Source organism: Canis lupus, chromosome 20 (genome assembly GCF_003254725.2).
Source record: "Canis lupus dingo isolate Sandy chromosome 20, ASM325472v2, whole genome shotgun sequence".
In the NCBI taxonomy this organism is placed as follows: Eukaryota; Metazoa; Chordata; class Mammalia; order Carnivora; family Canidae; genus Canis; species Canis lupus.
The window spans coordinates 46,664,817-46,736,532 of NC_064262.1; the positions used below are offsets into that span (position 1 = coordinate 46,664,817).

The 71,716-nt window shown below is 43.8% G+C and overlaps 4 protein-coding genes and 1 pseudogene across 6 annotated transcripts; 3 read left to right on the forward strand and 2 right to left on the reverse strand.

Moving 5' to 3' along the window:
• Positions 1-10,632: 10,632 nt before the first annotated feature.
• LOC112666950 (olfactory receptor 1361-like) lies at positions 10,633-11,574 on the reverse strand. Its single transcript, XM_025458419.3, has one exon. The coding sequence runs from the start codon at positions 11,572-11,574 to the stop codon at positions 10,633-10,635; it is 942 nt and encodes a 313-aa protein (XP_025314204.3).
• A 777-nt stretch (positions 11,575-12,351) lies between these two features.
• Positions 12,352-33,866, forward strand: LOC112666906 (cytoskeleton-associated protein 2-like; annotated as a pseudogene).
• A 2,238-nt stretch (positions 33,867-36,104) lies between these two features.
• Positions 36,105-37,049, reverse strand: LOC112666949 (olfactory receptor 2Z1-like). Its single transcript, XM_025458418.1, has one exon. It carries the CDS (start codon positions 37,047-37,049, stop codon positions 36,105-36,107), a length of 945 nt encoding a protein of 314 aa, XP_025314203.1.
• Positions 37,050-49,598: 12,549 nt separating this feature from the next.
• CLEC4O (C-type lectin domain family 4 member O) lies at positions 49,599-58,697 on the forward strand. 3 transcript variants are annotated; one of them, XM_025457878.3, is made up of 7 exons: positions 49,602-49,770; positions 50,112-50,219; positions 50,742-50,795; positions 50,892-50,981; positions 53,069-53,220; positions 54,296-54,399; positions 55,799-58,697. In XM_025457878.3, exons 1-7 carry the CDS (start codon positions 49,689-49,691, stop codon positions 55,935-55,937), a joined length of 729 nt encoding a protein of 242 aa, XP_025313663.3. In that variant the 5' UTR covers positions 49,602-49,688; the 3' UTR covers positions 55,938-58,697. The 3 variants fall into 3 exon arrangements, with proteins under 3 accessions (XP_025313665.3, XP_025313664.3, XP_025313663.3); XM_025457880.3 differs by lacking the exon at positions 50,112-50,219 and having other exon boundaries at positions 49,599-49,770; XM_025457879.3 differs by lacking the exon at positions 50,742-50,795 and having other exon boundaries at positions 49,601-49,770.
• A 9,061-nt stretch (positions 58,698-67,758) lies between these two features.
• On the forward strand, positions 67,759-68,824 carry LOC112666948 (olfactory receptor 10H2-like). Its single transcript, XM_025458417.3, has one exon. It carries the CDS (start codon positions 67,759-67,761, stop codon positions 68,716-68,718), a length of 960 nt encoding a protein of 319 aa, XP_025314202.1. The 3' UTR covers positions 68,719-68,824.
• The last annotated feature ends 2,892 nt before the right edge of the window (positions 68,825-71,716 follow it).

The following is a 71,716-nucleotide window of genomic DNA, read 5'->3' on the forward strand; positions in this document are numbered from 1 at the left end:
ATCTCTGAAGCTCAACACACCGTGGCTGCTGCAATCCGTCCTCCTGGAACTGTGTTCTCTGGACCTGAAGCAGAGCCTCTTCCCTGGGTCCCTCTGCCTGCTGCACTGTCTCTCTCCTCCCCTGACCTGGAAGTAAATGTGCCATGTTTTACTGCTTGTTGATTTGTTGACCATCTATGGGGCATCTTCAATATGGCATTCCCCAAGACATGGATGGGAATTCTGAGATGACAGCAAACACAACCCCCTCCTGACCCTGCACATCCACCACAGAAGAGTTCTCTAGAAGGTATGTGGTGAGATAAGTTCAAGGACGTTTGGAACGATTAGTGCTCATCCACACAATAGGGGTGCATACATCCAACGGCACACTCTTACTCAGTGAACATTTTTATAGTCACAGAAATGGAAGACATGTGGAAAGGCTCTCACCAACCTGGATGAATTTCAAAAGCACGAACAGAAGAACCAAACATAGAAGGGTGTGCATCGAATCATGTTGCTCAGGTAAAGTCTAGAGGCATGCACACAATTCTATGGATCCTTCGTGGATATGTCCCATGTAGTGAAGGTGCAAAAATGTGTATGGGAGTGAACACTAGTGATAGGATGTTTGTTCTCTCAGAGTTAGAGGAAGGAGGGAGACGGAGGAAGGGGTGTGACACAGGCAGTATGGGAGCATGGGAACAGAGGGGGGATGTAAACAGACATTTTACTTCTTAATCTGGATGATGAATATAAACCAGACTCTAGCTTGAAGTATGATCTATGTCTTTTGAGTGCCTGCAATAACACACACACACACACACACACACACACACACACACACACACACACGTCCCCACCACCCTCAGGAACTCATAGGAGAGAGAGTCCAGATGGGTGGATAAGTAAATGATGGATTCTACCTCATTCCCTGGCCAAAGTCACTGTGTCCCTTGAGGTCCCATCCCAAGTTTGCACACACACCTCTTGGTGCTCCTGCTTTGCTGAACTTACCCTGGCTCCCAGAGACCCTGTGTCAAGCCCCGCCCAGCATCTACCCCCAAATCTTTCTGCCTTCTGTGCCCAGGCTGAGCACTGGCCCTGGTGACCCCCAGGCACCTGGGCCAGAGATGTGGTCGGCGGCCTCCTCTGCTTCCTCCTACGCCCTGCATCCCTATGGTTCTACCTGAACTTCCTCTTCTTTGTCTCCTCCCAGTATCCTACCCCAGCCCCAGCTTCTCATCTCACCCTCTTCACTTCATCCCTGCCCCTCCTCTGGGTGCTTTGAGGCCAGGCCTCTTCTTCTGGTTGAGCCTCCATAATGGCCACCACCACTGTGAAATGACCTGCCTCTCCCTTGCTGAGAAGCCTGCACTGGCTCCCCATCACCTGCTGGTAATAGTTAACATTTCTTACACACCTCCTGCACACTACACACCATGGTAAAGAGTTTGATGTATTTGTCTTACTTAATCCTCCAGAGAGGCCCTTTTACCTCCACTTCTAGGATGAGGAAGCCTTGGGAAGAACACCAACTACACACCTCGCAGTGTTTCTTGTTCCAAAGCTCTTCAAGCTCTGTTGTGAGGACCCAGAAGCTGGAACCTTTGAGCAGGGCTTACAGTCCCAGGACGCTTCCTGTTTTGGTTTGTTTTCATTAGACAGACAGATGAACCGAGCCCAGAGAGGCAACATCACTTCCCTGAGGTCACAGAGCAGGCCTGGCTGGAGACTCCAGGGCCCCCTGCTTGCTATTTACTTACCTTGTCTATCTCCCTATCTTCCAACTCATCTATGAAAACCACCCACCATGGAGATATGTGGCCAAAGGTGAGCCAGCTTTGGCTGAGAGAGTGCTGTGGGCCACATGTGATGTAGAGGCAAGTCTTTGGGCTCGAAGGAAGAAGCTCGAGAACCTGACAGAGCCAGATTTACCCCTCTATCCCACTCCTCGGACCTAGTCCCTTGTGCCTTGTTAAGGCACCTGCTAATTGTCTGCCCCACACTCTGTCCCTGTTGGCCTACCTCTTTGGGGAGGAGGGCGACCTCAGCTAGCCCTGGGCTTTTCCCTCTATCCCTGGGCTGGGGGTGTCAGGAGCTCTGGGCCGCATTGAGGTGACCTTCGCTGTAGGGCCCGTGCACAGTTGATTCCCTGAGCTCTGCTGGAGCTGCCTCACCATGGGCTCCAATGGTGCCCATGTCCATGGCCTCCCATTGTGGGCTCAATAGCCTACTGATGATTATTTCTTAATTAACGTGATATTTATACGACACAAGATTAACCATTTAAAGGCAAGCATGTCAATGGCATGCAGCGTATTCATATTTTAGTGCAGCCACCAGCTTTCTCTAGTTCCAGAACATTTTTACCACCACAGAAGGAAGCCCTGTTCTTGTTAGCAGGCATTTCCCTCACCTCTCCCCAGTTTTAGGCCACCCCCAGTCTGTTTTCTGCCTATGGATTTATTCATCTGGCATTTCATAGACATGGAATCATACAGTGTGTGGTCTTTTGTGGTCTTTTGTGTCTGGCTTCTTCCACTTAGCATGATATTTTCAAGGTCCATCCATGGTGTAGTATATGTCAGAACTCTGTTCCTTTTTATGGCTTAGTAGTATTCCCTTGTACAAAAGAACCACGTTTTGTTTGTCCACTCACCATGGACTTTTGGGCTGTTGCCACATTTTGGCTGTGGTAAATCAGGCTGCTAGGAACATCTGTGTACTGGTATCTCTTCGGGAGCCTGTTTAAAGTCTTTTCAGAACATCCCTATGTGCAGAGTGGCTGAGTCATGCAGCAATTCTATGTTTAAACTTTTGAGGAACTGCCGATGTATTTTCCACCACGGCTCCAACATTTTAGCTTGCACATCTACTGGTAAAATAGATTCAGGCACATACTCCTGCTATATGAATATTTGTTTAAAAGTATTTAAAAGTATTGCACCACTATTTAGTGTTATGTTTATAGTTTAGAGTATTCTAAAACACTCCCCCCAGATAGAACTTAAAAAGAGAAACTCTTAGGATGAAATTGGCTCTTGGTTACTTCAAATCACACTTCCCTTTACTTTTGTTTTTTAAATATTTTATTTATTTATTACTGAGAGACACATAGCGAGAGGCAGAGACATAGGCAGAGGGAGAAGTAGGCTTCCCGCAGGGAGCCTGATGGGGACTTGATCCCAGGACTCCAGAATTAAGACTAGATCCAAAGGCAGACGCTCCACCACTGAGCCACCCAGGTGTCCCTCTTCCCTTTTTCTTCTTAAATGTTCTTTATTTTGAACTCATTTCAGACACATAAAAATCACAAACATAAGGGAAATGATCCTTCACTTCAGCCTTTAGTCAGATGCTCCCAATAAAAGCATTTTATAATTATATATAAAACATATTAAAATTATAATTATATATTACATTAGATATATAATTATAGATTTATATGTATTAAAAGTACATAATCATGGTACATTTATAAAAATGAGGACATTGAAGTAGCACGATACTGTTAGCCACATATCTTTATTTGGGTGGGGGGAATTCACCACTGTTTATATGCACTCAATTTTTGAAATGCTTTATGAAATTTTGTCAATTGTATGGATTCATGTAATTATCACCATAGTCAGGACACTTAAACATTCCACCATCTCAAAGAAACTCCCCGTGCCTCCCTTTGTAGTCAACACTCCCCTCCCTAACCTTTGGCAACTATAATCTGGTCAGTAAAGTAATTCTGATGTTTCAAGAAAGTCATGTGTATACAGTATGTGGCCATTTAGATTGGCTTCTTTTACTCAGCATATACCCTTGAGAACCACCCATGTTGTCACTTGTATAAATAATCCATTCCTGGGATGCCTGGATGGCTCTGTTGGTTAATGTCTGTCTTCTGCTCAGGTCGTGATCCTAGGGTCCTGGAATCAAGCCCAGGTACAGGTCCTCACTCAGCTGGGACCCTGCTCCTCCCTCTCCTTCTGACCATCCACCAATCTGCTCTTACTCAGCCTCTGAAATGAACAGTGGAGAAATCTTTTTTAAAAATCAGCCCACTCCTTTTCATTGCTGAGTAGTGTTCCATCCTATGGCTGGACCACTGTTTGGTTAGACATTCACCAGTAGAAGAACGTTTAGGACTTTCAGCTTCTGGTTAGAGCAAGTAAAATTGATATGGATATTCATGTACATAAGTCTTTGTTTCTCGAGGGTAAAACTCAGGAGTGAGACTGCTGGGTTATATGATAAGTGTAAGTTTAACCTGATAAGACACTGTCAAACTATTTTTGAGAGTGGCCGCACCGTTTTGCATCCCCACCAGTAATGTATGTAAGTCCCGGTTCGCAGCACTTGGTATTGTGGCTACTTTTTTTAAAAAATAAATTTATTTTTTCATTGGTGTTCAATTTGCCAACATATAGAACGACACCCAGTCAACATATAGATACTTTTTATTTTTAAAGATTTTATTTCACATATTCATGAGAGACACAGAGAGAGAGAGAGGCAGAGACATAGGCAGAGGGAGAAGCAGGCTCCCTGCAGGAGCCGGATGTGGGACTTGATCCCGTAGCCCTGGGATCATGACCTGAGTCTCCCAGGTGGCCCAGTATTGTGGGTATTTTTATTTTAGCCATTCTGATAGGTGTGTCATGGTATCTCCTTCATAGCTTTAATTTGCATTTCCCTAACGGCTAACGATGTTGAACATCTGTTCACCTGCGTCTTTATCATCTGTATATCCACTTTGGTGAAGTGTTCATGTATGCGAGTCTTCTGTCCATTCTCTAATTACTGTTACCTTAAAAGTATTTGGAAGGTAAAAATTAATCTACATAAAGTCCTGAGATCTCCCTACATGCAGGGCCACTACAGAGATAACTCCCCAGGGTGGAGCATGTGGTGGAGCACCATTGTCACTGCTGCCTGTGTGAATGGCGCCCCCTGAGGCTGGTGTGGTGTGCACCACCTGCTCCACTGTTCCTAGTAGCCTGATTCTCACTGGAGCCACTTGCCTGCCCCACACTGACAATAGCTGATGCTCATCTATTGTTTTGGGGTGGGATATAGTCCCTCACTTCCCTCATTTCCTTGGTAACAGCATCCCTTACAACCTTACTCCAGTGGACCTTGCCAGTCTCCTCTATAGCCAGTTCTTATCTCTAATCTATCCTAAAATCATGCTTTCTCAAGCCTTAGGGCCATTGCATACGTGGTCTCTCAGCTGGAAAGCCACCATGGACTAACGAATCTTTATACTCTGCTCTCCATGCCATGTTCAAGCCTCTTTTCTAGGATATTTTCCTTTTGCTGCTCATCAGCCCCCAAAACCCTCTCTTTGACCCATCTCTAAACACTCAGGCTGGAAGGTGTCTGTGTCCAGCTATGTGTTCCCAACCCAGACCTGAACTTCTCAAGAGCAGAGTCTGGGACTGAGCATTCTCTGCTACCTCAACACTATTCAGCCTAAGACTGGAGAGAGCCAGCAGGGAAAGAGGGGATTCTTGTGGAAATAATAAGCATGCATTTAAAGAGAATTTTGACAGCTAATATTCAGAGTTTTGCAATGGAATAATAGGAATTATGATTTGGATTAGAGGACCAGACAATAACGGGTTTATCATTGTCATGTACCTGTTTGGTCATTTTCTTTCTTTCTTTCTTTCTTTCTTTCTTTCTTTCTTTCTTTCTTTCTTTCTTTCTTTCTTTTTCTTCTTCTTCTTCTTCTTCTTCTTCTTCTTTCTTTCTTTTCTTTCTTTCTTTCTTTTTCTTCTTTCCTTTCTTCCTTCCTTCCTTCCTTCCTTCCTTCCTTCCTTCCTTCCTTCCTCCCTTCCTTCCTTCCTTCCATTAATACTGAGCACCTACTATGCGTCAAAGCCCTGGACCAGAGGAGGAAAGACAGCATCTTTGCTCCTCATCAGTTCACCCTTGAATGGAGAAGACAGACAGAAATCCAATAGTTGCACAAATGATAAGTTTATGGTTATGATACGACATGGTCTACAAAGCATGTGATGCTAGTGTGAGGGCAATGGGAGCCTGAGTTGGGGTTAAAGAAAGCTTCCCTGAGGACGTGGCCTCAGCTGAGATAGGAAGGAAGAAAGGGAGTGGAGTTGGCCAATGTAGGGAGGGAAAAGTGACTGAGTCCACAGGAACAGCTGGTGTGAAGGCAGGAGGCTGGACAGGACTTGCCTGGGCACCTGCACTCTCAGAGGTCCTATCCTGCCTCATAGCAAACATTGTAACAAGCCACTCACAGTTAAGTGTATTTCTTCCTAAGTTTAAAAAAAGAAAGTATAGAAAATCACTCTGCTTTTGAAATTATTTAGGTGTCTTGAAAATTATTGCACGTTTTGCGGATTTGGGGGTCTATGGGGATTCTTGCAAATGGAGAACAACTAACCCAGAGATAACTTCTAAATATAATGACATTTGGGGGGGGGATACTAAGGTTAACAATGAATGAGAAGACATTTCCTCTGTTTATTGATTTTGATTTTTGCAGCCTTGCATTTACATTTTCAAACATCTGAGTGTGTGAGTTTTAACATTTTCTTTCAGGTCTTGAACATTTTCAGACTTATAGATAACCTGGCACATCGACGAACTGGTGCCCCTGAGCGTCCATACTTGGAAATGCACCTGCGAGGATGCAGGGTTAGGCCCATCTTGGGGCTGCAGAAAAGTCAACCCTCAAGCCACTGATGGCCTCACAGCTCAGCAAACCCCTCTGTCATTGTTCTTGCTTCGTGAAATCCAAACTCCAGCAAGAAGGAAGTGTGTTTCTCCCCTACGCAAGATTCTTGTCATACCTCTCTGCCTTTGCAAATGAAGTTCGCTCTCCATTCTTTTACTTATTTATTTTATTTCTAAACTAGTTTGATTGAGGGATCATTGCTATAGACAAGTGGCACATATTTAGAGTGCACGATTTGATAAGTTCTGATGTACATGTATGTGTATACTTTAAAAATAATAATTTATAAGAATTTTAAATATATAAAATACAAATAATATAAAATTAAAATAATAATTTCAAACTCACAGAAGAGTTGCAAGAATATTACAAAGAATTCTTTCATGTCCTCCTCCTACTTTGATTGTTCACCTTTTTTTCTTACATATGTTTTATAGCTCCATCTCTGTCTATAAACATACTTTTTTTCCTGAACCACTTGAGGGTAACTTGCAGATATCATGTCCTTCTACCCCTAAATACTTTATGTGCATTTCCTAAGAACAAGGGCATTCTTTTATGTAACCACAGCAAATTTATGCAATTCAAGAAATTCATCACTGACACTTTTTATTATCTAATAGCTAGTCCGGATTCTGATGTCTCCAATTGTCCCTGCATAACTATGATTTATAGTAGTTTTCTCCTCTGAACCAGCCTCCAGAAGGTAGAAATGGGATCAGATGCATCTATTACTAGTCCAGGATCTAGCATCCATGTCTAGTTATCATGTTTCCTTTGTCTCCTTTCATAAAGGCTACCCTCTCAGCTTTTCTTGCTCTTTCATGACATTTAAACACATATTTAATTTTTTACTATAACATTTCCTAATGGATATAAACATTGAGAAAGCTTTATGACAAACTCTGATATGCCAGTCACCTAGGTTCTATGGTTCCCAAAGTTGCAACATCGGCATGTTTGAAGAATCCAGGTGGATTTTTATGTAGATGCTCTCTCCATGTGGGTTATCAGATGTTTCCTCATGATTAGACTCAAGTTATATGGTTTGGCAGGAAAGAGTCCCCTTAGCGCATCATTTTAGGAAGTGCACGATGCTGTTTCTTTCTCCCTCTCTAGGGACCCAGAAGTCTCATGTTCGAATGTTTCTGGGGAGGCTAAGGGATGAGGTGTCCTGAGGAAGAGGTAGCAAAGGCTGCTTGGGCAGGTGGTTTTGTGGGCAGAGGGTGTATGGGCTGCAACGTGCCGGGGCCAGAGAGGGTGTGGTGCTTCCCAGGGCGTGAGGAGGGACGTAGTCCCGTTCTCTTCTCACATTCCCCTGTTTCTCTGGGTTGCTGCCTCCTCACTTTCTAGCTGGCTTCCAATGAGTTTCTTCTACCCTGAGTGCCTCAGAAGGCTCAGAAGGTTAGAAGGAGGTAGATTCAGAGACAAGTGGCTGTCATAATGCTGGCAGTTCTCTTGGTTGCATCAGCAGGCCTCCTTTGGTTGGTATTTTCCAGACTTGGATGAAACCCTCTTGGCCTCATGGGCTCCTCTGCCTGCCACTTGACTCTCTTCCTTTCCCAGTGAGTCTGCATGCACAGCCTCCACTTTCTCATTCAATCATCAAACACTTATTGAGCATCTCATCTTGGGGGTACTCCTAAACTGTGACCAGACGCTCTGATGATCAGCGTAAGCCCCCCTCCTCTGCCCTACCTGCAGCAGAGATGTGAGGAAACAATATGGTAGATAGGGGAACCCAGATGGCACATGAGAAAATACAAGGATCCTCAGTCTACCAATAATGTGGAGCTAGAAGCCATTACGACATCCCCTCTCACCCTCATCACCCCAGGCGAACGTAAATCTAGCAACAAAAAGACTTTTTCAGGATGTAAAATAAAGAAACCCTTATGCACAGCTGGCAGAGAGGGAATTGGCAAGATCACTTAGGAGAATAAGTTGATGATGTCTGGAAAGGTTGGTAAAACACATGTTCTAAAATTTAGTAATTCTTAGCTTTATAGCTACGGAGATATAGGGTATATAGATGAGCCCTATGGGGAGTGTAGGGTATATGCTTCTGTGTGAGCACATGAGAAAGTGTGATCAGGAATGTATGTGGTGGGTAAGCAAAATATGGTGCATCCATATAGTGGAATATTACACGGCCCTACAAAGGAAGGGCATTCTGACCCAGGCCACAACATGAATGAAACTTGAGGATGTTATGCTAAACGCAGTAATCCAGGCACAAAAGGACAGATACTGTATTGTTTGACTTGTGTGAGGTCCCTAGAGTTGTTAGATTCATAGAGATAGAAAGCAGATAGAGCGAGGGGATGAGTCAGTGTTTCATGGGGGCAGCGTTTCACTTTTATAAGATGAAGAGAGTTCTGGATATGGACAGTGGTGAAGGTCATACAATAGTGTAAATGTACTTAATGCCACTTAACAGGACACTTAAAAATGGTTAAGATGGTAAATTTTATGTCATGTTATTTTACCACAATACGAAATTTGGAAAACAAATTAAGAACAACACTTCTCATAGTAATGGAAAATTGGAAATTGCTTAGATGTCCATCACCAGCAACATGGGCAAAGCAGGAGGACATATTTCCACCATAAAATATTGTATCTCTCTGAAAGTAAATAAACTAGATTCACGTGTATTGACTGATATGAATATTTTTCCTAAAGATTTTATTTATTTATTTGAGAGAGAAAGAGAAAGAGAGAGAGAGAGAGAAGAGAGAGAAACAGAGAAAGGACAGAGGGAGAAGCAGACTCCTCATGGGCAGGGAGCTGGATGCAGGACTAGATCCCAGAATGCTAGGATGATGACCTGAGCCTAGGCAGACACTTGACTGAGTGAGCCACTCAGGTGCCCCAACAGATATGCATCTTAAAATTGTGATTCTAAGAAACTCACAGAAGAAGTGATCCACAGTGTGTGAGGCACAGTAGGGGAAGTGCAGGGTGATGGAGGTCTGGGTGGAGGCCACAAGCACACCTGACAACCAGGAGGTGCCCACCATGAGCAGACAGACTTGACACCTCATGAGCACAGGATAATGCAGGGGGTGACACACAGCAACATAGCAGTCATAGGACATGAGGGATAGTAGGACACCCTCAGAGACACCCAGTAGCATCAGGAAGAACATCTGAGCTGCACAACCTTCAAAGGAGATGGAGCCCTCTCCCTGCAGGAAGTCAGCTGCCATCTTGGAGTTGACCATCTTTCTTGTGCCATCACAAGAATGAGATGATCCTAGACAAGAACTGGTCACTTTTCAAAGTCAGAAACAACACAAGTTGGAAGAGCCAACAGCTTCCTGTCCTTCAAAACAGTATAAATAAGGATCTTACCTCCTGCCCAAAGCTATTGTTTCAGATGACCATCAACTGAGTAACAAGAAAGTAGGTAGTTCAAGGAAGCAAACATTGCAAAATCAATAAACACAAGAACTCTGGCTAGGAAACCCCATCAGATAGGTTGCCTAGCAATAAACTAAGTAGAGATAAGTAGACCAGATGTCTACTCTAAGTTTTTTGAAGGAACTATGCTGTTACAGAAACAAAAGAGTTCGGTTTGCAAAATCACATGACTTTTTGAGCCTCTGCATTTGCATCTTTTTATAATAGCAGATTAGCCTGAACCTTAATCAAAGTGGGGCTTGTATCTGGTCTCTTTAGTTCCCTGATTACTTCCTTTTAATTGTGATATGTTCTTCAGGTTGCATTGTGAGTACTACAAGGTCAGGGATTTTGTTTGTTCCCTGCTGGACCCTCAGCCCTTAGAGAGTGTCTACACCGTAGTAGATGTTCAAGGAATAATTGTTGGAAGAATTAGGCAATAAACAGGAGTGAATAAGAAGGAAACATCTAAGATTGGGACTGTGGAGGGAAATTTCATACAGACGGGCCCTGGATTAGGGCACTCAAACATCCCAGTGCTGTGGTCACTGACTAAAAACTGGCTTCCTATTGATGAGGGCCCCCAAAGCCCCCTTCATGTCACTGTTGCGTAGGCTGTAGATGAAGGGGTTCAGCATGGGAGTGACCACGGTGTACATCACCGCAGCGGCTGTGCCCTTCTGGGCCGTGTGGGAGGACATTGGGCTGAAATAAACCCCAATGAGTGTCCCGTAGAATAGGGACACCACAGACAGATGAGAGCCACAGGTGGAGAAAGCTTTCTGCTTGCCTCTGGTGGAAGGGATCCTCAGCACCGTAGCAAAGATGCATGTGTAAGAGACCAAGATGCCCACAAAGGGTATGATGGTCGGTAGGGCGCCCAAGGTATATACCATTGCATTATTGAGAAAGATGTCAGAGCAGGCCAACTTCAGCAGAGGGCTGAGGTCACAAAAGAAATGGGGAACCCGGTTGTGGGTGCAGAATGAGAGGCGAGTCAGTAATACAGTGTGGGTTAGGGCATTCCCGAAGGCTGCAGTCCAGGATGCAGCCACCAGGAATCCACAGAGCTGTGGCGTTACAGATGTGGTGTAGTGCAGAGGGTGACAGATGGCCACATAGCGGTCATAGGCCATGGCAGCCAGCAGGAAGCTATCGATGCCAGCAAACCAGATGAAGAAAAACATCTGGGTCAGGCAGCCCGCATAAGGGATCCCTTTGTGTCCTGATACGTGGTTGGCTAGCATCTTGGGAATGGTGGTGGAGGTGAAGCAAATGTCCACAAAGGCCAAGTTAGCCAGGAAGAAGTACATGGGCGTGTGGAGTCGGGGGTCAGTGGCAATAGCCAGGATGATGAGCAGGTTTCCCAGCCCCGTGACCAGGTACATAGTCAGGAAGATTATGAACAGCAGCTGCTGTTGCTTGGGGTTCTCTGAAAGGCCCAGGAGCAGGAACTCAGTGACTGACGTGAGATTTGCGTCTTCCATGGCCATCCTGGATCAATCAGAAAGGAAACCCAAGGGTTGTCCAGGGTCCTGATATGGACAGCCCTTGCACTGCACCCAAATTTCATCCTCTCTTGTTAGTTCAGACATTCATTAATTCTTACCACTCTTTCCTGCAACAGGACCCCACCCACCCACCCTCCCACCTGTTTGCTGCAACATTTCCATCAGTGAACACAGCATTCATTCTCCACAACCCACCTGCAGGCTGGGTGGACAGCTGCCACACACTCAGACCATTTCTCACCTTCAATCCCTACACCTCTATGCTGCAGGGTGTCATCTGGGTACAGTAGCAAGCTCCTCCTGTACATGGGGTAATATGAAATGTGGGCATTAACACCCCCCAGGAGTGACTTACAGTCAGCAAACAACATGTCCTTGTTGGGTGGCTCCCTTGGCTTCATCACTCCTCAGTAGGGCCATTCTGGAGTGGCTTTTTTTGTGGGGGATCCATAGAAGGATCACCCCTCAGCTTCTCATCTGAGTCTGCTCATATGTCTCTCACTTTCCCAAAGCTCATTGGATCTCCTGGGATCACCTCCTAAACATACTATCTGTACTCAAGTCCTTGATTCAGACAGGACCTGCTTTGGGGAGAATCCAAAGTAAGGCTCAAGGATTCCAGAATTTCTTCCATCTTTGAGAGAATCCCTTCTTTATCTCAAATAGCTCTCCAGCTTCTGCCCCCTTTCTTTGCTTCCCTGAAACTCAATAATGCTCAAAAATATTGCCTGTCCTTGCATGTCAAGAGCAACCATGACTTGCTATCGCCACTTCATGGCTAGTATGCAGCCAGTATGTGCCAGTACAGCTGTCCATTGCTAAAATCTGGAAATATTTGGCACAGGCTACACAATACCTTGATAGTACTTCCAAAGAATAGTAAAATTAACTGACAACACAAATTATAACATGAGCTCAATATTTCAAGTTCATTGTGGTTGAAGGTTGCAATGAGCTTTGATACACCAGCCACATCTGGAAGTTTTTGTAAAACTTTTGCCAGTTTGGCTATCGTCACTGTGAGCAGCTTGGCCTTGTGCTTACAAAGTGTTCTGCCCTATAGAAGGGGGACCAATTTGTCAGTATTCTCAAAGCTGAGGTTGGCTCTGGTTTTAGCTAGTTAAGGTTTTCTTCAGTGTTTACATTTGTGCATTATAATTTTTGCATAAGTGCGCAATGTTTGGATAATGATCAAATCAAGTTTACAATAAAACATTAAAGGAAAGGATCCAGAATGAAAAGGCACAGAGCTTGGATAAGCTTTTTAATGTTCCTATTAAATATCATGAGCAGGGGGCCCTGGGTGGCTCAGTTGGTTAAGTGTCTGTGTTAGGCTTAGATCCTTATCCTGGGGTTCTGGGATAGAGCCCTGTATTGGGCTCCCTACTCAGGGTGGAGTGAGCTTCTCTCTCTCCCTCTGCCCTCCCCCGCTTGCTCTCCCTCTCAAATAAATAATAAATAAAATCTTATGAAAAAATAAGTATCATGAATAGTACTCTGCTGAAATTTGTGGGAGAATAGAGGAGGAATGATATTCATAGTGAATTGAAGCCCTGCAACATCCGATGCGGGAAGAAGTCCTAACAACCTAGAACAGTTTTGCTTCTGTGTAAAGCTCACTGTAAAATGTGACAAGTAATATATATTTTTGGCAAATGATTATTTAACAGTATAAATATGGTAGTTTATAGTAACAGGTGAAAGAAATACTGGATCCAAATACTGCTCACAAGCTGTTCACTGAGGTTGGAAATGTTGATACCTAATGATTTCATGTGAATAGCAATCATGCTCAGTTCACTGGGGGTTCAAGGAAAATTTGTAATAGTCAATGACGAAAGACCAAAAGAATATATGTCACACTAAAAAACATTAGAATAATAAAAAGTTCCAGGAAAAAATTGTGTTATGTCAAAGTATGTTGGTAAAGCAGACATAAAGCATATAGAAAACAATATGCCTTTTAACATACTCTGATATATGGTTGAAGTAACTGAGACTTTGCAGATATGAAATAATTGGTAAAACATCAAAAACCATAATATCAATATGGACATGACACCGCCATTCAGACTCATGGATTTGCTTGTGGAAAAACCGATTTCCTGAAAAGAGAAATCAGCTTGGTGAACAATTACTCAACTAGGGAAAACCTCAACCATGATCTAGTGTCACTGAGGTTGTTTCAGTAATTTATTTTAAAAAGTGAAGTTCACTGATATAATGTAAGTCCATAATTTGGGGCAAAATATGCAGAATTTTCTGGATGTTTCAATTTGGTATCATTCAAGTCTCTTTGTTCAGCTTTTTCTGGATGATACAGAAAAGATACAACTAAAACAGAGCACTTTAAATATGCCTCTTAAAACTTTACAAAATGCACTGTGTGTCCATTAAACATACAGAGAATAAATCATTGGCCTGAAGAGCTGGGGATCAAAGTAGTGAAAATTGGAAGTGTATTTGGACACAAATGGACAACCTGAGGAGCTGAGTCTCCAAGGAATAGCCTGGAAATTGTGTCGGGTCTTGTAAATGTACCGTTTCACTTGCTTGTTGATTTGTTGATCATCTATGGAGCATCTTCAATGTGGCATTCCCCAAGGTGTGGATGGGAATTCTGAGATGACAGCAAACTCAGGGACCCCCTCCTGACCCTGCACATCCACCACAGAAGAGTTCTCTAGAAGGTATGTAGTGAGATAGGTTCAAGGACGTTTGGAACGATTAGTGCTCATCCACACAATAGGGGTGCATACATCCAACGGCACACTCTTACTCAGTGGACATTTTTATAGTCACAGAAATGGAAGACATGTGGAACTGCTCTCACCAACCTGGATGAATTTCAAAAGCATGAACAGAAGAAAGGATGTGCATAGAAGGATAGAAGGGTGTGCATCAAATCATGTTGCTCAGGTAAAGTCTAGAGGCATGCACACAATTCTATGGATCCTTCGTGGATATGTCCCATGTAGTGAAGGTGCAAAAATGTGTATGGGAGTGAACAACACTAGTGATAGGATGTTTGTTCTCTCAGAGCTAGAGGAAGGAGGGAGACGGAGGAAGGGGTGTGACACAGGCAGTATGGGAGCATGGGAACAGAGGGGGGATGTAAACAGATGTTTTGCTTCTTAATCTGGATGATGAATACAAGCCAGACTCCAGCTTGAAGTATGATCTATGCTTTTTGAGTGCCTGCAATAACACACACACACACACACACACACACACACACACACAGGTCCTCACCACCCTCAGGAACTCATAGGAGAGAGTCCAGATGGGTGGATAAGTAAATGATGGATTCTACCTCATTCCCTGGCCAAGGTCACTATGTCCCTTGAGGTCCCATCCCAAGTTTGCACACACACCTCTTGGTGCTCCTGCTTTGCTGAACTTACCCTGGCTCCCAGAGACCCTGTGTCAAGCCCCGCCCAGCATTTACCCCCAAATCTTTCTGCCTTCTGTGCCCAGGCTGAGCACTGGCCCTGGTGACCCCCAGGCACCTGGGCCAGAGATGTGGTCGGCGGCCTCCTCTGCTTCCTCCTACGCCCTGCATCCCTATGGTTCTACCTGAACTTCCTCTTCTTTGTCTCCTCCCAGTAACCCCACCCCAGCCCCAGCTTCTCATCTCACCACTCTTCACTTCTCTGGGTGCTTTGAGGCCAGGATTCTTCTTCTGGTTGAGCCTCCATAATGGCCACCACCACTGTGAAATGACCTGCCTCTCCCTTGCTGAGAAGCCTGCACTGGCTCCCCATCACCTGCTGGTAATAGTTAACATTTCTTACACACCTCCTGCACACTACACACCATGGAAAACAGTTTGATGTAATTGTCTTACTTAATCCTCCAGAGAGGCCCTTTTACCTCCACTTCTAGAATGAGGAAGCCTTGGGAAGAACACCAACTACACACCTCGCAGTGTTTCTTGTTCCAAAGCTCTTCAAGCTCTGTTGTGAGGACCCAGAAGCTGGAACCTTTGAGCAGGGCTTACACTCCCAGGATGCTTCCTGTTTTGGTTTGTTTTCATTAGACAGACAGATGAACTGAGCCCAGAGAGGCAACATCACTTCCCTGAGGTCACAGAGCAGGCCTGGCTGGAGACTCCAGGGCCCCCTGCTTGCTGTTTATTTACCTTCTCTATCCCCCTCTCTTCCTACTCATCTATGAAATTGTCCTCTCTGGCCGTGGAGATATGTGGCCAAAGGTGAGCCAGCTTTGGCTGAGAGAGCGCTGTGGGCCACATGTGATGTAGAGGCAAGTCTTTGGGCTCGAAGGAAGAAGCTCGAGAACCTGACAGAGCCAGATTTACCCCTCTATCCCACTCCTCGGACCTAGTCCCTCGTGCCTTGTTAAGGCACCTGCTAATTGTCTGCCCCACACTCTGTCCCTGTTGGCCTACCTCTTTGGGGAGGAGGGCGACCTCAGCTAGCCCTGGGCTTTTCCCTCTATCCCTGGGCTGGGGGTGTCAGGAGCTCTGGGCCGCATTGAAGTGACCTTCGCTGTAGGGCCCGTGCGCAGTTGATTCCCTGAGCTCTGCTGGAGCTGCCTCACCATTGGGCTATGTCCATGGCCTCCCATTGTGGGCTCAATAGCCTACTGACGATTATTTCTTAATTAACATGACAGTCATACGACACAGATTTAACCCTTTAAAGGCAAGCATGTCAATGACATGCAGCATATTCATAATTTAGTGCAGCCACCAGCTCTCCCTAGTTCTAGAGAACATTTTTACCACCACAGAAGGAAGCCCTGTTCTTGTCAGCAAGCATTTCCCCCACCTCTCCTAGTTTTAGGCCACCCCCAGTCTGTTTTCTGCCTATGGATTTATCCATTCTGGCATTTCATAGACATGGAATCATATAGTGTGTGGTCTTTTGTGGTCTTTTGTGTCTGGCTTCTTTCACTTAGCATGATATTTTCAAGGTTCAACCATGGTGTAGTATGTGTTGGAACTCTGTTCCTTTTTACGGCTTAGTAGTATTCCCTTGCGTTTTTTTTTTTTTTTTTGAAGATTTTATTTATTTATCCATGAGAGACACAGGGACAGAGAGAGATAGGCAGAGACAGGCAGAGGGAGAAGCAGGCTCCATGCAGGGAGCCTGACGTGGGACTTGATCCCAGGTCTCCAGGATCATGCTCTGGGCTGAAGTTGGCGCTAAACCACTGAGCCACCCGGGCTGCCCTAGTAGTATTCCTTTGTACAGAAGTGTTTGTCCATTCACCATGGACATTTGGGCTGTTGCCACATTTTGGCTGCTGTGAATAGTGCTGCTATGAACATCTGTGTACTGGTATCTCTTCGGGAGCCTGTTTAAAGTCTTTTCAGAACATCCCTACGTGCAGAGTGGCTGAGTCATGCAGCAATTCTATGTTTAAACTTTTGAGGAACTGCCGATGTATTTTCCACCACGGTTCCACCATTTTATCTTCCCTCCAGCAGTGCACAAGGGTTCCAATTTCTCCCCATCTCACCAACGCTTGTTGTTCATCCTTTTTACGATGGCCACTGTGTGGTGTGAATTGTTGCCTCACTGTTGTTTTGACTTGCACTTCTTTTCAAGAATAATCAAGTTGAACATCTTTTCACGTTCTAAATACTTTAGAGCTTGCATATCTACTGGTAAAATAGATTCAGGCACATACTCCTGCTGTATGAATATTTATATAAAAGTATTTAAAATATTGCACCACTATATAGTGTTATGTTTATAGTTTAGAGTATTCTAAAACACTCCCCCCAGATAGAACTTAAAAAGAGAAGCTCTTAGGCTGAAATAGACTCTTAGTTACTTCAAATAACACTTCCCCTTTACTTTTATTTTTTAAATATTTTATTTATTTATTCCTGAGAGACACATAGAGAGAGGCAGAGACATAGGCAGAGGGAGAAATAGGCTTCCCGCAGGGAGCCTGATGGGGACTCGATTCCAGGACTCTGGGATTAAGACCATAGCCAAAGGCAGACGCTCAACCACTGAGCACACAGGTGCCCCTCTTCCCTTTATTCTTCTTAAATGCTCTTTATTTTGAAACAATTTTAGACACATAAAAGTCACAAACATTGGTGAAAGGATCCTTCACTTCAGTCTTTACTCAGATTCTCCCAATAAAAGCATTTTATAATTACATATCAAACATATTAAAATATAATTATATATTACATTAGATATATAATTATAGATTTATATGTATTAAAAGTACATAATCATGGTACATTTATAAAAATGAGGACATTGAAGTAGCACGATACTGTTAACCACATATCTTTATTTGGGTGGAGAGAATTCACCACTGTTTATATGCACTCAATTTTTGAAATGCTTTATGAAATTTTGTCAATTGTAGAGATTCATGTAATTATCACCATAGTCAGGACACTTAAACGTTCCACCATCTCAAAGAAACTCCCCGTGCCTCCCTTTGTAGTCAACACTCCCCTCCCTAACCTTTGGCAACTATAATCTGGTCAGTAAAGTAATTCTGATGTTTCAAGAAAGTCATGTGTATACAGTATGTGACCTTTTGAGACTGGCAAATCTTTTACTCAACATAATACCTTTGAGAACCACCCAGGTTTTCACTTGTATAAATAGTCCATTCCTGGGATGCTTGGATGGCTCTGTTGGTTAATGTCTGTCTTCTGCTCAGGTCGTGATCCTAGGGACCTGGAATGAAGCCCAGGTACAGGTCCTCACTCAGCTGGGAGCCTGCTCCTCCCTCTCCTTCTGACCATCCACCAATCTGCTCTTACTCATCCTCTCAAATGAACAGTGGAGAAATCTTTTTTAAAAATCAGCCCACTCTTTTTCATTGCTGAGTAGTGTTCCATCCTATGGCTGGACCACTGTTTGGTTACACATTCACCAGTAGAAGGACACTTAGGATGTTTCAGCTTCTGGTTAGAGCAAGTAAAATTGATATGGATATTCATGTACATAAGTCTTTGTTTCTCGAGGGTAAAACTCAGGAGTGAGACTGCTGGGTTATATGATAAGTGTAAGTTTAACCTGACAAGGCACTGTCAAACTATTTTTGAGAGTGGCCGCACTGTTTTGCATCCCCACCAGTAATGTATGTAAGTCCTGGTTCGCAGCACTTGGTAATGTTATTTTTAAAGATTTTATTTTATTTATTCATGAGAGACACAGAGAGAGGCAGAGACACAGGCAGAGGGAGGCGTAGGCTCTATGCAGGAGCTGGATGTGGGACTTGATCCCGTAGCCCCGGGATCATGACCTGAGTCTCCCAGGTGTCCCTGTATTGTCGGTATTTTTATTTTAGCCATTCTGATAGGTGTGTCATGGTATCTCCTTCATAGCTTTAATTTGCATTTCCCTAACGGCTAACGATGTTGAACATCTGTTCACCTGCGTCTTTATCATCTGTATATCCACTTTGGTGAAGTGTTCATGTATGCGAGTCTTCTGTCCATTCTCTAATTACTGTTACCTTAAAAGTATTTGGAAGGTAAAAATTAATCTACATAAAGTCCTGAGATCTCCCTACATGCAGGGCCACTACAGAGATAACTCCCCAGTGTGGAGCATGTGGTGGAGCACCATTGTCACTGCTGCCTGTGTGAATGGCACCCCCTGAGGCTGGTGTGGTGTGCACCACCTGCTCCACTGTTCCTAGTAGCCTGATTCTCACTGGAGCCACTTGCCTGCCCCACACTAACAATAGCTGATGCTCATCTATTATTTTGGGGTGGGATGTAGTCCCTCACTTCCCTCACTTCCTTGGTAACAGCATCCCTTACAACCTTACTCCTGTGGACCTTGCCAGTCTCTTCTATAGCCAGTTCTTATCTCTAATCTATCCTAAAATCATGCTTTCTCAAGCCTTAGGCCATTGCATACGTGGTCCCTCTGCTGGAAAGCTACCGTGGACTAATGACTCTTTATACTCTGCTCTCCATGCCATGTTCAAGCCTCTTTTCTAGGATACTTTTCCTTCGCTGCTCATCAGCCCCCAAACCCTCTCTTTGACCCATCTTTAAACACTCAGGCTGGAAGGTGTCTGTGTCCAGCTATGTGTTTCTAACCCAGACCTGAACTTCTCAAGAGCAGAGTCTGGGACTGAGCATTCTCTGCTACCTCAACACTATTCAGCCTAAGCCTGGACAGAGAGAGCCAGCAGGGAAAGATGGGACTCTTGTGGAAATAATAGGCATGCATTTAAAGAGAATTTTGACAGCTAATATTCAGAGTTTTGCAATGGAATAATAGGAATTATGATTTGGATTAGAAGACCAGACAAGAAGTCAAACTCTCCCTTTTGCATATGACATGATACTGTATGTAGAAAACCCAAAAGACTCCACCCCAAGATTGCTAGAACTCATACAGCAGTTCGGCATCATGGCAGGATACAAAATCAATGCTCAGGAATCAGTGGCATTTCTATACACTATCAATGAGACTGAAGAAAGAGAAATTAAGGAGTCAATCCCATTTACAATTGCACCCAAAAGCATGAGATACCCAGTAATAAACCTAACCAAAGAGGTAAGGGATGTATACTCTTAAAACTACAGAACACTTCTGAAAGAAATTGAGGAAGACACAAAGAAATGGAAAAATATTCCATGCTCATGGATTGGAAGAGTTTATATTGTGAAAATGCCAAGGCTACCCAGGGAAATTTACACATTTAATGCAATCCCTATCAAAATACCATGGACTTTCTTCAGAGTGTTGGAACAAATCATCTTAAGATTTGTGTGGAATCATGGGATCCCTGGGTGGCGCAGCGGTTTGGCGCCTGCCTTTGGCCCAGGGCGCGATCCTGGAGACCCGGGATCGAATCCCACATCGGGCTCCCAGTGCATGGAGCCTGCTTCTCCCTCTGCCTATGTCTCTGCCTCTCTCTCTCTCTCTGTGTGACTATCATAAAAAACTAAAAAAAAAAAAAAAAAAAAAAAAAAAAAAAAAAAAAAAAAGATTTGTGTGGAATCAGAAAAGGCCCCGAATAGCCAGGGGAATATTGAAAAGGAAAACCAGAGCTGGGGGGCATCACAATGCCAGATTTCAGGTTGTCCTACAAAGCTGTGGTCATCAAGACAGTGTGGTACTGGCACAGAAACAGACACATAGATCAGTGGAACATAATAGAGAATCCAGAAATGGACCCTCAACTCTATGGTTAACTAATATTCCATTGGATGCAGAGAAAGCATTTGACAAATACAGCATCCATTCCTGATCAAAACTCTTCAGAGTGTAGGGATAGAGGGAACATTCCTCGACATCTTAAAAGCCATCTATGAAAAGCCCACAGCAAATATCATTCTCAATGGGGAAGCACTAGGAGCCTTTCCCCTAAGATCAGGAACAAGACAGGGATGTCCACTCTCACCACTGCTGTTCAACATAGTACTGGAAGTCCTAGCCTCAGCAATCAGACAACAAAAAGACATTAAAGGCATTCAAATTGGCAAAGAAGAAGTCAAACTCTCCCTCTTCGCCGATGACATGATTCTCTACATAGAAAACCCAAAAGTCTCCACCCCAAGATTGCTAGAACTCATACAGCAATTCGGTAGCGTGGCAGGATACAAAATCAATGCCCAGAAGTCAGTGGCATTTCTATACACTAACAATGAGACTGAAGAAAGAGAAATTAAGGAGTCAATCCCATTTACAATTGCACCCAAAAGCATAAGATACCTAGGAATAAACCTCACCAAAGATGTAAAGGATCTATACCCTCAAAACTATAGAACACTTCTGAAAGAAATTGAGGAAGACACAAAGAGATGGAAAAATATTCCATGCTCATGGATTGGCAGAATTAATATTGTGAAAATGTCAATGTTACCCAGGGCAATATACACGTTTAATGCAATCACTAATATTCGACAAAGCAGGAAAGACTATCCACTGGAAAAAGGACAGTCTCTTCAATAAATGGTGCTGGGAAAATTGGACATCCACATGCAGAAGAATGAAACTAGACCATGCTTTTATACCATACACAAAGATAAACTCAAAATGGATGAAAGATCTAAATATGAGACAAGATTCCATCAAAATCCTAGAGGAGAACACAGGAAACACCCTTTTTGAACTTGGCCACAGCAACTTCTTGCAAGATACATTTATGAAGGCAAGGGAAACAAAAGCAAAAATGAATTATTGGAAGTTAATCAAGATAAAAAGCTTCTGCACAGCCCAAGAAACAGTCAACAAAAGTAAAAGACAACCTACAGAATGGGAGAAGATATTTGCAAATGACCTATCAGATAAAGGGCTAGTATCCAAGATCTATAAAGAACTTATGAAACTCAACAGCATAGAAACAAACAATCCAATCATGAAATGGGCAAAAGACATGAACAGAAATTTCACCAAAGAAGACATAGACATGGCCAACAAGCACATGAGAAAATGCTCCACATCACTGGCCATCTGGGAAATACAAATCAAAACCACAGTGAGATACCACCTCACACCAGTGAGAATGGGGCAAATTAACAAGGCAGGAAATCTCAAATGTTGGAGAGGATGTGGAGAAAGGGGAACTCTCTTGCACTGTTGGTGGGAATGTGAACTGGTGCAGCCACTCTGGAAAACTGTGTGGAGGTTCCTCAAAGAGTTAAAAATAGACCTGCCCTACAACCCAGCAATTGCACTGCTGGGGATTTACCCCAAAGATACAGGTGCAGTGAAATGCTGGGACACCTGCACCCCAATGTTTATAGCAGCAATGTCCACAATAGCCGAACTGTGGAAGGAGCCTCAGTGTCCACCGAAAGATGAATGGATAAAGAAGACGTGGTTTATGTATACAATGGAATATTACTCAGCCATTAGAAACGACAAATACCCACCATTTGCTTCAACATGGATGGAACTGGAGGGTATTATGCTGAGTGAAGTAAGTCAATCAGAGAAGGACAAACATTATATGTTCTCATTCATTTGGGGAATATAAAAAATAGTGAAAGGGAATAAGGGGTAAAGAAGAGAAAATGAATGAAAATATCAGTGAGGGTGACAGAACATGAGAGACTCCAAACTCTGGGAAACCAACAAAGGGTAGTGGAAAGGGAAGTGGGCGGGGGGGTTGGGGTGACGGGCACTGACAGGGGCACTTGACGGATGGGCACTGGGTGATATGCTACATGTTGGCAAATTGAACTCCAATAAAAAAAAAAAAAACTTTAAAAAAGAAGACCAGACAAGAACAGGTTTATCATTCTCATGCAGCTGTTTGGTCATTTTCTTTCTTTCTTTCTTTCTTTCTTTCTTTCTTTCTTTCTTTCTTTCTTTCTTTCTTTCTTTCTTTCTTTCTTTCTCTTTCTTTCTTTCTTTTCTTTCTTCCTTCCTTCCTTCCTTCCTTCCTTCCTTCCTTCCTTCCTTCCTTATTACTGAGCACCTACTATGTGTCAAAGCCCTGGGCCAGAGGAGGAAAGACAGCTTCTTTGCTCCTCATCATTTCACCCTTGAATGGAGAAGACAGACAGAAATCCAATAATCGCACAAATGATGTTTGTGGATATGATGTGACATGGTCTACAAAGCATGTGATGCTAGTGTGAGGGCAATGGGAGCCTGAGTTGGGGTTAAAGAAAGCTTCCCTGAGGACGTGGTCTCAGCTGAGATAGGAAGGAAGAAAGGGAGTGGAGTTGGCCAATGTAGGGAGGGAAAAGTGACTGAGTCCACAGGAAGAGCTGGTGTGAAGGCAGGAGGCTGAACAGGACTTCCCTGGGCACCTGCACTCTAGAGGTCCTATCCTGCCTCATAGCAAACATTGTAACAAGCCACACACAGTTAAGTGTATTTCTTCCTATGTTAAAAAAAAGGAAAAGTATAGAAAATCACTCTGCTTTTGAAATTATTTAGGTGTCTTGAAAATTATTGCACGTTTTGCTGATTTGGGGTCTATGGGGATTCTTGCAAACGGAGAACAACTAACCCAGAGATAACTTCTAAATGTAATGACATTTGGAGGGGGGATGCTAAGGTTAACGATTAATGAAGTCGATATTATGCTGGTTTAAGAAGACATTCATTTCCTCCAAGTGTTTATTACACTTGATCTTAGCCAAAAGGCCGAGAAGCGATCCTCCAAGTGTTTATTTTGATTTTTGCAGCCTTGCGTTTATGTTTTCAAACATCAGAGTGTGTGAGTTTTAATGTTTTCTTCCAGGTCTTGAACGTTTTCAGACTTGTAGAAAACCTTCTGGCGCGTTGATGAACTGGCTCCCCCATCGTCCATAAGGGGAAGTGCATCCTGCGAGGACGCGGGGTTAGGCCCAAGTCAGCCCTAGGGACGCTGGGTGGTTCAATGGTTGAGCCTCTGTCTTTGGCTCAGGGTGTGATCCTGGATGCCCAGGATCAAGTCCCATATCAGGTTCCCCTCAGGGAGCCTGCTTCTCCCTCTGCCTGTGTCTCTGCCTCTCTCTTTGTGTGTCTCTCATGAATAAGTAAATAAAATCTTAAAAAAAAAAAAAGTCAACCCTCAAGCCACTGATGGCCTCCCAGTTCCACAAACCCTTCTCTCTTGGTTGTCCCTGCTCCATGAAACAAAAACTCCAGCTAGAAAGAAGGGTCTTTCTTCCGTACACATTCTTGTCGTGCCTCTCTGCTTTTGCAAATTACGTTCTCTATCCATTTTTTTACTTATTTATTTCTAGTTTGAGGAATCATTGGCATATGACAAATGACAATATTTAGAGTGCACAATTTGATAAATTCTTTCATGTGTATATATGTATGCTCTTAAATAATTTATTTTTTTATTTATTTATTTTTTTTAAATTTTTTATTTATTTATGATAGTCACAGAGAGAGAGAGAGGCACAGAGACACAGGCAGAGGGAGAAGCAGGCTCCATGCACCGGGAGCCCGACGTGGGATTCGATCCCGGGTCTCCAGGATCGCGCCCTGGGCCAAAGGCAGGCGCCAAACCGCTGCGCCACCCAGGGATCCCTCTTAAATAATTTATAATAATAATTTTAAATATATAAAATACAAATAATATAAGATTAAAATAATAATTTCAAACTCACAGAAGAGTTGCAAGAATATTACAAAGAATTCTTTCATGTCCTTCTACTTTGACCAATTGTTCACCTTTATTTTTCACATTTGTTTTATAGCTCCATCTCTGAATAGAAATGTACTTTTTCCCTGAACCACTTGAGGGTAACTTGCAGATATCCTGCCCTTCTACCCTTAAATAGTTTATATGCATTTCCTAAGAACACAGCATTCTCTTATGTAACCACAGCAAATTTATGCAATTCAAGAAATTCATCACTGACACATTTCATTATCTAATAGCTAGTCTGGATTCCGATGTCTCTAATTGTCCCTGCATGACTATGATTTATAGTAGTTTTCTCCTCTGAACCAGCCTCCAGAAGGTAGAAGTGGGATCAGATGCATCTATTACTAGTCCAGGATCTAGCATGCATTTCTAGTTATCATGTTTCCTTTGTGTCCTTTCATAAAGGCTACCCTCTCAGCTTTTCTTGCTCTTTCATGACATTTAAACACATATTTAATTTTTTATTATAAATTTTCCTAATGGATATAAACATTGAGAAAGCTTTACGACAAACTCTGATATGCCAGTCACCTAGGTTCCATGGTTCCCAAACTTGCAACATTGGCATGTTTGAAGAATCCAGGTGGATTTTTATGTAGATGCTCTCTCCATGTGGGTTATCAGATGTTTCTTCATGATTAGACTCAAGTTATATGGTTTAGCAGGAAACAGTCCCCTTAGGGCATCATTTTAGGAAGTGCACAATGCTGTTTCTTTCTCCCTCTCTAGGGACCCAAAAGTCTCATGTTCAGGTGTTTCTGGGGAGGCCAACGGATGAGGTGTCCTGAGGAAGAGGTAGCAAAGGCTGCTTGGGCAGGTGGTTTTGTGGGCAGAGGGTGTATAGGCTGCAACGTGCCGGGGCCAGAGAGGGTGTGGTGCTTCCCAGGGCGTGAGGAGGGACGTAGTCCCGTTCTCTTCTCACATTCCCCTGTTTCTCTGGGTTGCTGCCTCCTCACTTTCTAGCTGGCTTCCAATGAGTTTCTTCTACCCTGAGTGCCTCAGAAGGCTCAGAAGGTTAGAAGGAGGTAGATTCAGAGACAAGTGGCTGTCATAATGCTGGCAGTTCTCTTGGTTGCATCAGCAGGCCTCCTTTGGTTGGTATTTTCCAGACTTGGATGAAACCCTCTTGGCCTCATGGGCTCCTCTGCCTGCCACTTGACTCTCTTCCTTTCCCAGTGAGTCTGCATGCACAGCCTCCACTTTCTCATTCAATCATCAAACACTTATTGAGCATCTCATTTTGGGGGTACTCCTAAACTGTGACCAGACGCTCTGATGATCAGCATAAGCCCCCCTCCTCTGTCTTACCTGCTGCAGAGATGTGAAGAAACAATATGGTAGACAGGGGAACCCAGATGGCACATGAGAAAATACAAGGATCCTCAATCTACCAAATATGTAGAGCTGGAAGCCATTACGACATCCCCTCTCACCCTCATCACCCCAGGTGAACGTAAATCTAGCAACAAAAAGACTTTTTCAGGATGTAGAATAAAGAAACCCTTATGCACAGCTGACAGAGAGCAAATTGGTAAGATCACTTAAGAGAATAAGTTGACAATGTCTGGAAAGGTTGATAACGCACATGTTCTAAAATTTAGTAATTCTTAGCTTTATAGTACAGAGATATAGGGCATATAGATGAGCCCTATGGGAAGCGTAGGGTATATACTTCCGTGTGAGCACATGAGAAAGTGTGATCAGGAATGTACGTGGTGGGTAAGCAAAATATGGTGCATCCATACAGTGGAATATTACATGGCCCTACAAAGGAAGGGCATTCTGACCCAGGCCACAACATGAATGAAACTTGAGGACGTTATGCTAAACGCAATAAGCCAGGCACAAAAGGACAAATACTGTATGATTTCACTCATGTAAAGTCCCTAGAGGAGTCAAAGTCAGAGACAGGAAATAGATGGTGATAGTGAGGGTATGAGGAGTCAGTGTTTAATGGGGACAGAGTTGCAGTTTTACAAGATGTAGAGAGTTCTGGATATGGATAGTGGTGAAGGTCATACAATAGTGTAAATGTATTTAATGCCACTGAACTGGACACTTAAAAGTGGTTCAGATGTCGTGTGTATTTTACCACAATACGAAATTTGGAAAACAAATTAAGAACAACACTTCTCATAGTAAGGGAAAATTGGAAAATACTTAGACGTCCATCACCAGCAACATGGACAAAGACAGGAGGGTATATTTCTACCATAAAATATCATATCACTCTGGAAGCAATAAAGCAAGAGGCGCATGTATTGACAGATATGAATCAATCATTTTTCCAAGATTTCATTTATTTATTTGAGAGAGAAAAGAGAGAGAGGACAGAGAGAAAATGAGTGGAGGGAGGTGCAGAGGGAGAAGCAGACTCCTCAAGGAGCAGAGAGCCCAACTCAGGACTTCATTCCAGGACCCTGAGGTCATGACTTGAGCCAAAGGCAGACACTTAACCAACTAAGCCACCCAGGTGCCCCAACAGATATGGATCTTAAAAATATGATTCTAAACAAAATCCAGCAAGATGCAGAAGGATGTGTAGAGTGACTTTATTTACATAAAAATTTGAAAACTCATAAGGACATGAAAAATGCTGTATTTAGAATAGTGGTCACAGTAGAGGAGAGAAATAGTGGGACAGGAGAAGGTTCACACGGAGTTTCAATTGTCAATATGATGCTTTATTTCTTAAGGTAGGTGATATTTGTTGTATTATAAACAATACTTTAAATTTTTTTCTTTTGACCTTTATTACTACTTTTTTGAGGTATACCTTGTGTAGTAAATGATGTATATGTGAATGTAGAGTTTAAGGAGTTTGGACAATATGTATGGCCTGTAAAGCTATTACCACAATCAAGATACTGAACATTTTTGGAATGCCTGAAATCCAAATACTTCTCTTTTTATTTCTCTCCCTCTCTGTGTCTGCCTCTGTCTTTCTTTGTTTCTGCCTCTCACTCTCTCTCTCTCTGTATCTCTGTCTCAGTTTCTGTATGTCTCTGCATCTGTGTCTCTCTGTCTCCATTTCTCTCCCTGTCTCTGTATCTGTACTGGTCTCTGTCTCTGCCTGTCTCTCTCATACACTCTTGATAAGGTTTCTGGTTCCTGTGCTCCATTCCTAAAGAATAATGTGGGAACGAGTAGAGTAGACCCACTGGCCTGTATCTTGGTTCTGTTCCCAGTGTTCAGGGTGATGTCACCCTTTGGGGCTTTCCCTGGTGGATATTCTCCAGGACTTCCAGGCTCCCTGATATTCCTCCCATCCTCAAGGCAGAGTCTGGGAGCTGTCCACCCCTCCCCTTAACCTCCTCACATCAATGGCCAATAGGTCACCACCTCCTGCTGCTCTTTCCTCCTAAAATGTCCCTCCTTCCTCTCCTCTCCTCTCCAGTCCCCTGCCTCTCTGCTCTCTCAACTAGTCTGTGCCCTCATCAGCCACTCTTATGTCTCCTCTTTCTCTCCTGTCTCCTGGACAATCTCTAAAGTAACCTTGTAACCAAGTCCAAGCTCCCTGCAGGACAGGCCAGTAAATGGAGAGGCAAGATGTTGGGGTAGGAAAGTGACTTTATTTATTAAACCAGGAACCTGAGGATGGTAGACTACTGTCCCAAAGAGCCATCTCCCTGGACACGAAATTTGAGCTTCTTTTATATTAGCAAAAGGAAGAAACGGGGATGTTGGAGTTGAAAGTAGACTGACATCCCAGGAAGGTTATGAGATTTCTTTCTTCTTGGTCAATAGATCCTTGCATACAGGAATCTGGTCATATTGTTCCCGAAAATAGCAAATCTAGCACAGTCATTTTTGTACATCCTTTCTTATCTCCTCAAGTGAGGTAGGTTTGGGATAAAAAAAAGCAGTTTTTGCACATCTCAGCTACAAGCAAAATTCCTTTGATGATTAACATGCCTACATGCAGGGCTCATCAGAAGTTTCTCAGTTACAGGTCATAGCAGCAAGGGAACCAGAAGCAAGGAGTTGGACATTCTCCATTTCTCCCTCACCCTCCTTCTTGCTGGCAACCTTGCAAATAGCTCTTCCTACTGACAGCTCACCTGTACAGAGGGCTCACTATGTGAGTGATTCTACGCACATGACTGTATCTGATTCTCAAGGCACCTACTGCTACTCCTCTTCTCTAGGAGGAAGACTTTGAGGTGCCAGGAGGTCAAATGGCTCAGATCTACTTGCTTCCAAGGCCCACTTCTAGAAACCAACACAACATAGACATTAGCATGGCTTACACACATAAAGACTTTCTGGTCCCATTCATACAATTTGAAGACTAACTAGTCAAAACTCAGAGAGTGAAAGTCACTTGCCCAAGGTCACATAATGGGTCTGACTATCTCCAGAACTCCTGCTCTTTCTTTCTGTTCTCAGTTGTTCTGCTTCTCTCTGCAGTTACCTGGCAGATGAGCTGTGACATCAGGCATTAAGCCCAGGGCAGGCCATATACCTCTGCCTTCTGGATTTGGAGGTATCTATTAAGTGGTGAGCTAGATTGCATGGAGAATGGGGTCTGGAGCTGTAAGTGATAGGGAGGTGAGTCTTCAATCCCTTGGGAAGGGGCTTTAGTGCTCATACTCCGATTCCATTACCCTGGGCTGAGATTGAGTGCTTTGTTAGGAACCCAGATGCCAAATAATTGTCTGCCTTAAACGGAACCCCTGCTAGAAGAGGCCTCTTGGGGAAAGCGAGCAATACTCATCATTTCTTTCTTTTTGTCCTGTGGATTCTTTTCAAGAAACTTTCTTTTTTTTCTTAAAGATTTTTTATTTATTTATTCATGAGAGAGAGAAAGAGAGAGAGAGAGAGAGAGGAAGAGAGAGAGGCAGAGACACAGGCAGAGGGAGAAGCAGGCTCCATGCTGGGAGCCCGATGTGGGACTTGATCCCGGGACTCCAGGATGGTGCCCTAGGCCAAAGGCAGGCGCCAAACCGCTGAGCCACCCAGGGATCCCCTCAAGAAACTTTCTTTAAGCCACTTGTCCATTATGTGAAGGGTGGTCTAGTGAAATCTCAATTCAAGTCATTCATACACTTTACCAAGCACGCAATCTCCTATAACACAAATTAAGACATATATATATTTGAAATAGATATTTATGTATAAACATATATGTATTTTTCTATAAAAAAGGAAATGATCTCTTGAGGAAAAAGTGGACATTTCTCTCTTGAAATTATTTTGTTGAGTATATTGCCTATTTAACCCTTAACTGGATACTTTGAGCATCAATAGACTTTCTCATTAAGCTAAAAAGAAAAAAAAAGTTAAAAAGCAAAGACATAAATGACTTCCACTGGATTTTTTAAATACGAGAATGAGTCTTTATTACTAAAGTGAATTTTTGGGTTTTTTTTGTTGTTCAACTTATTTCAAAATAGTTACAGATACACACGTTTCAAAATGATAGACACACACACACACAGAAAGAGAGAGAGAGAGAGAGGCAGAGACACAGGCAGAGGGAGAAGCAGGCTCCATGCCAGGAGCCTGACACGGGACTCGATCCCAGGACTCCAGGATCGTGCCCTGGACCAAAGGCAGGCGCCAAACCGCTGAGCCACCCAAGGATCCCCCTTTGCCAACACTTTAATCTCAGACTTCTGGCCTCCAAAGATGCAAGAAAATACGTTTCTGTTGTTTAAATGACCCAGTCTACGATACTTTATTCAGTTAGCCCTAGCAAACCAATAAAGTGTAGAATACCATTGTATGGGTGTATTGGTATTTGTTCAATCATTCATGTATTGAAGGACATTTGAACAGTTTCCAAGTTTTGGTTATTACATATAAAGCGACTCTGAATATTTATGTGCAGGGATTTTTGTGTGGGGGGGCTGCATTGTCGTTTTTATAAATGCTAAAGCCAATATTAGTGAAACTGATGTAACATTTCATTTGCTAGTTATTTCTTTAAACATGTATTGATTTCAATTTTGTGGTTTTACTTTGGTGCCTTGGAGCAAAACTCTTCTCTTTTTTCATTTTGTTTTCATTCCTAGATCTCAATTATTTCCAGAAGCTCCTGGGATGCTGCAGAGTGCTGGTGGGTAGTTCTGGCTTTGACGCTTGAAGAAAGAAATAAGGGCCTGGTTAGATTCCCCAGGGGTGAAATATGCCTCTGGAAAACTTTGGGAATGATCCACTTGACTGAGAAACACTAGCGTCCCCTAGCGCTTGGTTTGTAATACACAACAAGGAAGAGGGTGAATGAGGTTGAGCAACAAATTCCTCTACAACACTTGTTTGTATCTTCTTGATGAATTGATCCTTTTATCATTATGAAATGTCCTCCTTTATCTCTGATAATTCTCCTTGCTTTCAAGTCTGCTTTTTCTGATATTGATATAGACGCCCCAATTTTCTTATGATTAGTATTTTCATCATTTGCTTTCCATACTTTTATAAGAAATCCATAGCCAAAGAAATTTGAATGGCCAGTAAACAATGAAAAGATGCCCACCCTCACTAGAAATTGGGAAGGTTGGAAGTAAAGCAACAAAGATATGTAATTTTACTTCATGAAATTGTCAAATTTGAAGTTTTATCATTCAAATGTTGGTGACATGGCTGGGAAGATGACCACTCTCCTCCATGGGTGGCAATATTTTCAGGATACTTTGGCAATATCTATTCAAACAAAAATGTGTACACTTTGTGGAGCAACTCATCTTTTATTTAGTTTTTAATTTAATTTAATTACTTTATTTTTTTGAGAGAAAGAGTGTGGGTGAGCAGCTGGAGGAGGAGTAGAGATTGAGGGAGAAAGAGACTCTTAAGCAGGCTCCACACTCGGCGTGATGTGGGTTTAGATCTCATAACTTGAGGTCATGACCTGAGCCAAATCAAGAGTCAAAGGCTTAATGGACTTAAGGCACTTAGTGCCCTACAATTCATCTTTTGCAGATCTCAGCTGGGTGTGAGAAGGAGGAAGAGAGGGGAGAAAGAGAGAGAGAGACCCAGTCCTTCTGACAAGGTCAGTGGTATACGTGAAGGTGGAGAAAGAGCTAGACCCAGGTTTGGTATAATTTTCTCCACTAAACTTGCTTAAAGCACCTCATGCCTATATTCATAAAATGTCTAAGAAATAAAACTAATCAACCCCACAAAACCTTACTCTTTCCTATGTTCCCTTCACTGTACCCACCACAGTGAAATATTTCTTTAAAAATATCTCAAGTTTGGGGAGAAATATGCACACATCCAGTCTCTCTCTTTTTTTTTAACTTCAGGGAAGCTTTACTGGATCTGAGAGGAGCAGGGGTAAAAATGAAAGAGAAAGGCAATAGACAAGATGCAGGTCCTTCTGGCTTGTTCTTACTGGTTTAAAACTGGGAGCCTGTAAGAGCGTAGATGTGTCCCGCTCCGCTACTGGCAATGAGCGCCCTAGCCATGCCCCAGGAGCTGCAGCTGCCCCAGAGCCAGAGGACTCAGCCCACATTTAGAGAACAAAGAAGACAAAAACTCAAGGAACATATGTTAAAAAGAGAAACATTTTTTTGTACATAAACAGGTAAATCATGTATCAGGTAGTAGAGACCTGAAAGTGATGAACTCTGAAGGCCAGGTCCAGGAAGAGACCAAAGTTCTGAAATTCAAAACAAAAATGTAAAAAGAAACAAATATCCACAGAAAAACCGAAGCGAGATGCTAACATGTCCAAGAAGCTTGTGCTTCGGTCTTACCGTGGTCAAACTGTTCAGTCTAAGATTAATTCATTTAGAAAGCCCCTACCAGTCAGAGATGAGAGTTCTGCAGCAACAAAGAAACTTTCAGCAACTATCCTAAAGCCCCAGAGCCTCTGCCTGCAGACACTTGCAGTTTGACAGTGAGAAGTGACACAACCCGAAACATGATGACCACCACTAGACTTGTGAGCACTGCCTCTCAAGACAGACAGCTGGTGTGGCCTCCTATCAGAAGTCACGACAATAGTGCTTTGGGACCTTGTGAAACAAGGCATCAGGAGAACTGCTGCCAATGTTACAATCCAGAAAGGGCCTCAGGAGAAGGAATTACTGCAATCAAACACAGTTTCATCTAGAGCCAAAACCAGTTCTCAGGATGTAGAGAGAAAGAAGACACTGTCAAGAAACCTGACGTCTGAAATTGTAGCCAGGCCTGCTTCATCTTCTAACTCCAGACTGATTCAGAAGTCAAAAAGCATTGACTCTCACAGACACACTATAGCAAAAGCAACTATTGATAGATCAACTCAGCCCAAAGAAACAGCAAAAGAAAGAAAAGCTTGTCTGAGTGAGTGGAAAGCTAGCAAAAGAAAAGTGCTGAAAAGCCCTCCTAGCTCAGGAGTTACCTAGCCTGAAGGGCGAAATGAAAACTCAGTTGGGTCCTTTTGGACTACCATGGTAGAAGAATATGAACAAAGATTATTTACTGAAAATGTGAACAAGACATTTTCTGAATGCCTAAACCTGATTAATAAGGGGTGCCCAAAAGAAGAAATATTAGTCATACTGAATGACCTGATTAAAAATATTCCAGATGCCAAAAAACTTGTTAAGTATTGTGTATGCCTTGCACGTATTGAACCACTTCACAAGCTCTATTCAACATATCACAATCTATGAGAAAGCTATTTTGGCAGGGGCTCAGCCTATCGAAGAAATGCGACACGTAATTGCAGATATTATAACAATGAAGAGTCCAGAAAAAGTCAAATATGGAGAAAATGTTGAGGCTTGTGCAACCAAGGAATACATCCAGGATATCAGCAGTGAAGATATAGGTGTTAATCTAGAGTCAGGAAAACCAGAAATGGAAAAGAAACCTAGAAACGTGGTATTTCAAGATGACAAACAAGAGCAAGATGACAAAACAAAAGATCTAACCAATGATGTTAAAACTGTGCAGAAACTGGGGGGAGCTGCTTAATTAAATATAATGTGTCTACTACACGATACCTACAAAGTATGAAAAAGAAGATACAGTTTGACAATACAGATTCTACATTTAAAGAGTTAAAGTTTCTAACACCAGTTAGACGTTCTCAACCTATTCAAGAGAAGATTTCTTAATTGCCAGATATGTTAAAAGACCATTATCCACCCGTCTCTTCACTGGAGCAGTTAACAGAGTTGGGAGGTGAAACTGATGCTTTTGTATGGCATCCTAACACAGCCCTATGCCTGATGTACTCAGAGACTGGAACAGCACAAGAGAAATAAAGCAATGATAAGAAATGGGGCTTTTATTGTTCCTGAGGGTTTTGTTTGCTTGTTGTAGTTTTGTATGTCTCTTAGGAGTTGGCCAAATACTTAAGTATTCATGACAGTAAGCTCTTTTACTGATGTTCACATCATAGCAGGGATTGCCTTCTGTTCAGCAAAAAGCTAATCCTACCTTGTCAATCTCAGCAGAGGGAGTTACTTGAATATAAACAGGTTTGATCATAATGTTGGCTTGTTCACTTTTAATAGTATCAAATTGTTAGCTATTAAATATAAGTAAATGTGCATAATCAGAAAAGGTCTTCTAGATTAAATTTATATATTTATGTGGACATGTTCTTAAAATTTAGAATATACATGCCAGCCTTTAAGCAGAATACTGACTCTACTATTAAGTCATGTCCGTTAAAACATGATAGTTATGTACAATTAAGTTTCTTCTCCCCACACATAAATATCACTTGTAAAATTGTCTTATAAGTCTCCAAACTATCCTCTATCAATTCTACAGTTTCAAAGATTCAATAGTTTCAAAACTGTGTAATATAAATGTGCTTGAAAATCACATAGTCTTTTGTTCACTCATTCCATTTGTATACTAGCACCTATCTTTGTTCTATTGTCTTTTGCTCTAGAGAGGATTTTTATTCTTTTATAAACTGTGTACCTAATATCTATAAATAAATATATCTGTATAGTGAAAAAAAAAACATGCCCTCTGCAACCCCCTCAACTGCCTAGTCCTGAGAGCAGCAAGACCATGATAAGGGCTTCCACTCATGTCTCTGACCTTCATTTCACCTATGACCTCAGAGTGATCAGCCCAAGAATGACTGAGGCCAGGAGGAGACAGAGTATTCTCCTTAACTTGATTTTTAAAATTTCATTTCTAGTCTTCAGGAACCATTTGCCAGTTGGAAGCACTGTGATATATTGAACATGGACTCCGACAGCCTGTGGTAGAGTCCCAGCTCCCCTATTTCCTAGCTGGGGGACCTTGGATATGTTGCCCGAACTTCCCGTGCTTTTGTTTTTTTCACCTATAAATAAGACAATAGTAGTATGTACTCACAGGGTTGTTGAGGGTATATGCTGTGATAATAGAAACCCTATTGGTTTTACAGGTAAAAGTTTATTTATTGCCCACATAAATTCCAGTGTAGGTCATCTTTGATACCACACTATACTACCCTGATACTATACTGTAGTCAAGTTGTGATAGTATATTGCAGTATTGTGTACTACATGTAGTATAGTATTCTATAGGTATCATCCCTGATGATCAGTTGACTGGTCCCAGACAACTCCAAAAATGGAGCTTGGACTTAAATGTGGGCTTCATGACATAGTCCAGATACTTAAAAGCCCCCCAATCAATAACTCCTTTCTTTGACACACACATAAATTGGCACCTATCATTCAAAAATGCTTAGGATGACATGTCAACTCAGCCTTTGTATGCATAAGAACATCTCTGATTCTTAACCCAAGGATATATTAGGTAGATATCTCTGCAAAGATAAAGATCAGGGTTGTATCCTTCTTCTAGAAATCCTTAATTGAGTAATCTTAACTCTTGTACCCAATGGTGATGACAACAAAACATTTTAAATGGCAGTATCCAATCTTAGATGGCTTTAACATTCAGATAAGAGTGGGCTTTACCATCTTACATCTCTGCTTCATAGTAATTGAAACAGTAAAAGTAACACAAGCTTGGACTGTCCAACCAGGATAACCTTGAGTGACAGCCTTTTACTTCTGTGAAACCTAAAAGTGTGACTCAAAGATATTGCTGAGAACCAACATGAATGAGCAAGGACTTATAGAACATCACTACCAGAGCACTAGCCCCTATACCCCCTTTCTTACTTGGATTTCAGAGCTAGGATCCTAGACCCATCACTCACTGTGCAGAAATGTATAAGAATGGAGTGTAAGCCAGGACACTAACAACAGGTGCCCAAAATATCTACAAGCTGTTGGGTTGGCATTATTTTAGTAAAATTTTCCTTCTATGTAAGACTGAAAAAAAAAAAAACCCAAACAAACAGCCCCTACTCTTAAGTGATTGGATTCAGTATTTTTGTTTTCTATAAATCCCCAAGAGATAAAGCAGGTCTGGGAGAAGAAAGGGAGTTGGTGATAATACACCTTGTACCACATGAACTACAAATGAGACAAGGCTCAACTGTAAGGAAGGATCCCAGGAACTGCCCAGAATCCTCCATGAATTCATCTCTTTGACTTAAAGCCAGTTCTGCCAATGACTTTGACCAAAGCCATTCGAACTTCTCGGTTTCTGAGGCTATAGATGAGGGGGTTCAGTGTGGGGGTGACAAGGCTGTAGAAGAGGGAGACCACATTGTCCTGTTGTGGGCTGTGGTAGGTACCTGGAACCATGTACATGAATATGGCTGCCCCATAAAAGAGCCCCACCACAGTGATGTGCGAGGAGCAGGTGGTGAAGGCCTTGTGTCGGGCCTCGGCAGACTGCATGCGGAGAACAGCCCTCAACACATGGCTGTAAGAGGTGGTGATGAGTGACAGGGGCAGTAGCAGGATCAGCACCCCTGAGATGGATAGCGACAGCTCATAAGCAGAGGTGTCTGCACAAGAGAGCTTCAACAGAGCAGGCAACTCACAGAAGAAGTGATCCACAGTGTGTGAGGCACAGTAGGGGAAGTGCAGGGTGATGGAGGTCTGGATGGAGGCCACAAGCACACCTGACAACCAGGAGGTGCCCACCATGAGCAGACAGACCTGACGCCTCATGAACACAAGATAATGCAGGGGGTGACACACAGCAACATAGCGGTCGTAAGACATAAGGGATAGTAGGACACCCTCAGAGACACCCAGTAGCATCAGGAAGAACATCTGAGCTGCACAATCTCCAAAGGAGATGGAGCCCTCTCCCTGCAGGAAGTCAGCTGCCATCTTGGGGATGGTGACCAAGGGAAAGCCAACATCCAATAGGGAGAGTTGACTGAGCAGGAAGTACATGGGTGTGTGGAGCCTGGAGTCTGTATGGATCAGGAAGAGCAGGATGGCATTGCCCAGAAGGCCCATAGTGAATATGACAGTCACAAGGAAGAATAGAACCACATGTGGCCCTGAGTGGCTGAAGAGCACCATGAGGGTGAAGTCTGAGGTCACTGACTGATTTGATTCCCTCATCTTCCAGGAAGCATCGCTCATCTGTAGGAACAACAGGATATTTGGAAGGAGACTCAGTGAATAGTAGTCTTGTCTTACATGCCGAGTAGAATTGTTTGGGTAGTGGTCCCTTGGAGTCTCCAGAAGGATGATGAGTACATTCAGTCTCTGTAGGAAAACAACAACAACAACAACAACAAAAACAACCCATCACTGATTCAGTGTCAGAAGGTGGGGAACAGCAAGTTCTTGCCTTCGCCCTCCAGGCATGCACTATCCACCAACACTTGCAGTTGAACTCCCTTTCCTCAAACTATGGAGTACAAGTCAGTCCCAGTGAAATATTGGAATATACCCCATCCCAGACACTCTGGGGCCAAAGCAGAGGTGGTATTCATTCCAAAGAGATTAAATATCAAGTAGGCCGACCTTGCCAGAGAAGAAGGGATGATGAGGCTGGAGAAGGAATATGAGGTATGTGGATTGATTGGCATATGGTTAAGGGGATATACTCTGGATTATAGCCAACTTTGAATACCAACACAGCTGTTTCCCCACCTTGTGACTTTGAACAAGTTATTTGATCTTTCTGGGGGTCAGTTTATCCATATGTCTATAGGGATAAATAACAACTTGTAGGAGTAGCTGTGAGTATTAAATGAGATAATGAATTAAACAGCTCAACTCAGTGACAACCATATGGCAATTTCTTTTTTTTTATATGGCAATTTCTTGATTTAAGTTCACAACTATTATTCACGTTGTAGAGGAAATACATACATTAAAAAAATTCAGCTGGGTAGCATGGTTCACCTATAGTAGGATAATTTATGCCTGATGCTTAGCTCAGTGTCTGGTATATAGTAAGACTATGCAATATTAGCCCTTTTTGTTGATGTTATTCAACATTTTAACTCTTGTCAACTTGCATGGCAAAACCTAATCAATTCAAGTTTATTCTCAGTCATGCTCTCCTGAAATGACAATTTCTCTGTTCTTACCCTAAGTTGGTGGTTCTCGACCAGAGGTGATTATGCCCTATTTCCCTGGACATTGGCAATGTCTGGAGATATTTTTGGTTGTCATGACTGGGGATGCTAGTGGATCTAGTGAGTAGAGATCAGGATTGCTACCAAATATCTTATAATGCACAGGATGGTCCCACCAGAAATAATTGTCTGGTCCCAAATTTCAACAGTGCCAAGTCTGAGACTGACATCCAACAACTCTTCTCTGACCTGGAGCAGAGTCTCTGGGAGGTCTCCTGAGTCCATTGTCTTGCTCCTCTGATGGGGATGAGTTCATGTTATATGAATGCCTAGAGATTAGTCTGTGAAATTGAATTTCCAGAAATTCAAAGGGAATTTTAAAGGGAATATTAATAAGCCTAGTCTCAACTTAAATCACTGGATAATTGCATTATTTCCATGACTCTGTATGGAGAAGGGTTTGTTCTTTAATCATTATCTCTTGGGGCAAACTCATAGCTAATAGTCCCTCTGGACCCTGTCAAAGGATTTTCAAGTGGATATTGTACTTAATTCTTCTCTTTTCACCTATATCTGCCCTCAACCTCCTCACCAAAGGGCAGAAAAGGGAGCTAATTCTTACTGAGCATTTACTGTGTACTGGACACTGTGGTAAGGTCAGAGAAAGGCTGATGGATTTCAGTTAATGGTGTCTCAATGTTTGCACTATTGACATTTTGGGCTGGATAACTTTAAGTATGTTACAGGCATTTTTTCTTTATCTTAAGGTGTTATCATTTGCCTTATATAGGTGAAGGAGCATAGGTTCAAAGAAGTATAGTAAGTCAGCTATATTGGGTTGAATAGCTTTCCCCAAAATCAGGTCCTTCTAGAACCTCAGAATGTGTCCCTATTTGGAAAGAGAGTCTTTGCAGATATAATTATTAAGGATCTTGAGATGAAATCATCCTGGATTTTAGGTGTTCTCTAGATCCAGTGACTAGCGTTCTTGTAAGACAAGGAAAGAACTGGACCCTGCTCGTGGCCAATCCCTGGCGCTGCGAAACCAAAAAGTTTGGTGGTCCTGGTGCCCGTGCTCGCTACCAGAAATCCTACTGATAAGCCTGTCATGAGGATGAGGATTCATCTTTATAATAAACCATTGTCATGGGACTTAAGGTCTCAAAAAAAAAAAAAAAGACAAGGAGAGGACACAGAGAGACACAGAGAAGGTGGCTATGTGAAGACGGAGGCAGAGATTGGACTAATCCAGCTATAAGCCAAGGAGCATGAAGGATTGTCAGAGCTGGTAGAATCTAGGAGGGAGCTGTGGGCCAGAGTCTCCCTCAGAACCTCCAGGAGGCTTCAATGCTGACAACACCTTGATTTTGAACAGCTTGTCTCCAAAACTGTGAGAGAAGAGATGTCTGTTTTTTAGACCACCCAGTGTGTGGTACTATGTTACAGTAGACCCAGGACACTCATACACCGACCCAAGATTACTCAGCAAACAAGTGGTAGAATTAATTTTTAAGCAACAGCTGGCATGATTTTAGGGTTCCCGTGTTTTTTCCTCACATCTTACTTTCCAACAAGAAATAATGGGCCATTCATATCCTGCTTTCCTGGTAAACCTTAGCATTCCTGCTCCAGTCATGAAATGTTTATCTCTTCTGTTTGACAATTATCCTACTGCTTGGCCTGGGGAAGGAGCCACCTCCCCAGCTATGGCTCCATGGTCTTGAATACCCTTGCCCTGGCACTTCCCCACTCATTCACCTGGCTTTGGCACCATGGTCCTTTCAGTGGCTTAGTCAAAGCCCAGCAGGTTCCACCTTAAGAAGCCATTCAGGTTCACTCTGGTTCACCTCCAAGAAGTGTCACTTGGTCTAGAGTGTGATGTGAACTCAGTACTACTTGCCCTGGGACCTGGGATCCCCTCCCTCTGAAGACTCTATGATATCTTCCCAATGTCTTATGCATGAAAGGCCCCCTTTCTTCCCTCACACTCAACACTGTTTCCTTGACCTCACTTTCCCTTCCACAATTGCCAGATGGTCCTTTGCTAATGATGTATCCACAGAGCAGCACATTACCCCCATTGCTGGCTTTTGGAATCTCCTGTGAGCAGCATCTCCAATAGGGCTGTGATCCACTCTGATGGTTTTCCTGGGGCTTTGCACACATCCTTCCTTTAGGACAGGATGCTTCCCCCCCAGTAAACCTATCCTCCCCAATCAGGCAGCAGGAAGCACTGGACAGAGACTAGCCTTGGCTTTGGGTGTGTTGTCTCCTTGTTTAAGTCGGCTATCTCACACCTTAGGATAAAGGGTCCCTCCAACTCCAACCATTTTTTTCTAAAGTATGCTCTACCCCCAACATGGGGCTTGAACTCATGACCCTGAGATTAAGCGTCACATGCTCTACCAACTGAGCCAGCCAGGTGCCCCTCCAACCAGTTTTTTAAGACTTTTAAACCCCTTTCTTTCTACATTTCCCTCATTACTGTTTGCTTTTCAGATCTGATGTCCTTACTGAAATGAAAGAGAGAAGAGGCACTGGAATTAGCAGATCTGTTGCCAATAAAATCTTCACAGCATCTCCCACCTATGAGGAAGCATGGCTGAATCCTTCCTCTGTCAGACAGGAGGTCCAGAGTACATTAATATGTTTTTATTTCTTTTAAAATCAGAAACAAAAAGAAGACTGCATCCAATTAGAACTATAAATGTCTTTATACCCCCAAACAAGCTTTAAAATGTAATTTTTAATGTTGTTATTTATGGAGGAAGGGGTCTACAGAAGTGAAAGTGCCTCTGTCTCATTCAAATTACACTGCATTGCTGCCTTTCCCTCTCTTTGCTAGTTTGGAAATCAAACGACGAGTATTTGAGAGCCTAGTTCATGAAGTGTTTCCTGTTTGACCCTCACTCCTACACACACAGTACAAAGAGCATAGCAACATGAATTCCACATTTGCTGAATGAACAAAATCTGCTAGGAGATACTTAGTGTGATGACATGTCTAAGGTGGCACAGGGATTGACTGGCAGTGCTGGGAGCTAAACATATTCTGATGAGTTCCAGTCATGTGCTCTTTCTACTCCGCCAGTTGAGCAGAGGTTTGGCTCTTTCTGTCCTGGCTCTCCAAGCTGATCTGATCTGATCTGATCTGATCTCTGAAAACTGCTTCGGGATGTCAGTGTTTTATACTTTCTGGAAGGAGAGCTGAAGGTGTCTCTGGGCTATGCCAGGGAGTATGTCCTAACTCTGATCTCTCAGCAATGATCAAGACCTCTAGGTCTTTCCTGCTCAGCAGCTTCTAGGGAAGTTCATGTGTGGACGTTAAAAACAACCGCCACCCCTGCCTGTCACCAGAGGCTCAAGGCAATACTGATGGGCTGAGCTAAAACAAATAGTAAGATGCTCACCTGTGGGGACTCCTAGGTGGCTCAGTGTTGCACTGTCTGCCTTTGGCCCACAGCGTGATCCTGAAGTCCCCGGATTGAGTCTCACATCAGTCTCCCTGCATGGAGCCTGCTTCTCCCTCTGCCTATGTCTCTACCTTTCTCTCTGTGTCTCTCATGAATAAATAAATAAAATCCTTAAAAAATATTTTTAAGAAGATGCTCACCTGTGAGTCAGGGAAGATTAAGAGGCATATACAATCTCTTTGTCCCTCCAAATTCCTGCATATACTCAAACTTGGCAGGATCACAAAGATGAATATAAAACTATCAACTTCTGGGGCTCTTTCTTAACATCAATATCTCCTCTCTAACCATCCCTACTCTCTGGAAATCTCCACAAGCAGTGAGGCTTCAGATTCTCACCTCTACTTTCTAGGGTTTGAGAGCCCCTCTTGGCTCCCATGCATACTTCAACTCTCCTTATCCTGGATACCTTCTTGAAAAAAACCTCCCTGGAATCCAACACCTTTGGTTAATGAGTCTTGCCTTGGTCTATAGGGTGACTGACAAAATTGTCTGAGGATAGAGGCTCTGGGGGACTATGTTGCATCAGAAAGCTTTTTTTTTAATCTCCCTTTTTTAGTCAGTGGGGGAAAATTAATAGCCATGGGAGCTAGAGCCCTTGAGACTGAAATTATGCCAGGAGATACATTCTCCAACCCTCCATTCCATTAAGGTGGGAAGCACTGTGGTGGATTACTCAACTTTAAAAAAAATCTAAATCCAAACAATAGTATCAGATAATTCAGAAGTCTTTATGTGTCCTCTTGCGGAAGAAGGGGATGTGAAGATCTTTTATTTATTTATTTTTAGCATGAACACAAATGAACATGAACACACACACACAAACATTTCTAATTTTAGAGAATCTCTTTTGAGCAAAATAATGAAGCTGTGATGTTGGAAGAATAACCAGGAAATAGCCCCACTCATTTTATCTATTTTAACTTACTTGACCTATTCTAGAGTAATTCCCTTCTCTAATACATATTCTCGAAGGGTGCTCACAGAACTCGCAGACACAAGAGAACTCAGTGAAGATCAAAGGTATTGGTACCCATAAGCACCTTGAAAAGTTAACTGAAAAAAATCAGAAAGGTCTCAGTGTGTATGTAATAATACCCTGATCAAAATCAGGTGATTAACCAGAGTGTACACAAGAGTAATGAACCAAGATGCAGAACTGGCTGGGTCCAGAGCTCTAAGCCTGTGGCCCATAAAGGCAGGCAAGACTACAGGCAGCAATGGCTACAAACAAATCATGGTCAAGGACACAATTGTTGATCGCAGCTAAAACCATCCAGGCGAGGCAGTCTGCCAAAGTGATTGCTTTGTTCCTTTCTGGATGTCATCTGGTACCTCGGGGACCATGATGGAGATGAAAAGATGTCAAGTAAAGGAAGAGTTGGAGAAGATGAAGCCCAAGAGGGGTGTGGAGGTGGGTGACACTAAGCAAAGACTCAACAATGAAGGTCAAGTTCAGCCCAAAGAGAAGGTACTGATCCTCTGGCTTCTCCAAGAATCCCAGGAGTGATTCCTTAGTGATGATTTGAGTTTTTGTTTCCATGAAACTACCTGTGCCTCAAGAGAAAGACCACCAGGTCAAGGAAAGATACAAAGAGGGTCATATATCCAGCAAAGCTAACTTTCAAAAATGGAAGTGAAAGGCATTCTAAGATAAAAAACTAGGAGAATTACAAGACTAGGGAAGGTGGGTTTAGTGGATGGAAGCATCCTGTCCTAAAGGAAGAATGTGTGCAAAGCCTAAGGCAAATCGTGATAGAGGGGATCAAAGTCCTATTGGAGATGTTGCCTACAGGAGATTCCAAAATCCAGCAATGGGGAAATGTGCTGCTCTGTGTATGCATCATTAGCAAAGGGACCACAGTTCTGGAATAAGTAAACATGTCTTCATTTGCTGTATGCTCACAGGACCATTTCCAGAGATTTTAAATGGATGTCCATGTATGATTTCCCTAGGCTCACCAGCAAAAAGATACATGAGAGGTCTATCATGTGTGCAAGTTCTCCCTCTATGTCTGGTGTTTTTCAAAACCAGGTTTCTTTATTGCTAATTAAATTAATATGAAATCTAAAAATATGTAAAAGTGAAAAGAACTTAATTAAAACATAAGCTGTAAAAAACAAATAACCAGAAAGTATGTAGATCTAAGTTATTTCCTAATGAAACAAAATTTAAGATTTGCAATAGTAATAGGATTCCTGACATCTCTATGCATCTGGTGGACGGGGCAGAGCAGAGGCCTCCAGATTATAAAAGCTGCTGGGGTCATCTCCAAATGGTCATCTGATAGGGATCTTGAGCTCAGTATGTCCAAATTAACTCTTAACTTTCACCCCAGACCTGCCTTTCTGCTGGTTCAAAAATGATTTCACCAATCCAATTCTACTTGTGTGCATTTTTAAATTTTGCTATTATTTTTTATCTTTTAATTTTTATTTAATTTTAATTTAATTAACATATACTGTATTGTTAATTTCAGAGGTAGAATTTGGTGATTCATCAGTTGCATATACCACCCAGGGCTGGGGATCCCTGGGTGGCACAGCGGTTTAGCGCCTGCCTTTGGCCCAGGGCACGATCCTGGAGACCCAGGATCGAATCCCACCTCAGGCTCCCGGTGCATGGAGCCTGCTTCTCCCTCTGCCTATGTCTCTGCCTCTCTCTCTCTCTCTCTCTGTGTGACTATCATAAGTAAATAAAAATTAAAACAACAACAACAACAATAAAAACACCCAGGGCTCATCACATCACTCTCTCTCCTTAATGTCCATTATCAGATTACCCCATCCTACAACCCACCTCCCCTCCCCCAACTCTCAGTTTGTTTTCTAGAGTTAAGAGGCTCTTACGATTTGCCTTCCTCTCTGTCTTCATCTTATTTTAGTTTGCTGTTACTTTTAAATGTTGCTGCTTTGCCCTCAAAGAATATAGGCGCTGTTACTGAATGATCAATCACAGCCTGGAACTCAGAAAAGGAACCGTGGGCCCTGGCACTGCGCCAGCCAATGGCCAGGTCCTGGAAATCCCCTGGGGGGGGTGGACAAATTGAGAGCGCAGCCCCTGGTTGGGCTCATCAACAGTGTTGCCTGAACAAACTCAGATAAACTCTTCGCAAGAGAAGCCAGTAACTCAAGAAAGGAGGATTTGGGAGAGAAAGAGATTTATTTCAAGTACAGACAGCCTGGCAAGTGGCAGGCTCAAGCCCTAAATACCGACCTCTCCACCCGCTAGAGGGACACCCAGAGTTTTATAAGGAGAGGTTGGGGGTGGGGTGAGGGTGCTGCAAGAGAGTAGGCGGAAAGCACGTGATCAGGGATGGGTCACTAGGTATTCACCTGAGATCTAGCTAGGGCTGGGAATGGGGCGTGTGGGGTGTGGTCCTCTAGGCAGTCCTTTGCTAGCAGGGTTTTTCTGGTCTAGTTGGAATGTTCCCATCATTGCAAAATGCCTTCATCAATGCCTGTAGAAAATGCATAAGAATTAAGCACAATGGGTTTTAGCGTAAGAGTTAAGGGGTCTTGTCTGTTTCTGGTTTTAACTGTTGGGGTCTATGGTTGAGCCAGAGGGCTCGCTAACAGTAGGAAGGTATGGGTGGTTTGGAATCTGTTGAGTGTTCCTTGGGCCACATCTATGATGACTTTTTATAAATATTTGATTAATATTAAATATAAATAAATGAATATGAATTTTAAAATATGCTTATAAATATAAAATGAATATATGAATATTTATAAATATTTATATAAAATTTATATGAATGATATGATTTGTATATAGAGAAAGGAGGTATTTGGGGGTATGGACTTCAGATGGGTTGATATGCATATGAATGACATTCTCCTGGGTGAGTTGTTTGCTAATTCTAGAACTGGGCTAGTCTCTCCAGGACCAACATATCAGAAAATTAAAAGGCATGACTAATACAAAATACCAATGTGAATTCAGTAACTGCCAACTGTTTACTAAAAGGTGATGTATATCAACTATAGTTTTAATTCCATATATAAAGAGCTGAAAATTTGTCTTTATAGCCAATTACAGGCTACATGCAGGTATTCTAGACCTTTTCTTTCTTTTTTTTTTTTAAGATTTTATTTATTTACTCATAGAGGCACACAAAGAGAGAGAGGCAGAGACACAGGCAGAGGGACAAGCGGGCTCCATGCAGGGAGCCCGATGTGGGACTCGATCCCAGGTTTCCAGGATCACACCCTGGGCTGCAGGCGGTGCTAAACCGCTGCACCACTGGGGCTACCCAACCTTTTATTATTATTATTATTTTTTAAAGTTTCTTTCTTTTAATTTTTATTTATTTATGATAGTCACACAGAGAGAGAGAGAGAGGCAGAGACCCAGGCAGAGGAGAAGCAGGCTCCATGCACCGGGAGCCCGATGTGGGATTCGATCCCGGGTCTCCAGGATCGCGCCTGGGCCAAAGGCAGGCGCTAAACCGCTGTGCCACCCAGGGATCCCTACCCAACCTTTTCTTTGTTCAGTAATAAAGTTAACTCATTCTGTATGAACTGGCATGTTCTTTGGGTTTTGATTTTTATTTCTCCAACACTTCTGAGTTGCCCAACAGCGAGTCCAGGTCTATGAAGATTCTGTCCTTACCTTTGACCTCCCTTGAGTAATTTCTTTCCAGGACAGTGGAAACAAAATTTATGGGAATCATCTATAAGGCAGTACCACCCAATATCAGACATAAAAAGGATTCTGAGTTGGTGGTTACATAGGAGCCAACTGTGTTGTGTAAAAGTAAGATGACATTATTGTTATGCTGGCCTCTAAAATAGGTCTGCAGAAAATGCCAACTGAGAGATTGATAGGCCATCCAAATTGGAAAATTCATCTTTTTTTCTACATTTGATCATGAAAAGCAAGAGAACTGTATAAATGTCCTTTATTCCATTAGCAGTTATATAGCAGATTAACTGTGCAAAGTATATTTGTATCCCTTTTCACATTTTTTACCTTTATTGTGAAATACAATGCATATACACAAAATATATAAACAAATATATACAGTCAATGATTGGTTATGTAATCTATGTTCACACATTTACAACCCAAGTGCAGTAAAAGATACTTGCCCAACTGCCAGACCCAGAAGCCCCACATACCCATTTTCCATCACATTGGTTAATTCTCCAGACTTATCCAGTATTCCAAATTTCTGATTATTGTTTACTGATTTTCTTTATATATCTGTATAAATATTTACAGATATATATATCTATAGTTATAGATATAGATATAGATATAGATATAGATATAGATATAGATATAGATAGATATATCCAGCCCCAGCCAACTATACTCTGCTGTCACGATAATTAGCTCTGTATAGATGAGATCCTATAGTTAGCTAGTCCTTTTGGTCTGGCTTCATTCATTTAACATGTCTTTGAGAACCGTTCACGTTGCTGCATGAGTCAGGAATGCATTCCTTTTACATTGCTCAGTCGTATTCCATTGCATAGCTATTAAGATATATTTATCCATTTACCAGTTGATGGACATTTTAGTTATTTCAGCTTGGAGGCTATTAAAAATAAAACTGCTATGAATATTAGTTTTTCACATTTTTAAACTTTTCTCCACAACTTTTTTTATTTTTGTGGGTTTTTTTAAAAAGATTTTATTTATTTATTCATTAGAGACACACACAGAGAGAGAGAGGCAGAGACACAGGCAGAGGGAGAAGCCATGGATGAAGCCAGGCACTCCCCAAACCCCAATGAATTCCCTGTGGGGAGCCTGATGGGAACTCGATCCCAGGACCCCTGTGATTTGTATTTGACCTGAGCTAAAGGTAGATGCTCAACCACTGGGCCACCCAGGTGCCCTCTCCACAACTTATAAATTGAAAAAACTTAGACCTACAGGAAAGTTGCAGGATAGTCCAAGGAACTTGTGTGCCCTTCATCTGGATTCACCATTTATTAACTCTGTGCTGGATTTGCTTTATTGAACTATTATCTATCATCTACCTACCTACCTTACACATACTCTTAATTGTTTATCCATTTGACAGTGTATTGCACAAATTGTTTCTGAATAATTGCTTTTGCTTACGAAGAGTTTTTGTAGTCTGTTGTTTGCATGTGTGTTTTCTCACCAGAATAAAATAAGAAAGACTCATCCAAGCTGTTGTATACAGCTCTGGTTGGCTCATTTTCATTGATGTATGTTTTCTGTTTTTCTATTGTATGGATATACTGCAATTGTGCTCTTCTATTCTACTCAGATGGACAGTTTGATTATTCTCAATTATGGCAATTACAAAAGATTGAGATGATGAACATTCTTGTGCATGCCTCCCTGTGCAAGTAAGCACACAACTTTGTTGTATATACACTTACAAATGCAACTCCAAGGGTATATGTGTCCTCAACTTTGTCATTTGTGTTGAACTTTTTCCCAGAATTATTGCACCAATTTACACTCACATCAACAGTGTATGAACGTTCCAGTCACTCCATATCTTCACCAACACTCGGTAATCTGATATGCATGTAATAATATCTCCTTGTTCATTTAGGTTGCATCTTCCGGATTACCAATAAGCGTGAGCACATTAAAAAACTTAAAAAACTATCAGGATTTCCTAGAAGCATGAGGAAACTCTATGATATATGCTACTATGGTCATAATAGTGTAAAATAGGTATGCATGTGGCTAAAGATTGCAATGCAATATGCAAATAGGTGGCATATTAGTTTCCTTGGGCTTTTTTTTTTTTTAAAGATTTTATTTATTTATTCCTGAGAGACACACAGAGAGAGAGGCAGAGACACAGGCAGAGGGAGAAGCAGGCCCCATGCAGGGAGCCCAACACAGGACTCAATCCTAAGTCTCCAGGATCAGGCCCCGGGGTGAAGATGGCACTAAACCGCTGAGCCACCCGGGCTGCCAATTCCTGGGGCTTTTATAAAAGGAAGGCACAATGAATGGCTTAGAACACAGAAATTTGTTGTCTCACCATTTGGGAGGATAGAGTCCCAGATCAAGGGGTCAGCAGTTTGGTTCTTTCTGGTGGGTGAGGAAAATATCTGTTGCCTGCCTCTCTCCTGGCTTCTGTGGCATGCCAGCAATCTTTGATGTTCCTTGACTTGTAGAAGCATCACTTCAACCTCTGTCTTTATCTTCACATGATATTCTCCTTGTATGCAAGCTCCTTCTTTTAAAAAAAAATAAGGACACTAGTTATGTTAGATGAGGGGTCTACCCTACTCCAGTATGACCTTATTTAAACTGATTACATCTGCAATGACCCTTTTACCAAATACTGAAGTCACATTCTGAGGTCCTGGGGCTTATAGGGCTTTCACATATAAATTTTGGGTGGAGGAGGGTTACAACTCAACTCGTAACTTTTCTTTCTTCTCTTTCAAATACATAGTATTAATGTTGGCAACACAGCAGAGAATAATGGGGAAGACTGCGTGGTGTCAGAAAGGATTGATTTACATCCTAGCTGTGCTTTTTATTAGCCTTGTGTTTTCACCTCACCAAGCTTTTCATCTATTCTGTGTTGAACAGCCGCTATTTTGGACAGTTTTTTGTGAAGATTAAATGAGATAGTGTAAAGGGCATTTCATTATGTTTGACAAAAGAGGGTGGGCAATAAATGCTAGCTCCTTCTTCCTTTGTCACTATTTTAAAACTTTGAAATAATAAATAGGTAATTAGCTAGAGTAATGCATCCATGAATGAACGCATGCATGTACTAATGAATGAGTGAATGAATGAACAGTTCTGGGAAGTGGTACTGGCCACAGTAGCCAAGAAAAGAATCACACATGTGATTTCCTAAGGCCAAATATCCATAACTGGGCAAACTTGAGATAATTGTTCACAGAAAGCTCTTAGAAGCAGAGAGTGGTGATGGTGTGAGTACAAGGATTTAGATTCGGTTCTATATTGTTTTGTGTTTTAACCACCTCCGGCAGAGATGAAGTTTGCAGGGGAAACTCGGCGCCCACTGCCTTTGCCCCAGGTGCCCACTTCCTTTCCCCTATCAGATTACTTGATCATAGGCCATCTATAGAGATCTTGGGGGCCCCACGTTGAGCCAGGAAGGAAGATAAGTGTAGGAGGGCTGGGGAGGAGGGTGTTTCCTTCCAAGAGCTGGGTTGATCACCCAGTAAACCCTGCAGGGCAGGGGCATCTCAGAGCTGAGTGAACTGCAGCCATGGATGAAGCCAGGCACTCCCCAAACCCCAGTGAGATTACTGCACTGAGAGCCGAACTCCCCCCACAGCAGGGGAACACTGGTGAGTCAAGGAGCTGGGACCAGGGGCCCTTTCCATGTCAGCAAAAGCTGGGTGTTAGGTTTCCCTAATTCCCTCACAGGTTAGGGGAAGGGAGTATCTGAGGTTTGAGTCTTCCTGAAGCCCTTCCTCATCCCATCGGCCTTCACTGTCATGACTTCTTATCCTAGAAGGATGGGCTTCTTTTTCCAGCCTTTTCTGAGTCCTCCCTATCAGGTGGGTCCAGTAGTGAATCCAGAATATCCCGAGGGATACAGCAATTTCCTGCAGACTGTCTGAGGCATTGCAGGGGGCAAGAGAGTGTATATCCTTGGGGAGAGGGAGGCTGACCTCCTTTCCTCCAGGGCAATGGGGACAGACATCCCAGGACAAGACCTGGAAGTATCTCTGCTTCTTCGTGTCCCTGATCCTGCTTCTTACGGTCATTATCCTCAGTGTGATTCTGTCTGAAGGTAAGGCATCTGGGTCAGGGTGAACCACAGGGAAGCAAGCACACTGGCTCCCATCCTGTAAAGGCAGGTCTGCAGGGCTGGTGCAGGGGAGGCTGGTCTGTGTCTCTAGAGGGATCATAATGATAACAGAACAGAGCTCACCTTCCCATCAGTCCCAGAGGGATTTGGGGGGCCTGCATGGGCTAAAGCCAGTCGAAGTCATTGATGAGTGTCTCCCCAAAGCTCATCCCTGACCTAGACCAGAACTCCAGGTTCCCTGCTAACTACTAGAGAGAAGTGGCTCAACAGACACTCCTGAATAAAAGTCCTGCCTCATGGCTCTCTAGCTGGCTGCCTTAGACAAGGGCCTTTACCTCTCTGGGCCTCAATTTCTTCATCTGAAAAATGGGTGGGGCATTTCAGAGCCCCAGAATGCCTTGCCCTGGGAAGGGAAGAAAGCTTTGTCCACTTGGGTTTTGAGGAACTGGGAGACACTCCAGGGAGGTTCTGGGGTCCAGAACACCTTTTTATACTTCTCCCCAGTCTTAAAGAGGACACAACAGGTACAGGAGAAAGTATTTCAACTGAATGAAAAAGGTGAGTGGGATTTGACATGGTTGGCCTCCTGCCCCTCAACCACATCTCCTGTCTCTGCCAAGACCTTCACCAGCCCTTTCTCTTTGGGTCTCCCAGTGACACAGGGACTGGGGGATGCCGGGCACGACCGGGACTTCATTCGGAGTGAAGTGTTCCGGCAAATGAAGGCTGTACTGGCAGGCAATGGTAAGGAGAGGAGGTGGAGAGGGGAGAGGCTGTATTCCCTTCATTATCTATAACAGTGGGGTTCCCACAGCAGTGGTTCTCAGAGGGGCACCCCAATGCCAATGTCTTCTCAGATCTTTTTAGGAAGTTCAGGTGGTATGATCAGATTATATTTGTAATGGAGGGCTCCCAGAAAAGCAATATCTTTGAGACAGCCAGATCTGGTCTGGGCTTGTGGCTGTCTATGACCTTGGGCAGCCCATTTAAACCATTCTAAGCCTCCGTTGCTTCGGCTGTACAATGGAGATATAATTAACAGTGTTTTCTTTAAGATAGACCATCAGGATCCAAAGCCTCCACTTTTACTAGCCACATCAGTGTGCTACAAAATGTAGTCAGTCCTTAGCGGAATGTTAGAAGTACCTGGAGAATTAGCAACAGTGTAGATTCCTGGGTCCCAAAAAACCCTTTGGATCAGATGCTCCTGGAGGGGGTGCTCTTGGTGCTACATGTTTTTCATATAACTTTAGCGTGAGTGGATGACATTCACTATATATACCACCAATTCTCATTCTTCATGTACCTATGTCTTGTAAAGTCCCTGCAAATGATGAATTGATGAATCCTGAATCATTGCTCCTACGGGAAATAACAGTGTTAGGTTTATTTGAGCCTCCTGTTATAACATTTTGTCAACCGAATCAATACCTAACCCTGTTTTTGTGTGCTTCTGTTTAAATATATTTAATAGATATTGTTTCATTAACATTGAACTCATGGCCACCAGCACTATGATTCATGCCTGAATGTAGCTTATCTAATGCACATGCATTTTCTCTGTAAGGCTCATTGCAGTCTTCCAGCTCATTCAGGAACACTGACAGCACTTCTGCATTGCACTTGAGGGCCTTTTGATTTTTTATTTTATTTTAAAAAATATTTTATATTTTATTTGAGAGAGAGAGAGAAAGAATGAGTGAAAGGAGGAGCAGAAGGACAAGCAGACTCCCCAGTGAGCTTGGAGCTGACGCAGGGCTTCATCCCAGGACCCTGAGATCATGACCTGAGCTGAAGACAGACTTTTAAATGACTGAGCAACCCAGGAATCCTGAGGGCCTTTTTAAACAGCAAAATTTTCAACAGAAAGCACAAAAATGTGAAAGGCATGGCACAAAATGTCCCATGGGGAGGACACTTGTTTATGGTGGATGAGAGGTGAAACAAGAAGACAGAGCCTTGCCTTTTTCTATCTCAGATTCAAGTTTTTTTGCTACTTCTCTGCATGTCTGTTAGTGACAAGGAAAACTTCACAAGTATTGATCTGGGAGTTATTAATAGATTTTTATCAAGTAGGTGAATTTGCAAATATGGAATCTGCAAATAGCAAGGAGTAATTGTATGTGTGTGTGTGTGTGCGTGTGCGTGCATGTGTGCGTGTATTCACTAAGTGGATATAGATGAATGCAGCAAGAATTCTCTCTCTCACTCCTGAGCCCTCACTGCCAAGTTCTCAGCTAACCCTCAGGAACCACTGTAATTATATTATATAGTTATATATGTTTTCCTTTAGAGCACAGTTTCTTAAACTGAGCACTGTTGACATTTGGAGCTGTATCATTCTTTGCAGTGGGGGACTGTCCTGTGTATTGTAGGGTGTTTGGCATCATCCCTGACCTTGACCCACCAGACATGACAACCCTCCCTGAGTTGGGACAACAAAAAAGTTCTGCAGATGTTGCCCATTGTCCCCTCCAGAATTGCCCCTGGTCGAGAACTACTGCTTTAGAGTTTCTTCAAGCAAATAAGGATGTCAAATATAAGCCCCTCTATGGTACAAAAGTAGGATATATTTATACAAACATAGGATATTATTCACATTGTTCTTTGGGTCTCCTTTCCCCACTTCATAGGATATCTATAGCATTTTATTATTTCCTTCTGATATGTTTCAATAATGGGAAACACCAACTTAACCAGGTAGTGAGTTACTGTTGGCTATATTCAAATAGAGTCCATTGGGAATGTGACCAAGGGGTGATGGGTGACACACCTCTTCACTGGATGGAGAACTGGACATGAATATTTTGCTAATGGCTCCATTCTCACAGAATCCTCTTGCGAGCCTTGCCCCCTGGACTGGAAGTTCTTTCAGGGCTCCTGCTACTTCTTTTCCCTGGACAACCTCACCTGGACCCAGGCTAATGATTCTTGTGTCCAGAAGCAAGCTCACTTGGTTATCATCAACAGCCGAACAGAACAGGTGGGACACGTAGAATCTTAGCAGGGTGGGGAAGGGATTATAAAATAATTTGGGGGTTCATTTTTCTGTCCCCTCTGGGATCTAGCACAATATTTCTAGTATGGTCTTCAAGACCTGCCTCATCTTGCCTCAAGCCAACGTCCACTGCTATGATATACAGGGAATGGACTCTCTGCACTATGCTCCTGCCTCCAAGCTCTGATTCATGTAGGTCCCTCTGCCAGGAGTGCCCTTATTCTTACTCCACACAGATATGTGTGGAGAATTCTTACTCACCTGTCAAAACCCCAATACAAACATCCTTTCTCCATATTCTCTCATGACATCATCAGAGGCTTTCATCATGGAATTTCACACTGCATCAGGGTTCCCTGCTTATAAGTATGGGGCTGGATCTAAGTAATCTCAGGAACAAGACTTGGCTCAAAGTAGGGCTTCAAGAATGTCCTTTGAGTTGGGTTTCCAGCCAGAGACATTCTTTTTTTTTTTTTTTAAAGATTCTATTTATTTATTCATGAGGGAGAGAGAGAGAGAGAGAGAGAAATACAGGCAGAGGGAGAAGCAGGCTCCATGCAGAGAGCCCGACGTGGACTTGATCCTGAGACTCCAGGATCATGCCCTGGGCGGAAAGCAGCACTAAACCATTGAGTCACCCGGGCTGTTCCAGCCAGAGACATTCTTACAGCCTACAGATCGAACCCCTAGCTCCAACATCCGTTGACCTTAAAAAACATTCACAGCCAGTATTTGTCCAGTACTTCTTTCTAGGCGCACAGACCTCACACATCTGATTCTTCCAATCTTGAGAATATGCTAGGAGGGGGAGACTCTATTTTTTCCTTTGTACAGTTGGGGAGACCAAGGGGTGGGTAACTTGTCTGAGGCCATATGATACGCACATAGTGGGTCTGGAGTTTGTATCAGGATACAAAGTGCTCTACAGGACTGCCTCTGTCTGTCTGCCCACATGAGAGCTCATCTGTACCTTAGACCTCTTCTGACCCCCAGACACTTCAACCTCTGTCCTTTCGTCTTTGATGGAATTTTACCCAGCAGTATGCCTTCTCCCATCTAGGACTTCCTGACATCCACTGGGCAGGTGACATCCTGGATAGGCCTCTTCAAAGAGGGCCAGAAAGGCAACCACAGGTGGATGGATGGCTCAACCCCCACCTACTTGTGAGTCTCCCTGTCTGCAATGCAGATGCCCCTAACCACCCATGACAGTCCCCCCACCCCACCCTAAGAGATCAGCAGCACTTTGGAAGAGTAAGTTTATGACCACTTTGGATGTTTCCCTGTCATTCACTCACTATTTACCCCAAAACAACATGACACATTTCTACCATACTAGCTATTGTTATTTTGTTACTTGGGAAGAGTGTTCCCATTTAAATGCTTGAGAAACAATGGGTTCAATGCCAGGTTGGTTCTTTGTTGCAGGACTTCTTAGAGCCTTGAATGTGCTTGTATGCAGATTGGGCCTATTCAGGAGTATAATAATGTAGCACTTGCCAATTGTATGAGTTTTTGTGTGTGTGTGTGTGTGTGTGTGTGTGTGTGTGTGTGTGGCCTCTGTTTTTAAGAGCCACAAACTGTGTATCTTAAAACAACAGAAACTTATTCTTTCACAGTTCTGGCAGCCAGAAGTCCCAAACCAACATGTTAGTGGGGCTACACTCCCTCCAAAGGCTGTAGGGGAGGATTTTTTCTTGCCTCTTCCAGCTTCTGGTGGCTCCAGGTGTTCCCTGGACTCATCACTCCAATCTCTGGCACACACCCTACCCTTCTCCCCTGTGTCTTCTCTCTTCTATCCCTTATAAGGATACTTGTCATTGGATTTAGGGCTCACTCAGTCAATCCAGGATGATCTCATCTGAATATCTTTCACTTAATTTCATCTGCAAAGACCCTTTTCCCAAATAAGGTCACATTCACAGGTACCTGGGGTTAGGACATGGGCATATATTTTTGGTGGAGACAACACTGAATCCACTATACCTTCCTGGCAGTTACCTGCCTCCTCATACTCTTTGTCTTTGTTCGGGTGTTTCCATCTGCCAGTATCACCTTTCTCTGTTTGGTAAACTGCTCTGGATGGTCTTAGGTTAGGGAAGAATTCATCTCCTTGGTAAACTCATCTACTGTCTGATCATCTACTGTATACCTTACATGCACTGACCAACACATCCTCAGAATGTGCTCCCATTTTACAAAAGAGGAAAACAGAGGCTGAAACATTTAGACTGTTGCCCAGGTCACATAGATAGCAGGTGGCAGAGCTAGAATTTGGACAAAAAGAGAGGCTCAGGGTGAATGGATCTCAGGGAAGGAGAGAGGGTCAGTGGGATGAGGCAGATAGAGATAGTGGCCCCCAGAGCTTGGAGACTGTCCACTTCTCTGAAGACTGTTGCCTGTTGCCATTCCCATTTGAGCTCTTTTCTCCACTCAGAAAAAAAAAATCAGAAGGGGTTGACCAGATAACTACTCTAAGATGGGTTCAATAAATGACTCCCACTGGAGGCCTCAGGAATTTCAGGGCCAGACCCTCAGGAATTTTGTGGGCATCTCTTTACAGCAACTGGGACTCCAAGGAACTACCTGATAATGTAACTGCCCCGGCCTGCATGATGATGTACAACTATGGACACTGGAGGGACTTCTCTTGTGAATCAGGGCAATTTGCTTTCATTTGTGAAAGGAGGCAGAACTGCTGACCCAACCCTTTATACTTCACTCCCTGGGATGAAACAGAACCCTTGCTATACAGCCTCAGACCCCATCCTTACCTTCTCTTGGTTCTGAGTTCATGAGAGGCAACAATAAAAGACCATTCTCCAAACTCTAGGGTCCTTTTCTTGACATTGGGCTTGCCCACCCTTTATTTCCTTTCCTGATTTCTGCTGAGTGAAAGAAATGCCCCAGAAACAGTCCTGGGCCCATTCCTGCAGGAGGATTATAATTTGTAACTCCCGGGACACCTGGGTGTCTCAGTGGTTGAGTGTCTGCCTTTGGCTTAGTGTGTGATCCCGGAGTCCCAGAATCGAGTCCCACATTGGGCTCCCTGCAGGTAGACTGTTTCTCCCTCTGCCTGTGTCTCTGCCTCTCTCTCTGTGTCTCTCATAAATAAATAAACTTTTTAAAAATAATAATAATAATAATTCTTAACTCCCATTAAAGCCAGGCTCAGCCATGATCTTGAGTGGGCCAATGAAATGTGATGGGAGCTGACATATGCCCTTGTGAAGCAGGAATCTTAAGAGTCTTGTGTGGTTCTGCTATCTTTATTTTGCTCTTGCTACAAGACCAGTTCTTTCCAGAGAGTGAAGCTCCTTCAAACTTGGTTCTGCAACAAAGAAGACCTCCTCAAACAGAGCTTCTGCTAACCCACAACCACCATAACCATGACCAGGAAATAAAGCTCTATGGTTGTCGGCCATTAAGATTTTGATGTCACCAGTTACCACTGCAGCATACTCAACCTAAGCTGAATAATACAGGGGACCAAGGTCCATTTCACAAAATCCACATATCTAGGGCTTTCTTCTGACCTAAAAAGCATAAAGCTTGCGGATACAGGGTGATTGGGCCTCTCACATTCATTCAGCATCACCATTAACTCAGCTAGCCTCTCCAATTTCCTCTATAGCATCTCCTGCTGGTCCAGTTTCTTCTCTGGTTCTGAGACATCTCTAAAGCCCCTTCACAGTCTGCCACTTCCCTTTATCCATGCCCCTTACACCTCCATGCATTTGCTTTTGCAGTTTTCTTTGCCTGGGATGATCCCTTCCCCTGGCTTCCCTTGGGACATCTCTCCCTCCATTGGACTCAAATCAACTGGTACCATCTGCATGGTCTACTCAGATTCTGACTCTTGCTTTCCTCTTAGAGACCTTTATTAACTTTTAAGATCTATATTGTACAGATGCAGTGGAACTCTATCCCATTTTTAAAAATCCTTCAATTCCTTACTTGTGTATGACCTCCTTCTGTTAATCCCAAAACCTATGTGAGTTTCTTCCACATCCTTGGATTCTTGAGACCAAGACCAATGATAAGGTGCAGGCATCAGACATCAGGATTAGGCATGGCCATTCCCTGGACCTGGCCTAAGCTCACTTACTTATACATGTGTCACTCATGGTTAGATAGCCATGGCACAACAACGTTAAGGTCTGGATAGAAAAATTGTTCTCCAACAAATGCCATTTTGAATTAGATAAAATAGTAATTTGGTTGGGTCCCTGCTATCTCTCTTTAGAATCTGAAACTGTATGGGGATGAGATGCATGCCTATATCCCTGCTGCAAGGAAGAGAAATATAAAATGTGATTCTCTTCCACGGCCATGGAGATGAGTTGTCAGAATTAAGAGTGGGCTCTTGTTCTTTGTTCAGAAAGTTTAGCTGAAGTTCAGCTATTGGAAAAATGCAGGTTTACCAGATGTCTCATGATGATTTAGCGAAGTGGATCAAACCATGTGCTTTCTCAGGATGTGTTTTGCAATGCATTTATTCAGTAAAAACTCATGAGTACTTATAACATGGCAGACACAGTGATTAAGAACCAGGATAGACAAGCTTGTCACAAGGGTAGCTTCCTGGGACTTTGTAGCTTATGGCAGAGGGGTAGCTGATAGAACAGGTGTAGAAAGCAAGATGGAGTCACTCATGCCAAGCAGTAACTTATGTCAAGCACTGACATAAGCAGCCAAGGGCATTGTTGCTCACATAGTATACTGCCAAAAGAAGCACAAGATAATGGCTTCAAAAACTGGTAACTGGGGTGACTGGGTGGCTCAGTTGGTTAAGCATCTGCCTTCAGCTCATGTCATGATCCCAGAGTCCTGTGATCAAAGCCTCGCATCAGGCTCCCTGCTTGGTGGAGAGCCCACTTATTCCTCTCCCTCTGCGTGCTACTCCCCCACTTGTGCTTGCTCTCTCTCTCTCTCTCTTTCGCTCTCTCTCTCTCCCTCTGTATGTCAAATAAATAAGTAAAATTTTAAAAAAAGAAAAAAAGAACTAGTAACCAGCAGAACCAAAGGAAGTCTACAAAGGCCCAAGACTGATTAAACTCCTTTAAAAAGGAAGATTTTTACAGCAAACTGTCAGACTTTCCAGAAACTTCCCCTTTCACATCTCACCACATCAAAAAGGCAATTTGCTCACAAAATATCTGCCCAAATGATCTCTGAACACAACAGAGATCCTCCACTGCTTGAACATAATAAGCAGCACGTGCAGAGAGCTGACTCAGACCAGGCCAAGGCCTCTTCCCAACTGCATGTTCATGAACTGACTTTGCATTTGGTCTGTTAACTTCTTACCCCTTGTATTTTCTTGTGTAACTTTGTTTTGTGTGACTTGTATAAAGTCAAGTTAAACATGTAGTAAAATGTCACTGAGTTTGGAATCCTTAAACTGCTTTTCAATTATGTTAACCTTGCTTTATGATTGAATAAAGCTGATGTTATAGAAAGACACATGTGTTTGCGCCTTCATAGCATGCTCATAACAGTAGGTTTGAACTAACAACAATGGGACCTGATTCTCACTGGGGAAGAGTCCAAATCCAGGAAAATAATTTTGTCACAGCCCATCTTGACTCTGATATAATATCCATTTATTTGTGGACTTGGATGCTACTACTGGCCCAAGAACTGCAACCACAAATCCATTTCCTTGAAATTAGCACTTCTTTTGTGTGACTCATTAGCTCATATTTTCATAAACTAGTTTCTCCCCAGGAGAAAGTAAAAACCAGAAGGAATCATCTTGGTTGCTCTGTGTTTGAGTTTCCAGAGCCTGGAACACAGAGATTACTCAATAATGTTTGATGGATGAATGGATGGATGAGTTCCAAAGGCATGGGGTAAGATAGGTGAATAGTGAGCTGGCTCCATTCACTATACCCAGACTCCTACAGGGCTCTCCTAAGTGATGAACTAACAGTATCAAGCACTTACTGAACATTCGCTAAGTACCAGACAGTTTATACATTAGGCAGGTACTATTACCGATTTCCACCTGAGTCTGTCTGATGTGAGTCAGTGGCCTGAGGCAGAGAGCCACCCAAGCTACTACAAACAACTCTCCCCTTGCCTATTAATCTGTGTTTAAAAGCCTGAAGAGAGCTGAACAGTTCACAATGGTGGCTACAGAGTCTTTGTTTAAAGAAGTAAACAACAAGCCCCAGAGAATTCAGTGGAAGTGATGTCTTGGGGTAGCAGGATTAGTAGGATTTTCTGAATGTACCACCTCCAGTCCTGCCCTCATGTGCTCAGAGCCCATCAGCTAAAGCCCGTGGGCACACTTCCTGGAAGACACAGAGAGGTGAACAGAGTTCTGCTCATTAGGAGTCAGTCAATGGCATTAAAGAGCGCAATGGGACTCTTTCCCTGTAGAACGTGCCAAGCCCGGCTGGCATAGCAAGCTCTAGAAACCAAGACTGGTTCATTACTGAACAAATCACGGGATTTTAAGTGATAGCTGGGGGCTCATTAAAAGTTGACACACAATTTCCCATCTCCACTTTATTTGTGGAAATTAAGGAGTCCCCAAGGATCGGCCACAGAGCAGTAGGCAAATGAGTTTCAATGCAAAGCTCAGAACTAAGGTAGAGACAGAGCCACAGATTCAGCTCACTCCAGAGGAATAGTCCCTGGATAGTTTTCAAGCTTAGTCTCAAGCTCAAACTTGGTGTTTGATTAGTACCAAGAGACATAGGTGGGAAATGGAGGTGACCATTTCTTGGTCCATGCACCAATTTCCTGGAGTTCAAAGTGGCCAAGTTCTACAACATGTGCCATGAGAGAACCATAGCCCACAAACCACCTGGGGCCAAGTGGCTATTGTGAGTGCTCCATGCTTCATGCTGCTGGGCACAGACAGAGGTGAAAGTCTCCAGAGCTCTGAGGGTGGCTGAAGCTTCTACTTCCACAGTATGCTCTGTGCTGTTTTGTATAAATTACTTGATCAATACCTCCCTTCCTTCCCCACTAGACTGGCAGCCCTGAGAGGTTAGAACTAATCTGAACTTGCTTACTATGGTGTTCCCACAGTTGGGCACCTAATAGATGTTCAATAAAACTGCCTGAGAAAATAAACTCATCCTTCATTACAACACTACAGAAAGTATGTGAGCTGCAAAATCCTTCTGAAATATGAATGGCTCATCCCTAAATTCACTTTTCAGGTGTGACTATGTGACTGACGTCACAGGAATCCACCTACCCTTGTGTGTGTATCATAGCCAGTATGTCATGTAGGTGAGTACTATCCTTTGGCAGTTAGGGTAATGGGATAGGGTCCTTTTGTTTGGATCCCTGATCACCTTTAAGCCATCTTGAACTATTCACTGCCTCCTTTCCTATCCAAGCCCCCTGTCACATTGGCTTTCTTCTGTTCCTTAAATGGATAATCATCTTCCCACCTCAGGTCTCTGGCACATGCCATTCCCTCTGCCTCACACTCTACCACTAGAGGGGAAAGTCTCAGCTAAAATGTCCCCTTCTCCACAAAACCCCCTCAATCTGCCCTATTTCCTTAGCCTACCACCTTCTCTTCTTCACACATCTCATATTCTTGCCTAAATTCAGTTATCTGTCATTCACCTTCTCCCCTCTAACTGTCATGTCCACAGGAGCAGGCATGTCAGTCCTGGTCACTGGGGGCTCCCCAGAGAAGGGCTCAGACGTTGCATATACAGCTGTTGGATACATGCTAGCTGGGGCTGGACTTCCTTTCATCTGGAGATAAGAGTTATCTGGCACACAGTACCGAGACTGGTCATGCTTATCAAACTAACCAACTCGTGTGGCCTGTTCCGACTTTACCCAGTTATCAAAGAGACCAGATCAAGCATGAGGCTTCCTCCCTCCATGCACCATCACACAGCTGCCTAGCAAAATGAGGGGGCACTTCTTAAACAAGACAATGACCAGCGGGTTGAAGAGTTTTTCAACTTGACTTAACTGTCCAATCCATAGTGGGAATTTTGTCCTACAAATATTCATGGTGTTCCTAGTTGGTGCGAGAGATGGAAAGTGACTGGACCTGAGTGCCACCTCTAAGAGCAACCAGGCAAGGAGTGGGGAGATGGGCGAGTGCTGAAGTCACTCAGATCCTGGGAGCTAAATGCCATGGAGGTGCAGCAGATTTCTGGGACGCTACAGTCCTGTTGACTTCCCTGAAACCCATCAAGGTAAAAAGATCCAAAAAGGAAATCCACTGACAATTAATTTGCCACTAACACTGGAGAGTACTGCCACGTTCCTGTGTCTGGGATCAGATGGGAGACTTGGGGGAACCTGCCCCACACGCCCTGGGCCAGGGGTGCGGTGCCAGTGAGGAAAGCAGGTGCAGAACATTACTCTTGGGGACGGCCTGGGTCTGACCCATCTCTCCGCCCACAGCTGTGAACACAGATTCTGGCCCCATTGGGGGCTGATGGATGTCGGGAAGGAAATGACTTGGAAAATATCTCTTGGTCACTCCTGGGTCAGACCCAGTGCAGAGACCCAGAAATGCATGGGTCCTGCTTGGCAGAACAGCTGAGCAAAGCTACAAGGCTGTGGTTCGAGGGACCTTGGTTATTGGTCATTTTGTCTCTGGGGGCCACACACAATTTGGCACATAGTAGGTCTACAAGAAATACCTGCGAGACAAAGGAAAGCATGGTGCCCATAGTTCAAGAAAAACTGAGGCTCAGGGAGGCCAAGCCACTTGTCCAGAGTTACAGCAGCCCCTCCAGGCAGGGCTGCAAGATGCAGCTGAGCTGAGACCTTGGGCTCCTCTCCATCTCCTGGCTTGGTATTGACCCCCTCCTGTGACCTTAGCCTAAAACCCTGACCTCTCTGGGCACCCAGAAGCAGCAACAAATGATATTTCTCCTTGTCCTGAATTCATTCCTTGGTTGGACGTCCATTTCTCTGAATGTCGTTTCCTGATTTGCATGGTGCCAGGAAACCCCCAGATTGCCCCCACATTCTGGGTCTTCTGCTGGCCCTGTCTGACTTTCCAGCCTCCTCGGACCCCATTCTGGACACTTCTCCATGCGTTTGCTCATGCCGGTTCCACTGCCTGCCAGTCCCTCCCTGATGCCTGATGCCGTGTGCAGATCCTGTTCATCCTTCAGAGTTCAGCTCAGATGCCACTTCCCTCCTTTCCTGCCTGCACTGTAGGGTCTCGCAGCACAATGCATGTCCTTCCTCCACTTTTTTCTTTAATGTATTGTTATTGAATATTTAATTTTCCATTTAATATTTACCATTCCAGGTGCTGGGAACATGGCATGCGACCAGTGAGATGCCATCTCTGCCCTCAGGAGGTCTGTAGAAGTCCAGTGGGAAACACAAACCCACAACCTGGTGATGGCAGCACCATGTGATGGGGGACTTCAGGGCAAGCTAGGAGTTAGAGAGGCACCTGGCCAAGTCAAGGGTGCAGGATGCAGAATAGGTTCCTGGAGGTGATGGCATATGACCTGAGACTGGTTGGTTGGAGCAGATGGGAGTGGGGCATGAGGGATGCAGTGGAACCTGGGGATGAGAGGTCTGGTACACTCACAAAATTGAAAATGTTCACATCTCATTTTACCCTAGAGAGACAAAGTGAGGGTTTGTTGTTGGAATAGGGAGAGGGAGCCAAGAAAGAAAACTGGAGAAGCTAATAAGGACCAGACTTTTGGCTGCAGCGAGGCATCTGGGACTAGGGAACTAGTTCTAAGCATGTGGGGAGGAAGTAATTTGGTTTGTTTAGCAGGATCCCTCTGATGTTGTGTAGGAAGCAGGTGGAGAGCTCAGAACAGAAGCAGAGAACGAAATCAGAAGAGATGTTGTAGTGGATTAAAATAGTGTCACTCAGAAATGCATGTCCACTTGGAACCTCAGAACATAACCTTGTTTGGAAATAGGGTCTTTATAGGTGTAATCAGATAAGGATGTCAAGATGAAATCACCCTGGGTGTTGCGCTCCTAAATGCTCGTGTCTAATGACTGGTGTCCTTATAAGGAGAGGAGAACACATACAGACACAAGGAGAAGTTAGTGTGAAGACACAAGAAGAGATTTGAATGATGCAGTCAAGGGAATTGGCAGCCACTAGAAGCTGGGACAGTGGGCACTGAGCTGCATTGTGGCCCTAGGACAAGACAAGCCTGGCTGCCGATGGCTGTGATGGGTTGGCACTGCCTCCTCCATCCCTCCTCAGTCCTCAGCCTGGTGCAGCCTGGGCCCAGAGCAGGGCCATGTTTTTGACATCCCATCTCTGGCGGGGCATCTCTGTTTCTGCAGAGGCGGGACATCAGCCCCTCTTCTGGACCCACTTCCAGGGGCTGGGACCCAGGGTTTCCCCCACCAAAACTCTGGGAACCTTTGCTGTCCTCTCTGGGATGGCCCAGGGGAGCCTGTTTGTGGGGTGTGGATGGAGCTTGAGCTTTGGGAACGGAGTGTCCATAATCCACCCTGGGTAAGAGCAAAGAAGTATGCTCAGAGAGTAAGGGGAGGGGCACCAGCCTCCTTTTGTATCCCTTCCCCTGCCCAGTTAGAGGCAGTCCTGTCACCTCTGTTTTCTGACTTAACCATCCTCTACAGCCCAGCTGGGAGGCCTCAGGGAAGATTTGGAGGCTGCATGTATTGCTGTGGGCTAATCTCAGAGAAGTTTCTGGAAGTCTCCCTAAGGCCGCTGCCTGACTCGGCCCCTGAGGATGGCCCCGCCTGCAACCTCCGCCCGCCCGCCTCCTCTGGGAAGCCTTTGGAATGCCACTGGAGTAGAGCTAGATAAAGTGCAGGTGCACCTCCCGCCCTGCCCACCCCACTTCTGAGCTCCCGGTGTTGAGTGTGAGTGAGGGGACCCAGGGCTTCCTCTGCGACGCCCCAAGAGCGCTCCTCGCAGCCGCCAACAGAGGCGAGTGTGAGCCCCTGGCTGCCTTCCTGGAGGAGGTGATGCGCGCGCGCGCGCGGGATGTGGGGAAGGACTGTAGGTAATAGTATTGGGGTGGATCTTGGGACCCAGAACCCGGCCCGAAGGAAGTGTGAAGCAAACAATGCCTGAGCAGAGGCCTCTAATTCCGGAATCGGGAATCGTGCCCTCGGGCTCCTGGTCCACGCGCCTCCCGTGCGCTTCCTGGCTGTCGCCGCAGATCTTAGGGTGAAGGTTGTCTGTCTGGGACACAGGCGTTATTCGTGGTCTTCCCGCTTCTGCTGCGTCCTGCTGTGAGAGCTACGTCTGCGTGCGCCTGCAGATGTGGCTGTGGTCGAGTGAGTCCGTCCCCGCGGCGGGGTCTCTGCATCTGTGTGAGCGCGCGGGCCCTAAGGCGGCCGCAGGTGCACGCCGGCCTCTGTGTGCATCGCTGGTGTGGGAGCTCTAGGCCGCTGCGCGCGTGGGGGCGGGGGGGGGGAGCGGAATGCAGGGATGTAGAAGTGTGGAAACACATCCATATGCAGGTGTCTGTGAGACAAAGGGGCCCCCAGGTCCCAGTCTGCAAGAACTGGAGGCCGCCCACCCCAGAATGGAGCAGTGCTGAGGTGCCTCCTCTTCTGCTCTCACACACGCCTGGGCGGAGGCTCGGCGGCTGCCCTGGAAGCAGCGGGAAGGGTTAAGAGCAGGTGTCGGGGTTGCTCTTCCTCCCGGACCTCCCCTCTGGCACTGGGCACTCACTCTCTCCCTTTCTGGGGACAGGCTGGGCTGCATGCGAACCAGGGGAAGAGACATCGCAGAGGGAGAGAGGCCCGAGGACAGGCTCATTTCGCTTTCTAAAAAAAGGGAGGAGGCAATATTCACATAGCATAGAATTAACCATTTTGAAGTGTACAAATCAATGGCGTTTAGTGCTTTCACAATACTGTGCAACCATCACCCTTTCTAGTTGGAAAATATGTTCATCACCCTAAAAGGAAACACTGCCTTCATTAGTAGTCACTTCCCCATCACCACCAACACCCCCATCCATACCCAACCCCTCCCCCACCCCTAGTCTGCTTGTTGTGCCTATGAATTTGCATATTTTAGGTATTTCATGTTGATGGAGTCAGACCCTTTGGTTCAGACGACCTTTCGTGCCTGGCTTCCCCCCCTGCCCCCACATAGCATAATATTTTCAAGGTTCACTCATGTTGTAGCACATCTTCATACTTTGTTGTGCAAAAAACACATGACATAAAATTTATTATCTTCACCATTTTTAAGTATGCAGTTCAGTGGTTTCAAGTATACTCACAGTGTTGTGTAATAGATTTCAAGAACTCTTTCAGTCTTGCAAAACAGAAACTCTATACCCATTAAACGAAACTCCCCATTTCTCACTCCCTGTAGTCCTTGGCAGCCTTCATTCTACTTTCTGTTTCTATGAACTTGACTACTTTAGATACCTCACATAAGTGGGATCATACAAGATTCCTCCTCTTTGGGGACTGGCTGATTCCACATAGCATAATGTTCTCAAGGTTCATGTGTTGTAGCATGTGACAGGATTGCCTTCCTTTTAAGGCTGAATGATATTCCATTGTATGGATATATCACATCTTGTTTATCCATTCATCCATCAGTGGCTATTTGGGTTGTTTCTATCTCTTGGGCTATTGTGACTCTTGATGTTGTGACCAGTGTGCAAATATGTCTTTGAGGCCCTGCTTTCGCCACTTTTGCATATAGATCCAGAAGTAGGATGGCTGAGTCATAGGTTGTTCTATTTTTAATTTTGGGGGGACCATTCATACTATTTTCCGTAGCTGTTGCACCACTGTACAATCACTAGAGTTGTAATTGCACTAGAGTTCCAATTTCTCTACATCCTTGCCATTTTAAATGGCACAATGCAGTGTCATTTAAACATTCATAATGTTGTGCCACCAACACCTCTGTTTAGTTCCAAGATATTTCACCACCCTAGAAGGAAATCTGCTAACCCATTAATAGTTACTCTCCATTCTACCCTACTCCTATTCCCTGGCAACTGCTGATCTGCTTCCTGTTTTTTTAAAAAGACTTATTAAAATGAAGATTTTATTTATTTATTCATGAGAGACACATAGAGAGAGGCAGAGAGCCTCTGCATCAAGCCTGATGCAGGACTTGACCCCAGGACCCTGGGAACACACCCTGAGCTAAAGGCAGATGCTCAAACACTGAGCCACCGCAGTGTCCCCTGCTTTCTGCTTTGATCCATTTATCTATTCTGGATATTTCAAATAAATGAAATCATACATTACGTGGTCTTTGTGGCTAGCTTCTTTCACTCAGCTTAATCTCTTTAAGGTTTATCTGTGTCGTAGCGTGTGTCAGTACTTCATGATCTTGTATACCTAAATGATATTCTATTATATGATTATACCACTTTTTGTTTATCCATTCATCTGTTGACCCATTCCGCATTTTAAAAGAAGATGTTGCATTTTAAAAAATATTTTATTTATTTATTTGAGAGAGAGAGAGAGAACATGAGTAGAGAGAGGAAGAGGGAGACGGGGAAGCCAACTCCTTGCTGAGCAAGAAACCTGGACACAGGGCTCAATCCCCAGGATCCTGAGATCATGACAGATGCAGGGCTTAATCCCAGGATCCTGGGCCTGAAGGCAGATGCTTAACGACGAAGCCACCCAGGTGCCCCAAGGTGTTGCTTTTTTGCAAGTCTGTTGGTGGCAGAGAGAGGAAGACAGAGAGACAGAGAAGCAGCACCTGACGAAGCAGATGCTTAGGAGAGCTGTCCTCACAGGGAGCCAGGGCAGATGTGAATCTGTTGCCCCTTAGGGAAGAACATGAGAGAACCCACAGCTGCGAGCCTTGGTTGCTCCATGAAGGAGGAGTTTGGGGATAGGAGAGTAGGTAGGGCTCAGGGAGAGGGAAGGAGATTCAGAGAATGGCACTGGTAAATACCAGAGATAGAGTGCCCAGCTGGGGTCAGACTCTGGTGATGCCCGTCACTGCCACATCCTTGTGAGCGACTCACTCATGTTAGACCACACAACAGCAAGAGTAGCTAAGAGCTGAATGTGCGTCACCTCGCCTAGTGCCACGACAGCCCTGTGGAATAAGCATTATTATCCCATGTTCCCAGTGAGCTAGTAAGGGGTAATGCTGAAAATTAACCAGAGCCTGTATCCTCTCTACGTCACGCAAGAGAGGTGACCAACAGCTGAAGATAGCAATTAGGGAGTAGCTCGGACTTAAAATTCAGGAAGGATTTGGAATCACAGAGATGGAGAGAAACATGGAGTGATTAACATGCTCAAAGGCAGGAAAGTCAGGTGGTTGTATATGGAATCAATAATAGTAATAACAGTAGTTGTAATTCTTATCACCAGTATTATTTTTTACCACATTCTTGCTAATCGCCAGGGCTACACTGTGCCCTTGAAGCACATAATCTTCCCTGAACCTCAAGCAGCTCTGAGGAGCGCTGACAGTCATCATGAGCAGCGAGTGGCAGAGGAACTGGCCCAGAGTGGGGACCCCCCCACCCCAGGAAGTCCTCCAGGGCTGGGCTCAGCGCAGACCCGGAGCTCCTGCCCACCGGGCCACCTTCACTCTCTCCCCACTCAGGGATGGCTGCCACCTTGGGCCTAAACCACAGCTCTGTGTCTGAATTCATCCTCGTGGGCTTCTCCACCTTCCCGCCCCATCTCCTGCCTGCCTTCTTCCTGCTGTTCCTGCTCATGTACCTGTTCACGCTGCTGGGGAACCTGCTCATCATGGCCACTGTCTGGAGCGAGCGCGGCCTGCACACGCCCATGTACCTCTTCCTGTGCGCCCTGTCCATCTCCGAGATCCTCTACACCTTGGCCATCACCCCGCGCCTGCTGGCTGACCTGCTCTCCACCCGCCGCACCATCGCCTTTGCAGCCTGTACCAGCCAGATGTTCTTCTCTTTCACGTTCGGCTTCACCCACTCCTTCCTGCTCACGGTCATGGGCTACGACCGCTATGTGGCCATCTGCCACCCTCTGCGCTACAATGTGCTCATGAGCCCCCGTGGCTGCACCTACCTGGTGGCCTGGTCCTGGGCTGGTGGCTCGATCATAGGGCTGGTGGTGGCCACAGCTGTTTTCCACCTCACTTTCTGTGGACCCAATGAGATCCACCATTTTTTATGTCATGTGCCCCCTCTCTTGAAGCTGGCCTGTGGAACTGATGTACCAATAGTGGCCCTGGGCGTGGGGCTGGTGTGCATCACCGCCCTGCTGGGCTGCTTTCTCCTCATCCTCCTCTCCTATGCCTTTATCGTGGCTGCCATCTTGAGGATCCCCTCTGCTGAGGGAAGGCACAAAGCCTTCTCCACCTGTGCGTCCCACCTTATAGTGGTCATTGTGCACTATGGCTTTGCCTCTGTTATCTACCTCAAGCCCAAGGGTCTGCACTCCCAGGAAGGCAACACCTTGATGGCCATCACCTATACGGTCCTCACGCCCTTCCTCAGCCCCATCATCTTCAGTCTCAGGAATAAGGAGCTGAAGATCGCCATGAAGAAGACCTTCCTCAGTAAACTCTATCCCTCCAGCATCTAAGTGGCCAGTGTGGGGGTGGTCTTAGAATAAGGTAGAAGGATGACCATACCCTCATCTGTACAATGGGGTGAACAATGACTACCTAGTAAGATTGGTAAAAAGTGAACGAACAAGGGATGGTGGAAAGGGAGGTGTGCGGGGAGTGGGGGTGACTGGGTGACAAGCACTGAGGGGGGCACTTGATGGGATGAGCACTGGGTGTTATGCTATATGTTGGCAAATTGAACACCAATAAAAAAAAAGTTTTTGAAACAACACCCATGACATAGCAGGTGCTCAATAAATGTGAACTTTACTTCTTTTTTCTCCCTTGGTTTGTGTCTTGGATATTAGTTTTATTTATAATCAAACAGTTTTATCAAGATATAATCCACATGCCATATAATTTCATATAATTTGCCTGTTTAAAGTACACAATTCAGGTGGTCTTTAGTATATTCAGAGTTATGTGATCATCATCACAATCAATTTGAAACATTTTTGTCACCCAAAAAAGTAACCTCTACCCATTCAGTCCCCATTTCTTCCCCAACTCCCATAACCCCCAGCCCTAGGAAACCACTTTTTTTCTCAGAAAATATTGTTTAAAAATTTTTTAATTGAAGTATTGTTGCCACACGATGTTAGATTAGTTTCAATTATACAATATAGTGATTTGACCCCACACAATACTATTACAAATACCATTGACTACATTCCCTATGCTGTACGTTTCATCAGTCCTGTGACTTACTCATTTCACTTTGCTTGTTCTGGATATTTCACATAAATGTAATTATACATCAGGTTGTCTTTTTGACTGAGTTCTTTCACTTAGCACAATGTGTTCAAGGTTCCATCATGTTGTAGATGTGTGAGGCCCATTCATTTTTATTGTCAAATACTATTCCATTGTATGGACATATTGTATTTCTTTTTTTTTAATTTAAATTCTAGTTAGTTAAGATTCAGTGTAATATTGGTTTCTGGAATAGAATTCAGAGGTTCATTGCTTAAATACGACACCCAGTGCCCATCACAAGTACGCTCCTTAATATTCATCACCTATCTAGCCCACTTCTCACTCACTTCCCTCCATCAACCTTCAGTTTGTTCTCCATCATTAAGAGTCTCTTATGGCAGTTTCCCTCTCTCCTTTACCCCCCCTTCCATATGTTCATCTGTTTTGTTTCTTAAATTCCATATATGAGTGAAATCATATGGCATCAGTCTTTCTCTGAGTGATTTATTTTGCTTAGCACAATACCCTCTGGCTCCATCTACACTGTTACAAATAACAAGATTTCATTTTTTTTAAAGATTTATTTATTTATTCATTCATTCATGGTAGACATAGAGAGAGAGAGAGAGAGAGAGAGAGAGAGAGGCAGAGACACAGGCAGAGAGAGAAGCAGGCTCCACCAAGGGAGCCCGATGCGGGACCCGATCCTGGGATCATGCCCCGGGCCAAAGGCAGGCGCCGAACTGCTGAGCCACCCAGGGATTCCCCAAGATTTCATTTTTTTGATGGCTGAGTAATGATGTGATATATATATATATATATATCCATTCATCACTCGATGGACATTGGGGCTCTCTCCATAGTTTGGCTATTGATAATGGGACATACTGTATTTCATCTGTCTATTACTGAACTTCTCAGTGTTTCTACTTTTTGCTATGTTGAATAATGCCACTAGAAACATTTTGAGTACACATTTGAGTACACATTTTTCTTGAATATATGGTTTCATACTGTTGCATGTATACTAAGGAGTGGATTTTTTGGATTCAAGGGTAACTTTATGTTTAATTTTTTTTTTTTCAAACACACAAGGGTTTATTACAAGCTCGAGCTTGGGTCCAAGTATACCCAACACAGCGGAGCAGGGACTTGGACCCCGAGACTAAGAGGCGTAGCAGCTTTATAGGGACCAGTGGCCAATGGGATACGCAGAAAGTTGCACAGTCATGATGGTCCACACGCAGGTGGCCGATTGAATTACTTTTTACCCTAAAGTATCCATTTGAACTGGCCTATCATTTAAAGAAAGTTCCATACTCTTTTCCAAAGTGGCTGCACCCTTATATATCCCCACTAGCAGTGTAGTAGGGTTCAAATTTCTCCACATCTTTGCCAACATTTGTTATTACCTGTCCTGTATCTTAGTGGTAAGAAGTGGCATCTCATGGTAGTTTTGATTTGAATTTCTCTAATAAGAAATGATATTGTGCATCTCATCACATGCTTGTTGGCCATTTCTATGTGTTCTTGGAGAAGTGCTGTTGAAACATTTCACCAATTTTTTTAAATAAATTTATTTTTTATTGGGGTTCAATTTACCAACATACAGAATAACACCCAGTGCTCATCCCGTCAAGTGCCCCCTCAGTGCCCGTCACCCATTCACCCCCACCCCCACACTCCTCCCCTTCCACCACCCCTAGTTCGTTTCCCAGAGTTAAGAGTCTTCCATGTTCTGTCTCCCTTTCTGATATTTCCCACACATTTCTTCTGCCTTCCCTTATATTCCCTTTCACTATTATTTATATTCCCCAAATGAATGAGAACATACACTGTTTGTACTTCTCCGATTGACTTACTTCACTCAGCATAATACCCTCCAGTTCCATCCATGTTGAAGCAAATGGTGGGTATTTGTCGTTTCTAATGGCTGAGTAATATTCCATTGTATACATAAACCACATCTTCTTTATCCATTCATCTTTCGATGGACACCGAGGCTCCTTCCACAGTTCGGCTATTGTGGACATTGCTGCTAGAAACATCGGGGTGCAGGTGTCCCGGCGTTTCATTGCATCTGTATCTTTGGGGTAAATCCCCAACAGTGCAATTGCTGGGTCATAGGGCAGGTCTATTTTTAACTCTTTGAGGAACCTCCACACAGTTTTCCAGAGTGGCTGCACCAGTTCACATTCCCACCAACAGTGTAAGAGGGTTCCCTTTTCTCCGCATCCTCTCCAACATTTGTGGTTTCCTGCCTTGTTAATTTTCCCC

Coding starts and splice junctions, on each gene's coding strand:
- LOC112666950 (XM_025458419.3), bottom strand. CDS start 11,574: ATGGAAGACGCAAATCTCACGTCAGTCACTGAGTTCCTGCTCCTGGGC.
- LOC112666949 (XM_025458418.1), bottom strand. CDS start 37,049: ATGAGGGAATCAAATCAGTCAGTGACCTCAGACTTCACCCTCATGGTG.
- CLEC4O (XM_025457878.3), top strand. CDS start 49,689: ATGGATGAAGCCAGGCACTCCCCAAACCCCAGTGAGATTACTGCACTG. Junction 50,220..50,741: donor CAGTGTGATTCTGTCTGAAG/GTAAGGCATCTG, acceptor ACTTCTCCCCAG/TCTTAAAGAGGACACAACAG. Junction 50,982..53,068: donor GGCTGTACTGGCAGGCAATG/GTAAGGAGAGGA, acceptor CCATTCTCACAG/AATCCTCTTGCGAGCCTTGC.
- LOC112666948 (XM_025458417.3), top strand. CDS start 67,759: ATGGCTGCCACCTTGGGCCTAAACCACAGCTCTGTGTCTGAATTCATC.